This window comes from Pogona vitticeps, chromosome 3, assembly GCF_051106095.1.
Source record: "Pogona vitticeps strain Pit_001003342236 chromosome 3, PviZW2.1, whole genome shotgun sequence".
NCBI lineage: Eukaryota > Metazoa > Chordata > Lepidosauria > Squamata > Agamidae > Pogona > Pogona vitticeps.
The window spans coordinates 136,155,515-136,227,603 of record NC_135785.1 but is presented as its reverse complement, the minus strand read 5'-3'; the positions used below and the strand labels follow the sequence as shown (position 1 = coordinate 136,227,603).

General features: G+C 42.4%; 1 long non-coding RNA gene across 1 annotated transcript; it reads right to left on the bottom strand.

Annotated features, from left to right (window-relative positions):
- Nucleotides 1-55,008: 55,008 nt before the first annotated feature.
- On the bottom strand, nt 55,009-67,131 carry LOC144588276 (uncharacterized). Its single transcript, XR_013543770.1, has 2 exons — nt 67,092-67,131; nt 55,009-64,842 (listed from the first exon to the last, which is right to left on the bottom strand). It is a non-coding gene; the product is annotated as an uncharacterized LOC144588276 (long non-coding RNA).
- Between the last annotated feature and the right edge of the window lie 4,958 nt (nt 67,132-72,089).

Below are 72,089 nucleotides of genomic sequence, written 5' to 3'. Positions count from 1 at the left end.
TTTCATTCCCTCATGGAAAATCTGATGATGTTAAGGAGACGAGGTGGACATCCAATCTTGGGAAGTATTTTGAAAAGCCCATCCCTGCTAACCAGATCAAATGCTTTTGTAAGGTCTATGAAGGCCACTAAGAGAGGCTGTTGTTGTTCCCTGCATTTCTCCTGCAGCTGTCGGAGGGAGAATACCATGTCAGTGGTGGATCTATTAGCTCGAAATCCGCACTGTGATTCTGGATAGACTCTGTCTGCAAGCACCTGAAGCCTCTTCAGCACAACACGGGCAAGCAGCTTCCCTACCACGCTAAGAAGAGAGATGCCACGGTAGTTATTGCAGTCACCCCTGTCTCCTTTGTTCTTGTACAGTGTGACAATGTTTGCATCCTTCATGTCCTGTGGTACTCCACCTTCCCTCCAGCAGAGACAAAAGACTTCATACAGTTCGGTGGTGATGATCTCCTTACAGCATTTCAGCACTTCAGCAGGGATGTTATCCTTTCCAGGTGCCTTGCCAGAGGCGAGGGAGTCCAAGGCCACTTTTATTTCTGCTAAGGTTGGTTCGCTGTCCAGCTCTTCCAAGACAGGCAGGCACTCAATGTTATTTAATGCTTCTTCAGTTACTACATTCTCTCTGGAATATAGCTCAGAGTAGTGCTGTACCCAGCATTCCATCTGCTGTGCTCGGTCCTGGATGAGCACACCTGTAGCAGACTTCAAGGGAGCAGATTTCTTCTGTATTGGACTTAAGGCCTGCTTGATACCGTCATACATTTCTTTGATGTTACCTGTGTCCGCTGCTAACTGTATCTGAGAGCAGAGCTGGAGCCAATAGTCATTGGAGCATCTCCTGGCAGCCTGTTGGACTTGGCTGTGAGCAGCTCGAAGAGCTTGCAAGTTGTACTCGCTAGGACAGGCTTTGTATGCTGCTAGAGCTCTTCTCTTATCCTCGATGGCTGGCATTAACTCCTCTGAATGGGCTTCGAACCAGTCAGCCATCTTTTTGGTCTTCTTGCCAAAGGTGGACAAGGCGGTGTTATAGACAGTGTTCTTGAAGTGTTCCCATCGTTCAGGTGCATTTGCATTAGCCGGACCTGGAAGGGCTTCCTCAATTTTCTGGATCCATTTCAATCGGGTTTCAGGCCGGGTTTCGGTACAGAGACAGCCTTGGTCGCCCTGTATGATGACCTTTGCCGGGAGAGAGACAGGGGGAGTGTGACCCTGTTGATACTCCTGGACCTCTCAGCGGCTTTCGACACCATCGACCATGGTGTCCTTCTGGATAGGCTGGCTGGGTTAGGAGTTGGGGGCACTGTTTTACGGTGGTTCCGCTCCTTCCTAGCTGACCGTATCCAGAGGGTGGTGCTGGGGGACAGTTGCTCTGCCCCATGGCATTTATGTCATGGGGTTCCTCAGGGCTCGATACTGTCCCCCATGCTGTTTAACATCTACATGAAACCGCTGGGAGAGGTCATCAGGAGGTTTGGGCTGAGGAGTCAGCAATATGCTGATGACACTCAGCTCTACCTCTCGTTTTCCACCAATCCAGGTGAGGCGGTTTCTGTGCTGAACTCGTGTCTGGACCTGATAATGGACTGGATGAGGGTTAATAAATTGAAACTCAATCCAGACAAGACGGAAGTGCTGTTAGTGGGTGCTTCGCCGGACAGGTTGGAGGGCCACTTCCCTGTCCTGAATGGGGTTACACTCCCCCTAAGGGACAGGGTCCGCAGCTTGGGGGTGCTCCTGGACCCCAGTCTAACACTGGAAGCCCAGGTGGACTCGGTGGCCAGGGGCGCCTTCCTCCAGCTGCGGAAATTATACCAGCTACGGCCCTACCTGGACGAGCGGAGTCTCATGACAGTTACACATGCACTGGTAACATCTCGTATTGATTATTGCAATGCGCTCTACGTGGGGCTGCCTTTGAAGACGGTCCGGCGACTGCAACTGGTCCAGAATCGAGCTGCGCGGCTGGTGAGTGGTGGGGCCGCCAGAGAGCACATCAAGCCGATTCTGTATAATTTACACTGGTTACCAGTTGCTGTCCGGGCCCAATTCAAAGTGCTTGTTTTGACATATAAAGCCCTAAACGGCTTGGGCCCTGGATACTTGAAGGACCGCCTCCTTCCATATGAGCCTACCCAGCAGTTAAGATCTAGCCAGGGGGCCCTTTTGAAAGAGCCATCCCTCAAGGAGGTAAGAGGGATGGCTTGTAGACAAAGGGCCTTCTCGGCAGCTGCCCCCAGACTATGGAACGCCCTCCCAACTGAAATTCGCCTGGCGCCGACACTGATGATATTTCGGCGCCAGGTCAAAACCTTCCTGTTCCAGAAGGCTTTTAATTGAAATAACATTAACTGTGGGTCTTAATGATGGCAATTTTAATTGTATTTTTTAATTGTATTTTAATTGTATTTTAACTGTATTTTAATCATTTTGTTTTACTGCATTGAATTTTGGTTGTTGTGAGCCGCCCAGAGACCTTTGGGTAGAGTGGGCGGCATATAAATTAAATAAATAAATAAATAAATAAATAAAGTGCTTGGGCAAATTCCTTCACTTTTCTTTGATTGCAAGTCTTCCTGATGTCAATACGTGGTCTTCCTTCCTTTTTCGTGTGATATACTCTCTTTGTTCGCAGTTTCACTCTACTACACACTAGGGAGTGATCAGTATCACAATCAGCACTCTGGTAACTGCGTGTGATCGTAATACTAGGAAGGCTGGAACGTCTAGTGAGGATTAGATCGAGCTGATGCCAATGCTTGGATCTTGGATGTCTCCAGGAAACTCTGTGTTGCAGCTTCGTGTTAAAGAATGTGTTGCTGACACAAAGACCATAATAGCAGCAAAACTCCAGCAAGCGTTGGCCATTTTCATTCATCTTTCCAATGCCAAAATGGCCTAAACAAGTGGGCCAAGAATTATGATCAGCACCAACTCTAGCGTTAAAGTCTCCAAGAATGAACAGTGCCTCTCTTTCAGGGACGTTTTTGATAGTAGCTGCCAGATCGTCATAGAATTTGTCTTTCGCTTCGCAAGACAAGTATCTTGGGATAAACCTGGGCCACATTTTATTGAATAATTATTACTGCCCACCTTAAAAAGGGGAGTCCTGCCATAGTGCAGAATCAGGTTTAAGTGCAGGGGTCTCAACAGACCCCTTGCCCAAGAAATGGGCGAGTCCCTAGCCACAAGTTCCCACACTCGTGAAGATAGCCGGCCAAAATTTGATCACCCCTGGATCTCGAGCCACCTTCTCCTTGCTGATTGTAGGTCTGGGTGTGGCCCCAGTGCCAAGCACTGTAATTGCATGATCTGCAGCACTGGGATGTCAGATGAGCTACACATTACCTGTGATTGCAAGGGGACTCATTGAAACCTGTTCTATCTGCACTACCCGTCTGTGTGACCGAATATTTTCCACTTCCCAAAATGCCATTGCACCTTAACACAAATTAAAGTGAGCCGTTCCACTAGTTGCTTTTTGTTACCTCCAGAGTCTTTGCCGATGCTTATCTATGCCTCAACTCTAAAACACAATGAGCTAGGGTGCTAGCCACCACACATCAATCACTCACAACTTAACCATCCTACTTTATGTGACCATTTGCCTTTCACATTATAGTCCCAGTGGAGCAGGCGGGGTGAATATATATAACCCAAACTTACGCTGGGACGAGCTTTTGCCAGTCCTTGAGTATATATAACCCAAACTTACACTGGTAAAACTGGTATTCATACACCAGTTTTAAAAATACAGTGATAAATTATATACATATAATTTATCACTGTATTATTATTATTAATTATCTCTTCTATCAAAATAATGGATTTACTATCCTTAATTTAAGCTATAAAATTAATCTGCACTGGGCTAAAACTCCTACACCCACAAGTGGAGCCAACCTAATTAACCCCCATTCATGATGCCAGGTAATCTTTATATATACGTTTTTTGTTTTTTGTTTTTTTAATCAATATATAACACTAATTAAGAATTATATACTGTAATGCGCTCTACGTGGGGCTGCCTTTGAGGCTGTTGCGGAAACTTCAGGTGGTGCAGAATGCGGCGGCCAGACTCCTCAGTGGGGTGAAAAAATTCCAACACATCACACCCACTCTGGCCGCATTGCATTGGCTGCCCATCAGGTTCCGCATCGACTTCAAAGTGTTGACGCTTACGTACAAAGCCCTAAACGGTTTAGGGCCTCGATACTTGGCGGAACGCCTTCTACCACCAAGATCTACCCGTGTCACTCACGCGAGCAGGAGGTGAGGCTGAGGAGCCTAACGCCGAGGGAGGCCCGGAAGGAAAAGACAAGAAATTGGGCCTTCTCGGCGGTGGCTCCTCGCCTCTGGAACAACCTTCCCCCTGATATTCGCACATTGATGTTTCGGCAGGCCTTCCCTCCTAGTTAATTCCTGATTCCCTTCTCTTTTCTTTCCTAATGTTTTAACCCAATTGTTGAAAGTTTTCTTTTACGTAATTCTGTTGTTTTTATTGTGGTATTCCATGTTGTAAGCCGCCTAGAGTGGTCTATCGACTAGATAGGCGGGATATAAATAAATAAATAAATAAATAAATAAATAAATAAATAAATAAATAAATAAATAAATAAATAAATAAATAAATAAATAAATAAATAATATATCTGGTGTAGGCATCCTTCAGTCTCAAGAGACTATGGTAATGTGCTCTGTATGGAGGTCTTGGAACAGTGTCTTGTGTGGCTGAGAAGGCCAATTCAAGAGTGACAATCTCTTCCACATTGAAGATAAATACAATCTGTCCCCTGTCCAGCTCCCTGGTTTTTCTTGTTTCGGGACTGCCTCTTTGCCTCGGCCTGCTGTACAAGTGTCTCTTCATATTGGGAGAGGCCATGATGCACCGCCTGCCTCCAGGCTGAACGCTATTAATGATATCAATTCAATGATTTAAGCAATACTGAGTACAATGTTAGCCCAAGGCATGGCACTGACCCAAAAACGTCTACTGAACAGGCGGGCTGAGTGCAATTGTTGTTGTTGTTGTTGTTGTTGTCATCGTCGTCGTCATCCATCCTCCTCATCATCCTCATCCTCATGGAATATAGGTATATTAACTAATGAACTTCAGATCAATTTAGTGGAATAGCTCTGCCTTCTACCAGCTTAGAGTACTGGCCAGATTAATTAACTTTTCTTGCCTATAAAATTAAATTTTAATTAAAACAGTGTCAGAATTTAAATGAATTGATTGCCAGCTGAATTAAAACAGTTCCCAGCGGCTTCCAATAAACTTAACGGGTGCCCAGGCCCTCACCCAGCCAGGCCCAAGCTGCTGCACCCTTTGCCCTAATGCTCTCCCAACCCTTTTCTTCTAAGGAAGCAAGAAAATTAAAATAATTTTAATTGCTTCTATTGAGGCAGCTATAAAATTCAGGAGCTGAAAGTGAACTCAAACCATGTGAGGGGATGCCGATGCAACCCCCCCCCTTCCAAGCAGCAAACTCGGCTCAAGTGGACTGATGCAGCTCGAAATTATCTCCAGGAGCAGAACTCTGTCCTCCTCTGTTGCCACCAAGGAAGAGGCTGAAGGTAGGGGGGAATGCTTCTTAATTCACTCCTTCCCCCCTCTATTCCGGGCTGCTTCTGCAAGACCTCCAAAGTCTCACAATATCCGGGGAGGAAGCAAAGATGCTCTGTGCTGATGAAGCGGGCTCATCAGCGGAGCAAACAGTAGTGTATATTAACTACCCCATGCTCAGTGACTTGCCCACATCTCATCTGCACAGTATGCTGATTCAGCATTATGGTTACTTTATATATTTTATTTATTTATTTTATTTTATTCATTCAATTTATACCCCGCCCCAATAGACAGTGTTTACTCAAGACGGCTTATAAAATCATAAAATATCATAAAATGACAATAAAACATCACAATCAAAATAAACGACATTCATAATCATAAAAACATTTAAACAATAATATAGAATGATCAAGATGGGGAATGAAAGAACAGAAAGATAGAATTCAGGAATTGACAGGAGGGAAGGCCTGCCTGAAGAGCCAGTTTTTTAAATGACTCTTAAAAACATCCAGCGAGGGAGCCAGGTAGATCTCTGATGGAAGACTCTTCCATAGTTGAGGGGCCACTGCTGAGAAGGCCCAGTTTCTTGTTCTTTCTTTCCGGGGCTCTCTCGGCGTTAGGCCCCTCAACCGACCCTCCTGGCTATGCCGAGTAATTCAGGTAGATCTGGGTGGGAGAAGGCAATCTGCCAAATACTGAGGTCCCAAACCTTTTAGGGCCTTGTACGTCATCATTAACACTTTGAAGTCAATGCGGAAGCAAATGGGCACCCAGTGTAAGGCAGCCAGAGTGAGAGAGATTGCTGGTGTTTTCTCACCCCACTAAGAAGTATGGCCACCGCGTTCTGCACCATTTGAAGCTTCCGCATCAATCTCAAAGGTAGCCCCATGTAGAGCGCATTACAGTGGTCTAATCACGAGAGATTACGAGCGCATGGGCGAGAGTAGTGAGGGACCTCCCCATCAATGTAGGGTCACAGCTGGGTGATCCACCACAGATGAAAATAGGCAGAGTGGTCCACGGATGCCCACCTGGGTTTCTTTTGTAAGCACCAGGTCCAGATGTATCCCCAAGCTGCGTACCTCACTCAGTGCAGTGAGAGACACCCCCAAAAGAGGGGGAGTCTCCCAAACTGCCAATGGGGGGCCACCTACCCTCAATCCGCTGCCAAATTTTGTTTCTTCCTAATGGGCCTAATGAGTGTCTCCTTGAAGGCAAGAGGAATCTTGCCCTCCTGGAGAGACCCATTAATTATCGCTGTGGCCCATTCCATTGTTATAGGCTTGGCTGCTTTGATTAGCCAGGACGGGCAAGGGTCAAGAGAGGAAGTGGTGACATTGATCAAGCACTTTGTCCACTATATCTGGTGTCACAGGCTGAAAGCGCTCGAGTGTCACCGGGCAAGGCAGAGCACTAGACATCTCTGCTCAATCCACAATATTTAAAGAAGGAGGGAGATCCTGGCAGATGGCCTCCACTTTTGATTTTAAAAATGCTGCAAATTGATCAAGTGAGATATTAGAGGGAGGCCCATCACCCAGACCAATTCCGGATAGATCACGAACTATACGGAATAATTCTGCCTGCTGATTTGAAGCTTCGCTTATCCAGTCAACGAAGTGTGATCATTTAGCAGCCTTCACCTTAGCCAGGTAATGGTTAGTTGTGATCCTGACAGCTTTCACTCTAGCCGCCTAGAGTGGTCCATTGGCCCAGATAGGCGGGGTGAAAATCAAATCAAATCAAATCAAATCAAATCAAATCAAATCAATCAATCAATCAATCAATCAATCAATCAAACAAACAATCAAACAATCAAACAATCAAACAATCAAACAATCAAACAAACAAACAATCAAACAAACAAACAAACAAACAAACAAACAAACAAACATTAATTTATTATTATAATCCGTTGGTTCCTCTCTCCAAATGCACTCTAGCCGTCTCCTGTTTCGCTTCATTGCTCTTAGGTCCTGATTATACCAGGACCCTGGCCGAGCTCTGCGCCTGAGGGGGTGTATGGGAGCAATCATGTCTACAGCCCTAGTGGCGGTGGCAAGCCAGCCGTTGACCAGAGCTTCGACAGGGGTGCCAGGCAGATCAGCTGGAATCCCTCTCATGTTATCCTGTAATCACAAGGGATCCAGTAGCCTTCGAGGGCAGAGCATTGAAATAGGTCCATGCTCCCTGCAGGGAGGGAGTGCCACTGAGAGGTTACATTTTATTAGGTGGTGATCTGACCATGGCAAAGGGACTGACACCAGGTCAGTCACCAACAGACCACGATCGCTCCGCTCTAGAAAATACCAGGTCAAGCATATGGCCGCCGTGTGTGGGACCGTTGACATGTTGGGACATGTCCAAGGAAGCCATGGTTTCCAAGAACTCAAGAGCTGGACCGGAAACCTCTGCCTTTGCATGGATATTGAAGTCACCTAGGACTAAAAGCCTCGGGGACTTCAACAGTGCCGCAGAGACAAAGTCCGCCAGCTCCAGTAAGGAGGTGGCTGGGTCGCTGGGAGCGCGGTAACCCAGCAAGATCCCAATACCGTCCCTGGCCCCAACCGACACATGGAGGGCCTCCAGACCTGGCTTAACCACAGTAGAGTGCCTAGTAACCTCAAGAGTATTTCTATAAACAATACCAGTCTACCCTGGTGCTGGACTGTATAACTGGGAGTTCAGGCCAGGGTCAAGGGTACTCCCCCTTTCCCGCTCATCCAAGTCTCGGTCATGCACACCAAGTCTGCATCCTCCTCCAGAATAAGATCTTGAATGATCTGGGATTTATTGGACACAGACCTGGCATTTAACAGCACCAGTTTTAGAGTGGAGGGCCGGCTGATCTGACTACCTCAGGACTGGCAGTTAGTCATAGACCCAGAACAGTGAATAGCCATCTGAAAACAAATGAAATAAAACAAAATAAAACAAAAAACAACAAAAATTAACATAGTAGATAAGCAAAGAAAATCAACCCAAGCTTCTCCCCCCCAAACAATTAGTCCTGTCCCGCAGCACACTGGCAGCAGATCTTATTTTCCTCAGAGTGGTTGTTGGGTATGAGTTAAAGTTCATGGGGGCAGAAACCCCCACCCAGACAGTCAGAGGCAAACCTTGATATAGCATTAAAAGGAGGGAGAACAAGAGGAGAGCCACTGAAGACATGATACCTGTGCTGGCTCTCTCTGCGATAGAAGGTCGAAAGGGGAATTCCCCATTCAACCTTTCAGGGTCCACTGCTGAAAACAGGGCTTCTCTGGCCATAGATGATAGCGTGGACTCACAGTTCCAGTCTGGCCCTCCAAGAAGCCCTGAGAGAGAACACACCGGACAGTATCAGATTTCCCAGACTTCGGTCAGTCTCTCAGCCCTCCTTAGTTTCCTAAAACTCAGGCTCACCTGACTCCTTCAAACGGCGTCCACAGCCTCCAGGGGCTCTAGCTCTTGAACCAGCAAGCTCTTCTGGACCCTTCCATGCTGGGCCACATCTCCCGAGGCCCCCAGCGCCAGGCCCACCAAGCACAATGGTTTTCTAAGGGCTTAAGATCTTCCAGCCCTCACAGAAAGAAAGGCAAGCTCTCCCAACCCCTGCAGATGTGTAGATATTACACATCTAATACAGAAATGCTTTGAATGCTCTAAAAACAAAATGCCATCAAATTCTTATCCCTTGCTAACTGGTATAGATTGCCACATAACAATAGCAGTGCCAGAATACCTGTGTTCTAAGAAAAAAAATAGGTTTCTCTTGTCATGAAGGGATTTGAGAATAAATTGTTCTGCACAGGTGCAGAAAAGTTCCCACCTTTGACACGAACTTACTTGGTCTTTAAGAAGTCAGTTAACACTGCAATCTTTCCATTCTTAACACTCAGAATACTACATAGAATTACATACTATTGAATTCAGTGGAGTCTTTTCCAGACTGTTTCTAGATTGAATGAGTCAATAGATGCCTATTGGATTGATTACAACTCACAATAAAAGTGACCCTGAAAGGGGATCTTCCCCCATTCTTTTTCTCCCTCTTTCCCCTTCCATAGCACACAAAGTGCAGTTAAAAAATATAAAAAGCTGCTGCCCGTCTAAGGAATTGAACACAAGAAACAATATTCCCTTAACATATATTTGAGTTCTTTTAGCAGTAATTGCTGAAGGTTTACACTTTAATAGAAAGGTCACTTAGCATGTCTGCACACTCTGTGTTTTTGTGCAAGTATGTTTGTTTTCATAATGTAGAGGTTCATGGGCACTACAGTTTTAAATTTCAAAAGACCCAAAATGTGACGCCACACTTGTGATTTCATCCCTCGACTAAAGACACAGAAAGGCTATCCTCCTATATCTGTGGGAACTTTTTGAAAGCAATAAAGTGTATTTAAACATGGTATGTATTTCTTTCTTGTTGTCTACTGACTATCTGGTCACAATATTAAAGTCTAACATGTCTCTAAAATGGATGGCACTCCATGCCTCTGCAGGCCATAACAGTTTGCATCCCTCTCCAATCAACAATTATTGGCAAAGAACCGGAGATGGACAAATAATGTCACAGACGCCAAACAGAGCAGAACAGAATGTCTTTTAAAAGTCACAGGGCAGGTTGATGCCCAGCATACCCAGCAAACCTTCTGCTACATGTTTGAAAGGTGTAAAAGGTGGAAATCCAGAATATCTAACTGAATAAACTGTCACCATGTCTTAAGGCTTGTATCCAAGTAAAACTCACCAAACTAATAAATGGGGCAACTTTACCACAGAGTCTGGACTCTATGAATGCGGAAATGAAAAGAACAGAGGGCTGATGGGGCTCACAAGATTATTCTCTGATCATATTATCAACACCACAGGATATACAGATATTTAAACACATATAGGCACACACACATGCATGCATAGAATATTAGTCAGAGGAAAGCTTCTGTATGCTTAAAGCTATGACACTGTGCCAGAAATGTTGCTGGGACCATTGCCCTGAGGCCTGTAGCTTTTTTTCTACCATGGATGCCATGAAATATTTGCTTCAGCAATCACAAATCAGACAGAGGGTTGTGGCAGCTGGGTTAACTTTTTCTGACACATGGATTACTGCTTTCCATAATAGCCACCTGAAAGAGAAACAAGAATGGCAAAGAACAATGATATGTCAACAAATGCCTTAAGACAACAGGAATTCCAAATAATTTTTAGTCTTAGACAAAAGCCCACACATTTGCAGAGAAAATGAAGAAGATGTGTTTCCAATCATCCACTGAGTGTACAGAACACAAACATAGTTAATAGCTATCATGTTACATTTTCACATTCTGTAACTTATTGTGTCAATTTGGTGTATCTTCCCATACAACTTAGGCCAGAAAGACACCAAATTTCCCCCAAAATGTTACAGTTTTAATTTTCAGAAAGAAACTGCAATTTTTGCTGAGACAGAATTTAACAAAAAGAAGAAGAAAAAAACCCTCGTAGCTTGTACAAATATTTGCATGGATATGTGAATGTACATGTCTGACAAAGCATCAAAAGGAGAAAAGGGTTTTTAGCAGTACTGAGGTTTTTTTTAAATATGCAAGCTGTCTCTGCTCAGCTGAAATATTTATTCACTTATTCCATGCATTTGATGAAGTAAATAACTGCATACAAAAGCTGAAGGCACAGTAAATCAAGATAAAAGCATCTAATAAATGATTCAGAATACAAAAATACTCAGGTAGCAGCCACCACAGTTGAATCTCCAATAGGATAGACGGGATTCCTAAGAGAGGCATGTGTGAAACCCTGTAGACGGGGTGAGTGGTTATGGTAGCTGACAGAATATTCCCTTGTTTACTGCGTTTTTCTTTCTACAATGGGATTTCCTGAGATCTACGAGCTATAGCAATTAGAATTTCAAATCAATCCTGTATTTACATTTCAAGCCCCAGTGAAATGTTTTCAGTAATCCTGTCATATTTTCAATCATTCCAACCATTTTGTCAATATACAGTAGTCTGGTAATTAAGAAAAATGCACCAAAGATGCTACATGCCATTAAGTCTCTTCTGATATGGGGTGACTATATGAGTTAATGGCCTCCAAAATATCCTATCATTAAGAACTCTGTTTAGAACTTGCAAATCAACAACTTCTCCTCTTTTCCTACTGCCCTTCTTCTTAACAATATTATTGTCCAGTAGAACACATACACCAGAGAAACATGCACACTCCTTAACTTGTCAGGTACACTAATATTGCAATGCCTGTTGCACTGAATGCAGGGTAGAAAACTATCTTTCCATTTCCTAGAATTTCCATGGGGTAGGCAGCCTGTGGAAGAAAAGGTATATTGGTCTAAAAGCTCTACGAACATGTTGCCTACAAGTTTTGCAAGAGATATGCCAGCCACAGGATCTATAAATGCGCCTTTTAAATTAAAATGTTTTACAAATCATAGAATCATAGAATCAGAAAAGTGAAGTTGGAAGGGGCCTACAAGGCCATCAAGTCCAACCTCCTGCTCAACACAGGAATACAATCAAAGCATATTTTCCAGGTGATTATCCAAGTTTTTCTTGAATGCCTCCAGTGTTGGAGCACTCACCAACTCCCAAGGTAACTGGTTCCACTGTCATACTGCTCTAACATTTAATAATTTTTTTCTGATATTCAACCACAATCTGGTTGCCTTTAACTTGAGCCCATTGTTGCGTGTCCTGCACTTTGGGATGATCGAGAACAGATCTTGCCCCTCCTCTGTATGACAGCCTTTGAAATATTTCAAAAGTGCTATCATATCATCCCTCAGTCTTCTTTTTTCAAGGCTAATCATGTCTAATTCCTTCAGCCTTTCCTCAAAAGGCTTGGTTTTCAGTCTCCTGATTATCCTTGTTGCTCTCCTCTCAACTTGTTCCAATTTGTTAGCATCCTTCTTGAAGTGTGGTATCCAGAGCTGGACACAATACTCAAAGTGAGGCCTAACCAGTGCTGAAGAGCGGGGAACTAGCACCTCACAGGATTTGGAAACTATATGTCTATTAATGCAGCCTAAAATAGCATTTGCCTTTTTTTTGTAGCCACATCACACTTTTGGCATATATTTAGTTTGTAATCTACAACAATTCCAAGATCATTCTCGCTCGTCATTTTGCTGAGCCAGGTATCTCCCATCTTGTAACTGTGCAATTGGTTTCTTTTTCTGAGGTGCAGTACTTTGCACTTATCCCTGTTGAATTTCATTCTGTTGCTTTTGGCCCAGTGGTCCATCCTATCAAGATCATTTTGAATTTTGTTTCTGTCTTCTAGGGCAGTGGTCCCCAACCTTGGGCCTCCAAATGTTCTTGGACTTCAACTCCCAGAAATCCTGGCCAGCAGAGGTTTTGATGAAGGCTTCTGAGAGCTGTAGTCCAAGAACATCTGGAGGCACAAAGTTGGGGACCACTGTTCTAGGGTATTAGTTATTCCGCCCAATTTGGTATCATCTGCAGATTTGACAAGCATTCCCTGCACTCCTTCATCCAGGTAATGCAAAAAAAAATTGAAGAGCACCGGGCCCAGGACTGAGCCTTGGGGTACCCCAATTGTGGGGTACCCCAATTGTGGGATACCCCAATTGTGACCTCCTCCCAGTTAGAGTAGGACCCATTAATCATCACCCTCTGAGTATGATTCTGTAGCAAATTGGGTATCCACCTGACACTTGATCTATCCAGCCCACATCTAGTTAGCTCACTAATAAGGCTATCACAGGGCACTTTGTAGAAAGCTTTGCTGAAGTCAAGATATATTACATCTACATCATCCCTTCTGATCAAAAAATGAGATCAAATTAGTTTGGGAGGATTTCTTCTTACTGCATTGTTTTCTAGGTGCTTGCACAATGATCGCTTTATGATCGGTTCCAGAATTTTGCTTGGGACTGATGTCAGGCTGACTGGCCTGTAGTTCCCAGGTTCCTCTTTTTGGCTCTTTTTGAAGATAGGAACAACATTAGCTCTCCTCCAATCCTCTGGCACCTCCCCTGTTTCCCATGATTTCAAGAAAATAATGGATAGCGGTTCTGAGAGTTCTTCAGCCAGTTCCTTCAGTACTCCAAAGATTCTATACTTTATCTGTCAAAGGGCAGCCTGAATGTTGACAACACTAATGTTAGCAGTAGAGGGTATCTAGGGGATACCCTCTTGGGCTTACCACCATCCACAAAGAGATGCCACACAAGGGAAAATCCCAAAACCTGACTTTTCTCTTCATTAGTTAACTACCTTTCACCTAAACAGAAAGCAATTGTCTGAGCTGTTTTTCAGCAGGTTCACTAGATATCTATTGTTTGGAAAACATGATAATCAAGTGCTGTGATTAAACTTCTGCTTGGAGGAGCAATTGACGCAGGCATATACATCTAGATGAATAGTCACACTCATGAGTGGACTGGCGTTGAACTGATTGCAACTGTGTGTGGAGTCAGGTGTCTTTGAATTCCCGTTTTAGATCTTGGATTTTGTAGATTTCCAGTAAGGATGTCTTGCTGATTTCTTCTTATCTGCTTCATAAACCTTCCATTTCTTTGCTAAAACTTGGTTCCAGCTGAACTTGATCTTTGCCGCTGTTCTTGTTTTTGAATCTAGATGCTGCCAATGTTTCAAATAAAAGGTGGTAATTCATACATTCCTGTATATCTATGAAGATTCTCAGTCATCCAGGTGAGGTTTTTTGAAAGTTGAGGCATGAAAACTGGACTTGTTTTTTATTAGGCTGAAATGTTTCACTACTCATCTAAGTAGCTCCTTCACTCCCTTCTCTCTGGTCTTAATAGGATTGTTAGATGGCCAAAGGACAGGAGGTGAATGAAAAACACACTTCTGCAGTCCTTCTCCACCCATTGTCTTGGGTCATTAACTGTAGTTAATAGTGGTCTTTCCGGTGGGTGTGGTCCTGATCTTTCTGGGAACTGATGATAAATAAGATAGCATGATAAATAGGGGCTTCTACCTCTGCTGACTGAGGGGTATGCACATATATCACCTCCTTGACTTCTCTCTCAAATCACCTATCTTCTGAATCCAAAATTAGTACATCTTGGTCATTAAAATGAGTGCTCTTTGTCCTTCAAATGAAGGAACACAGCTGATTGTAGTCCTGAGCCATTGCCTCTACTGTGCTGGGCCATTCTCCTGTTTAGTGGCTGTTGGCTTCTCCAATGTAGAGCTCTGAACACTCCTCTTTACATTGGACTGCATATATTACATAGCTCTTGTGTTTTGGTGTCCAGTCTTTTGGGTGGATGGGTCTCTGCCTCAGTGTGTTTCTGGGTTTGAAGTGCATGGGTATATGGTGTTTACCAAAAATCATTTTGAGCTTTTCTGACACACACACACACACACCCATGTAAAGGATGACCAGATTTTTCTGTTGGCTCTGGATCTCAGACTATTCCATTGTCCTGCTGGGTCAGGACATTGCCTTCTTAAAGGCCCATTTTGGATATCCACAGGCCTTAAGGGTTATTCCTCAGAAGATGGCTTCTGTGGAGTTGGGGATGTTTCTTGCTCTGTGGTTTAGCATCCTGATGATACCTAGTTTGAGTTGCAATGAGTGAGGAGAGTCAAACCACAAGTATTGATTAGTGTGTATAGGTTTTCTGTAGATTTCTATTCTTAAGCTGCTTTTGGGTGACTATGATGACTTCACAGTCCAGGAAAGCCAGCCAGTTGTCTTTGGTGCCTTCCCTAGTGAATTTAATATTTGAGTCCACTGCGTTTATGTGGTCTGTGAATGCCACTACTTCCTGAATCTTGATCTTCACCCAGGTGTTATCCACACACCTGAACCAATGGATCAGAGTCATCCCCTGGAAGGTGTTTAGTGCCTTCTTTTCCATTTCTTCCAGGTATAAGTTGGCAACAGTGGGTGACACCAGGGAACCCATGGCATAGCCATATTTCTGTCTGTAAAAGTCAGTTATATTCAGACACAGGTCCAGGAGCAGGCATACATTCTGGTATGAAGGATAAAACTGAGAGAATAATTGACGGTATTTGTTGCTCCACTCATCTTGACATAGAGAAAATCAGTAAACACAGAAAGATGGTGGCGGTGGTGGGGAGATGTTGAACTTGATTTAACATAACTTTTTCAATCCAGAAAATGAAGCCAATTAGATGCTATATTTTAAGCCATTTCATTTCCCTTCAAAAGGTTCCAGTAAACCCCAGTAAGCACCATTTTGCATAGAAAGATCCACATGGCACACTACTAGGAGTAACATAAAATGAGATTTTGCAACAAGTATCCATACTTTTCCTGGAGATGCAGTGCCCTACTATTGAGCATGAAAGAACATCAGACCTGCAGGAGCAAATCTGGGACCTCTTTCTCAATACAGATGGTTGAGAGTGCCCAAGATGTGCAGAATGACCAAGATGTACTAATCTATCTACCATGTTGCATGGGATGGAAGCAGTCAAAACTCATGTAAATTCCTTGGGGATTAACAGTCCAGTACATTTTAGCTGCACAAACATATACTTGAGTGCACAAAATTTATCTGAAAGACACGTTTTGATTATTTTGTAACCCCAAGGAATAGATACTTAGGGAACTTGTTGAAAAATAGCCCTGAGTGTTGATTTATATTTGGGTGAGAAGTGGCCAACTGATGTAAAGAGGGGTCGGGTTTTGGGATTTTCCTCGGCTTCATGTCTCTCTGTGAATGGTGATGAACTTCGACTTGAGTGCTGACCTGATATGAGAACGGTTGTGGTTTTGGTTGCTTCCAAATAACTCTTTGGGTCCTTTGAATGAAATATTGACTCCTTCTTATGAGTAGCAATCTATTTAGCTGTTATCACTACAGAGTCTGAATGTAGTTTAGTCAAAAAGCTGATTCTGCAGACAGTGTTAAAACTGTGAGACAGAAGCTGGCATTGACAGCAGTTATATCCCAGAAAAGCAAGACCTATACTGACAATTCCCTTCAAATTAAATTACTGTTGGATCATATTAGTGCCTGCCACTGTTAACATAACATGAGAGCTGCTAATATGATAACCCTTTTTGTATTGTATTAAGTGAAATGAATATTCATTAGCTATGATGGAATGTACTTAATATAATAGAAAACTGAGCATTGGATGCACACTGTGTGAAATGGTGTTTTGAGGAATAATTCACTCTGCATGCCTAGTTCCTGTTCTGTGTGTATGTTTTGGGGAGAAGGATAAATGTCACTCATCACAGCATTACATTAGATGTGCCTTTAGGACAGGGTTCAGGAACTGAAATACTCAGAATCTAATCCAGCTCACTGAGGAATGCCAGCTCCAGAAAATGTAAAAAGGACCTTGCTGGCCGGTCACAGTGTGACATGTTGAGAAGCTATTGTTTAGAATAAGAAAGGTTGGTTTCTTTCAACTCCCACTAAAATGCATTAAATCAGGATGTTCAGAATGAATTAGATGAGCATCTTGCTTTATAGTTAAAAGGTAATAAAAGATTTCCCATCCAAATATGCAGATCTGCTGAATTAGCACTGTTAACTTGTTAAATGAAGCATAAACTTATCTCCTGATGACAAATGAGTAAATACAGCAAGCTGACTTGTAACTAGTAGAGCTTAGAAGACAAACAAATCTTACCTCTTAATGGATTTCCCTATCTAATAATGAGCTCACTATGACACCTGTTTTGACCTTAAAAGCCAAAAGTGATGGTGCCATTTTGGCTTTCCATGGAGGCCCAAGATCAGAGGTATTCTTAGTTGTGTGGGTAGGTGGGGCAGAACCACTGAAAAGGAATTTTGTGAGAACTACTTAGAATCAGTAGGCTGTGTTCATGAGTAGTTGTAGTTTCCTCCATACTGATTTTTTTTCCTTTACCTCACATTCATTTTTCTTCACATTAAATCCATGATGGAATCTGCCAAGTTTGGTAAGTTCTTCTCAAACATTTATTTCATTTCATTTGTACTCTGTCTAAAAGACATCAAGGTGACTTACAAACCTTTTAAAAGAAGATAAACAGTCCAAGCCTCTTTTATCTTAAAAAGAAAATCAGGTAAGCCCATGAAACCAGGAGAGAAATGAAATTCCTGTCAATTTCTGTTGACTGAAGTAACCTGGCAGAATTATTCCCAGTAAGTAGTGTATCATATTGTGTCTTCTTTACATAGAGCTGAAGATGTGAAGCCTCTCAGAAAAAAGAGTTAGCAATCCTAATTTTTCACCACCAGAATGGCTGCCTCTCACATTTCTTAAAATCTTTTTTTTCTTATTTATAAATGAAAATATCATGCAACATGTGAATTTTAGCAAGTTCTTATCAAAAAGCAAACGAAGCTATATTCCAGTTTATCTGAAGTGTTGGTGTAAGATGTATGGGAAGAAGCAAAGGGGTGCTGTTAATAGATGCAGTCTTGTCAGTGTTTAATTTTTTCTCATTGTTGCAGACCAAATAATTTTCTATCTGGACAGGCATATTCTTTTTGTTGTGTCTCTTTGCTTCCAAGACCAGAGAAGGAAACATACATTTGATTCCTGGTTCCATTCATTATGATATGCCATGGAGGTAATTCTGTTTACATTATTTGTAGGTACAAAATAAATCCACGAAGAATCTCTCTGGGTTGTTCTAATTTATTTTTCACCGGCTATCAATTTCTGTGTCTTTACTTCTGGATTAAAATGTTTGATAGAGGGAGAGCATAAAAGCAGAGAGATAATGAAACTGATTGACTATATATGGGGTCACCTTCTGTTACTACCAGTAGTATATTTTTAAAAAATATTTCTAGGAGATGATGGATATGCAAAAAGATCTAAATGTTTGTTTGTCTGCCTGTCTGTTATATGAATTGTACCAGTTGAGAATGTAAGTGGAAGATACTACTGCATGGAAGCATTTCAATCTTATGATGAGCTTACACATTATAGCAGTTATTTAACATGTATCTATGTTTTGGGTGTTTTTGATTACTTAATTACAGGCACATGCATCGAAGGAGGATTCTTACTCTGGGTACTGCCTACAGCAAGGGAACATATTTCTTCACTTTTTGACAGCATTTTGACAGAAGATTACCCTGTTCTTGTGGCAAGGATATTTAGGATAAACTTAAGTGGGAACTTGTTTAAATGTTCTTTGGATCTTGGCATTAAAGTTCATCAGCTAGAAGACCTTTTTGCTAAAGATAAAAAAGCACTCCACAGTATTGTGCCCTATAACAGATGAAACTATTCTTAGAAGAACTCCAAAGCCTCAGTCAAAGATTTTTCTCACTGTTTGCTGTCTATTCTTTTTATCTGGAGATGCCATCACTTGAATCAGTGACCTTCTACATATAAATCATGTGCTGTTCCTAAAAGTCACAGCTTCATCCCAGGTATACGAAAAACTCAGTAAACTTCATCTTACCTAGCAATGTTCATCTTCCTGAGCAAGTCTTACATTCACTTGTTGATATGCTGAATCCTGTCTTCCACTCAATAGTTAAATTGGTAGTATTTTAATACAGGAGGGACCGTGTGGGACAGTTGATAGAGTGTTGAATTAGATGTCAGGTTCAAATCCCTGCTTGAACATGGTTTTGAACCTGAACACTGTGGACAAGGAATGATAGTGGGAAACTATTCCTTGAACATCTTACTTACCTCAGGAACACTACTAGGATGAGAATAAGTTGGAAGTGATGGGATGACAAATAACAAGAATAATATTTTAATACAATCTAACTGGAGCTCTGTGGATTAAATGGGAGTATATTCCTTTCTGCTGGATCATGGCCAGAAACTACCTTCCTTCTTTTGCTTTAGAAAACTTTAAGTATGATAAAACTGTGAATCGTCTCCAGAAGTGATTTTTCTACTGCTCCATGTTATGATTATGATTGTCTTTTAGTCAAAAAAAAGTTGTGTGTTATGTGTCATCAAGTTGCTTCCAACCTATGAGAACTTCAATAGAATATTCAAGGTATGTGGGATGTTCAGGAAATTGTTTACCATTGCCAGTTTGCCAGTGAGTTTCCATGGAGGGTTTTGAATCCAAATCTCCCAAATCCTAGTTTGACAATCTGACCACTAACAAAACATTGGTTCCCAAGAATTAGAAAGTGCTTTCTGTTAAATGTTCTTAAATTTTTGCAAATTCCTCAAGGGTAAAAAGTGCTAAATCTATAGTCATTACTACAAGGCTTCAGAAACATTCTGACATCAACTGCCAGGAGATTATATTAATTCACTGATTCTAAGTCTTTCAATATAGTGAGACTCATGGAGCAGTGATTAAACTGGAGTACTGAAGCGAAGGGTCTGCTTACAACTTGAGTTTGATCCCAATGGGCTCAGGTATCCAGCTCTAGGTTGATTCATCCTTCCATCCTTCCAAGGTCAGTAAATTTAGTACCCATTCATGGTGGGGGGGGGAGCAATTTGTAGTCTGCATAATTAAATTGTAAACTGCCCAGAGAGTGCTTTAAGCATTATGGAGCATTATTTAAGTGTCAGACTTTGCTTTCCACAACACTGTGCAACTCAACAAATTATGGCATAGCAAAGGTGGTAGAAAAATACTTGGTTAAAACTACTGTCACATTTATCTGTTGTGTTTGCAGATATATTTTGCCAACTACTAGAGTTAGCATAATGCTATTACAGTGGTGCCTCAACTTACAAATGTCCTGACTTATGACCATTTCAATTTGCAACCAGCTCCGGCCACAAAATTTTGCTTCGACTTGCGGCCAGAGTTTCAAGCTGCGACAGGAAAAAGACAGGGGGAAAAGGTGGGGAATTCAAATTTGCTAACCAGTGATAGGTGAAGAGGCTGCTTCTTCGTAGTTCTTTCACCCTAACGGTTAGAGTGAGTGCGATCAAAGGAGGCTTTAGACTGCTTGGTGCTGCTTTCTGCTCCTGAGTAAGTACATTTACTTTGTTTTGCAGGGTGGGTTTGGGTTTTGGGGGTTATGTTTCTGTGCTGTGATATTTTTTTGTGTTTTGGTGTTGTTGTTTTTTCCCTGCCCCGTCACGTTTGGGCTGGCTGTGTGTGGGGGTTGTCTCTTTTTCCTCAGCCCCATGGTGTTCTGCTGGGGCTGGCTGTGTGTGTGGGGTTTGTCTTTTTTCCCCCAGCCCCATGTCGTTCTGCTGGGGCTGGCTGTGTGGGGGGTTTGTGTTTTTTCCTCCCAGCCTTATGGTGTTCCTCTGGGGCTGGCTGTGTGTACTTGCTACCAGTGTTACTGAAAGATATACTGTCCACTCCACCATGGCGCAGAGTCACCATGGTGGGGACGCTTTGCCTCCCACTCGGAAAGTGGTGTCTCACTTGGTGACACTTGTTTGAGGGGAGGGGGGATGTGCCTTTAAGAAGGCTCAAAACCCCCGGCTCAGCCTCTTTGCCACCTGAGCAAGCAAAGAGTAAGCCATGCAGCTGGGAGAGAATGACTGCTTTTCCTCTCCAGATCAGGACAGCGCAACCCAGTTGTTAACTTGAGTTTTTTCAAGTTTATTTTTACTGTTTAATATTAGATTGTGTTCTTTTTTTCTTTTTTTTATCATTAAAATCCATCCATGCTGATTTAACATCGTGCCACCTGGGTACAGCTTATAATCATTTGTTAAAACAACTATAATATACCGGTAATACGCTCCTAATCTATACAATGTCCTTCTAACCATTGACAGAATAAGTCCCATATTTGATAATATTTTGTATCTTCCTTTCCCTTGATTTTCAGTGTTAATCTATCCATTTCAGCACAGTCTAATATCTTTTTTATTATTTCTTGATCTGTAGATGTTTCTTCATTTTTCAGTACTGTGCAAATATAATCCTCGAGGCTGTTAAAATATGCACTATTAAATTTGCTAACCATTGGTAGGCGAAGAGCCTGCTTCCAGCTCAATGTCGTGATGATACAGTCCAGGGAGACAGAGCTCTGCTCCCCGAGACTGCTTTTCAGCCTGCTAGGGAGCCCCAAGTCACCCGGGAGAGGTGACAAATGAGGGGGAGATACCTGTAGATCATGAAGATAATGGCAATTGTCTTCGTTTCATCCAAGAAACTCCTCAAACCAGCAGGAGGAAAACAAGCTGCCTGCTTGCTTGTGGCTTGTCCAAGTCATCGGCTGCCGGAGAAACAAGCACTATGTTCTGGATGTTGTACATTGCGTTATCAACCTGCAGAGGGTGGCTCCTCAGCTACACTACACCTATTGGAGGTCAGGAGGAAGGTGCAGAGGAGCCCAGAGCAGTGATACCTGACCAGTCGAGTGAACAAAGGGTGAGCGAGGTGACTGGCACAGATTACGTGTTCCGGCCAGCATGCAGAAGAGCTGGGATGACGTTGCTTTGGGCACCAGAGAGCAAGCAGTTGACTTGCCTCCAGCCAACTTGACAATTCCGGCGGTTGTCGTCTCAGGCGAGTCTGCACCTATATAACATACACGTAAGATGGAGGGGATGCGGTCTTGGGGTTAGGTCAATCCATCAGGTTTTTTGCCACCAGCCCCTAGTGTGCTGCCTATCAGTGTTGGGATTACTTCTCCCACTATGGTCAAGCCCTTTTTGGCTTTGAAGCTGTGGATGGCACTGTACCCACAGTGGTTATCCCCCAGTCAGAATTCCAATTTTGTCATGGGTTTGCAGCTGCTTAACTACCCTGTAATTCCAATATACGGAGCATATGGTGATTTCCGGGACCCCACGTGGTTACTTTATGATCAGGGGTTTCCATATGAGGGTAGCAAAACAAACAAACAAACCCAGATGCACTGCAATGTGCATCACCAGGCTCTAGGGCTGCAGCGCATGACCCACTCACTCCATGAGGCAAGTGATTCTACAGACTCTTGATTCAAAGAGCAACTAATCCTTCTGCTCTGGTGTTTCAGCAGGCCTGGGATTTTAATCCCACCCGTTTTGCTGGGGATTCAATGCTAAAGGTTCCTGCAATGGAAAAATGTGTGGGTTCCGACACCAGTGTTCCATATGTGGGGGCACTCATAGTTCATATCCACTTTAAGGATGTCCACGAATAGACAAGGTCAACAATGGCAGCGGATCAAGAAGGCCTGCAGAAGGTTCAGTTAACCCAGCAAATGAGTCCCAGTCTGACTTAATGGAGTGGTACTGGCCAATGGGTTGCTGCCTTGCCCGAATCAGGAGTCAGTGGGTTAATTGTTAGCTGTTTTAATTGGGTTCTAGGATTCCTGTCCAAGGCATAGATGTGCAACTTTGACAAACAATTTAAATCCGTCAGAGGCATGGAAAATGTAGTGAGAAGGAAGACTCAAAAGGAAGTAGCAGGAGAGAGGATGACTGGACCTTTTCAGGAGCCTCCTGTTCCAAAGTTGTGCAATTCCCCCTGGGGGTGGTCCCAAGAAAGACCCCAGGAGATTTTCATTAATTTTCCATCTAGCCTACACTGAGGTGAAGTCCCTCAATGTTATGATTCCACAAGAACTGTGTACGGTTTGTGCACATAATTTGATGCTGCTATACAGTTGGTCCGATCCCATGGCAATGGGGTCGAACTGGGGAAGGCAGGCATTAAGTCAACTTTAGTTTGCAGCCAGTTCACATGTATGATTTTTAGTTACTAGATTTTCCATTCAAGGGCCATTTTTATATGAACTGAGCCATGTCCATGGATTGCTCAATTTCTTGCGTGGTGTTTGAGCACTTTAGCTTAATTTCGAAAAGGGTACTTAAGATTAGGATGGGGCCATCCCATGTTGTCCATTGTTTGGATAATTTGTATTCTGTGGGAAACCTGTATCAGGGCAATGTGAGTTTCTCGTGCAAACCTTTCAGATTGTCAGAAGCCAGCTGGGCATTTCCTTGGTGGAGGAACAAACTGAGTGCCCATCCACTATGCTTCCCCCCTTTGGGGATTGAATTCGACAGTATGCTGAAATTCAGCACCTTAATTTTGCTTGTATGGCATTGCTCCCGGTAGCACTTTTCCGAGAAGGCTTTGCAGAGCCTTGAATGGTTTGAGAGGAGGAGGAGATTGTCAGTGGACATGAGAGATGACTTCCGCACCTGGTTGCAATTCCTAGATGGATTCAATGGAATTCCATTTGGAAAGGTGGGCTGCACTGGCGAGTGGAGTTCCGGGTTCATTCCGATGCTGTGGGTTCATCAGGATATGGTATTGCCATTGGTGGGCCGGGCTTTGGCCCAGAGAATTGAGTGATTCTGAAGTCATGTGTGACCTCACATTACTGGAATTCTTTCTGATTCTTGGAGCCGTATGGCCTTGGGCCAATGTTTGGGCCAATTCTGCAGTAACCTTTGATGTGACAATATGGCAGTAGTCCATGTAGTGAATACCCTTATGTTTAAATCACTGAGGGTTATGAGACCCATGAGAGCCTTCACAATTGTCATGTACCTGGTGTAGAGAATGAGTCAGCTGACTCCCTGTGCTGTCAACAGTTCATCGGGTTCAAGGAGTTGCCCCTGGAAGCTCACATTCGTCCAGAGATATTGCTTAGCAAGGTATGGAGCATTGGAGGATTGAAGCCAACATGGCTATAAGTTTAGAGATTTCTCCTAGTACCAGGCACAGCTATGTAGTGGCATGCGAAGAATATTTTGTGTATTGTGAAAGTGAAGGCATGGGCAGTCCACGGCCTATAACTGTGGACCATTTGTAGCAATTTGCAGTTCACCTCCATTTTAAAGGTTGCTCCCCACACCATTTAGGGGAGAATGTCTGCCCTGGCATTTTATGCTAAGGCACATGGTTGCCCCGATCTGGCCGGTGACTTCAGGGTCAGAGCAAGGAAATGGGTAAGCCGGAGAATATGTACACGCCTATGTCCTCCAGATTTCTGGTTCAATTAGGTCAAGTTTGAGAAGCTGTATGTGTTGATCAGTATGAGGTTGAGTTAATTAAGGCAACTACCCTATGTGCAGTTCTGGGGCTTTTTGAATTAGTGAACTTGTGAAAGCATCCAAATTGGATATTTCGCAAACGGTGTTGCAGACCTGTTGTCTCCGAATACTGGGTTTTTTGTTCCATCTCCACCAGTCCAAGGCAGATCAGTTTGGAAAGGGGCAAGTTTTAACTTTGGGGCCATGTTCTGTAAAGGAGCTCTGCCCGGAAAAAGCCCTGGCCGGCTTTGTACAATCAAGAGGAGATTCTGGTGGAGATTTATTTTGTCTCAGGGATGGCTCACCCCTTACAAGGTACCAATTTTGTACTGTCACTTATTTTATTTATTTATTGTATTTATATCCCGCTCATCTGATCAATTGACCATTCTGGGCGGCTAACAGCACTTAAAATAAAACAATTAAATATAACATCAATAATCAATTGTTCAAGACAGAAAGAAAAAAGAAAAAATATAAATCAAATAGTAGCTGGAGGGAAGTCCTGCTTAAACAGCCAAGTTTTCAATTGGTTTTTGAAAATGCCCAGCGAAGGGGCCATACAAATCTCAAGAGGGAGTTTATTCCAAAGGCAAGGAGCCACTGCCGAGAAGGCCCTGTTTCTTGTTTTTTTTTTTTTTTTCCCTTCTGGGCCACCCTTGGCGTTAGGCTCCTCAACCTCACCTCCTGGCTAGATCAAGTGATACAGTTAGATTTTGGTGGGAGTAGGCGTTCTGCCAATATCAAGGCCCCAAACCGTTTAGGGCTTTGTATGTAAGCATTAATACTTTGAAATCAACACGTAACTGAACGGGCAGCCAATGCAAAGCGGTCAGAGTGGGAGTGATATGATGGTATTTTCTCACCGCACTAAGGAGTCTGGCCGCCGCATTCTGCACCATTTGGAGCTTCCGCATCAACCTCAAAGGTAGCCCCATGTAGAGTGCATTACAGTGGTGTAATCCCAAGATTACATGTACCAAAGTGGTGAGCGCCCCAACATCAAGATAGGGATGCAGCTGGGCAATCCGCCACAGATGGAAATAGGCGGAACGGACCACTGATGCCACCTGCGTTCCCATGGTGAGCACCGGGTCTGGATGGCTCCCCAAGCTGCGAACCTCACTCTTCGTAGTGAGAGTAACCCCCCCCCAATGAGAGAGTGTTTCCCAAACCACTAATGGTGGGGCCGCCCACCCTCAGGATCTCTGTCTTGCCTGGGTTCATTTCCCGCAGGCTTCAAAAAACTGGCATACTGGGATGAAAATTTGGTACTCATTCTTTTCATATAGGTGCAGCATCTGCGGCTGCCACTCTGGGTTATGGTGAGGATCAAATAAAGAAAATGGGAAAGTGATTATCGCATAGGTCTATGACTTATGTTTGTTCCCTCCCACAATAGTTGTGACTCTGTTTTTTCTTTTGCAGGATCCAGGGCAGCTTCCTCTCGGCTGTGAGTGGCTGTGTATGGCCACAGCTATATTCACGGGGCAGTGAAACACACCTTCCAGACAGATGGGGGCTGTAATTAAGGTCTGGGGGCTTTGTCCACTCTGGAGTGGAAAGGACAGAAGGATATGCTGTGACCTGAGTGTCAGAGCAAGCCCTCCTGACTATTAAGGATGTGCCCCCTGTTATATTTGTTGTTCAATTGGGGGTAAATGACCTGACCATAAGAAAAGGCAAGTCATTGATTCTGCAAGTGATCCAGGACTTCCATGCATTGCAGGACAAGTTTCCTTCAATGCAGTTGTTGTGGCCCAATATTACTCCATGACTAGTTTGAAGAGCTGACTGTGATCTTAGTTGGATTGATTGGTCAAGGCGCGGTGTAAATGGTCAAGCAATGAGGTTGGTGCTTGGTTCAGTGATTCAGCATCCTGACATAAGGAGTTACCAGCCTGAGCTATACAGAAGTGATACTGTTCACTTGTCTGAGTTGGGTAAGAGCCTCTTTTTGAAGGACCTACAAGGGTGGCGGGCTTGGGGCATATAAATAGCCTCAGGGCATGGCAGGTAGTGGAAGGAAAAAAAGTTGGGGTGAGTTCATAGTTGATACGTGGTGCAAAAAATTAGGCCATTTCTCTTTCAGGCTGAGCTGATCGGCTATCAGATAAGAGGTTATTTTACAGGGGAGGACGTCCCAGCCACCTGCCCACGTAGGGTCACGAGGCTCGGTAGGAGGAGTTGGTTGGGGGGTACCATTTCAAAGAGCACTTGAAGGCGTGCTGTACAGCAGACAGCATGATTCAGAAATAGGAGCTTGCCCTGCTTTAGGTAGCATGCAGAGATCTAGGATTATCCAGACATTGAAGAATATCGCACTACGGTATTTGGAGGGATAGTTAATAAAGTTGTGGCCCAGGTTTTAACCCAACAAAACTTGTGTTTTACCTTGTTATTTCTGGGCTTGGGGGGGGCAATGACTCTCAACTTAAGAGATTCATCTATGAGATTCATCTTGTATGGCTTAAAGCTGATGGGGGACCTAGCACTATTATTTTCATTCTTTCTTTAAAAACATTAGCAAGAAAAACTCTAAAAGAAAATAATATCTTAATGTATTAAATTCCTTCCTTGCTTGCTTCCTCCTAACAACAGTATCAGTTCTAGAACTTCTAGTGCATTTACTCTTCCACTAAACTTCTGAAGGATGGCTAGCTCATGGTGACTCACTGTCATTTATGTTCCACAAATGCAATAGAAAAGGCCTCCTTCGACTCCGCTATAGACATTTTATTGATGGGACTAACAGTTTTCAGTGATGCACCTCAAACCTTGTGGGGATTGTGCAATCTCTTCTTGAATAAATGTTTTGGCAGAGTGAGTCACATACTTGATCTGAACAATCAAGGTGGTATATCTGTTATTTCAGAGAATAACAAAATGACCATACAGTGTTGCAATATATTTTTCCATTTCTCCACTTGACCCTATTCGCTTTTGCTGCCAGGGCAGTAAATTTAATTTTCCTAGCACTCTATTTGGTTAAGATTCTGTTCCTTTAAATGAAATCAACATTGCGTTTTCATTCTTGCTTGACTTGCTCCAATTACTGCATTATTTTAGGCTTTGCAGAGGAGAGACTAAACCAACCTACCTGAAATTTGCTCAGTGTCACATGAAACATCATTAATTTTCAGTGTCCCATTCTTCTAATTAAGGAGCTGGGATTACACTTCCATGTACCTCAGGAGGCTAATGCTTTTGCATGTGACAATTTAGGCTTCAGGAAATAAAACAAGGTAGGTGGTCAAATTAGTGCAATTCTTACCTTGATTCTGAAATTGCTTTGAGAAAGCATTATGCCCTTAGTTGTCTTTGATGGATTATCCATTTGGCATTCAGGGCTTTGTTCATCTATTATTGACCAAGGAAAGGATAAGCTGCAGATGGCCCAGGTTTTTACAGCACTGAGGGGAAAAGTAACGGTTTGCTTTTGTTTATGCAAGCACTTATGTTTCACAAGTCAAAGTACAAAAAATAACTTTGGGGGGCATCAGCATCATGTGCCCTATTTATACAAAGACCAAGACTTCAACAACTTCTCTTTAATGTATTGGAGAATATAGTTAAGTAGAACCTGATAGACAGGAAATCCAGAATATGGGAACAAGCTCTGAGCCACAGATGTTCATGAAAATCAGGAAAGAGGATATTAGCAGCAGGAGGTGTATCCTCCAACAGTGGGATGCTACTAAGATAATAGGGAAGCCTACTAGGAATATATCATATGCCAGAGGTTGGTGGACTGCAGTTCCTGTTATCTCTCACAATGGCTAGGAACGATGAAAGCTGCAGTCCAACGTATGGAGGACCACAAGCTTCCCACTGTGATTCAAACATTATGCTCTGTCTTGCCCCACAAACTCAAAGCTCTTTTTATAGGCAAGTTTTTCCCCCTGACAAATATTTGCAGTCTTACTATAAGCAGGGAGGTGGGAGGTGTTTTTTCTTGAGAGCCCTTAGATATTTTGCCTGAGGAGGAACTTCCTTTTTCCTTCAATGCCTCCTGTAGTAGAATTCTGTTCACAACTCTGCTGGGGCCCTGTGAGAAACCACTGAGAAAGTTCATTCAATTGAGAAAATGCCCCTCCTTCACATCCTCCACTTTTCCATCTATGCTGAATTTTACTTTCAACTAATTAGGCACCAGCTTGCAAATATGTGAAACTCCAAGTTGAGATATGTCATCAGCCTTGCCAAAGCTGTTAATTTTTTTTTGCTTTTAAAATAATGATCAACTGGTCCTGACCTCTCTGGATTTTGGTAGTTGTCCTCACTGTGGCAACAGATATTGTATTGTATGGCTCAGTGTAAGACTTTAAGGAAAAGAGTAGGGAAAATAAATGGTGTGTGAGGTGGTATAGAATTTGTATAGTGGTCTTCTATAATGAGAAAATAATCAAGGAGGAATTAACTTAAATTAACTTGTGGCATTCCGAATGGTTTGGCGTCTTTAAATACTCCAGATATTGTTATGAACTTCCACCATCCAGTCATTAACTAGTCTGCTTTAAGGCTGATGGAATTGTAGTCCAATGATGTCTTGAGATTGCATGTTGATCACCCCTGTCCTATCCATATGGAAAAAGTGACTATGAATGCAGGAAACTGACAGTGCTTTGGAAGAATTTAAGATGAACAGAAGAAAATCTAGAGAAGAGACAGTTCAGTCTATACCTTCCAGCATATTGCATTCCCAGTCTTCGTTGTTGTCTATCCTGCCCTCCCTTCTCTTTCAATCACAGCTATTGTTCACTCTTGCTAAATATCTTCACCATGGTTCTTTCGTTAATGGGGCTATTTCACATAGCTCCTCACTCACACAGCAGGGCTCTATTAGCTCTTTTCAGCAACCCAGGTTTGTGTGTGGTTTTTGTTTGTTTGTTTTGTTTTGTTTTTGAGGTCTCTGCTGTTATCAGACACCATATACTTAAGTGGAATTTTTCTCTAGTCAGTGTTTGGAGGATTGGACTGCCTCTGAGAACAAAGATTCTGATGGTGAGAAAGGTACTGTGATCTGTATGCTACTGTGAGCAGCTACAATGAAGTAAGCTGGATCCTGTGTTCACCTCAGTGACTGAATCTATGTCTGTTTTCTAAAGCAAAATTTCCCCCTACCTAGATCCACAACATGTATACCAGCTGACCTGAGTGACAAAAGTAAAACAGATTCTTCAAAATAAGAGTCCCTCCCCCTCAATGAGGTATGCAAAATGAAACTATACATACAGTAAATATCTATGGAAGAAAAGGACATCTGGTTGCAAACAGATGTCAGGAAAATATTAACAGGCAGCATTTTCACATATTATATCAATAGAGCTACAAATGTAACATAAGCTTTTAAAATATGTCCACTGAGTAGGTTCAGAAGGAAAGGACACAGAAGGGAGGTGCTTAAACTCAGGTGCTGGTGTACAAATAATTGAAATTTTAAGAAGGAAAAAAAGGAGGTTTAATGGCACAGACACATTGCCATGTATATTAACAGAAACAAGCAACCTACCTTCTTGGATGGCTAAAAAGGAAAGAGTAGACCTGCACCTTTATTATGATGCATTAAAGCTGTGTGTGTGTGTGTGAGAGAGAGAGGGGGGGGACTTTCTTTTCCTGTAAGGGTCTGCATTCCCACAGGAATGTTCTGTTAGTAGCCACATGCCAGCAGTAGGAGATACGACCCAAAGTCTAGATTCCTCTCTTTCTGCCATCTTTTCCCTCTTTCCATCTGTTTGTCTTTCAGTTCATCTCACCCTCACACTCCATTATCTGAATGCATCTACACTACAGTCATTGTCTAGAGGGGTGGGGTAAGAATCAAATAAATAAATAAATAAATAAATAAATAAATAAATAAATAAATAAATAAATGACAATTATAGGTTTGTCCTATGAAATTCCTTAGAATTTTATGTTTGTAGTTCGAAGGAATGTACTAAAATAGTATAGCAGAAAATTGTGATACCTCACCAAACTATCAGCCCATTGGTTGTTGTAGGTTTTTCGGGCTGTTTAGCCATGTTCTGGAGATCCCCTAGAAACTAGAGATGTGCACTAGCACCAAAATTCAACTTCACAATCTGTATTGGACAGGTGGCTCAACTTTGGCCCTCTGATGATTCTTACTAGAGATGGGGGCATTTGTATTCATATACAAATACCTCCGCACAGGTGGACGTAACGAGGATCCAGCCCCCTGGGGCCAGTCCGTCCACTCACCTTCTGCTGTTGCTCCAAGCTCTGTGCTCCGTGCTCCCTTCCTATCGCTCTAGAGCTCGCGTTCTGCAAGGCATTCTTTGACCTTGCAGCAAGGCTCATCCTCTCACTTCCTGCCAGAAATGGCTTGCAGACCGCGAGCTCCGGAGTGATAGGAAGGGAGCGGGGAGCTCACAGCAACAGCGGAAGGTGAGTGGATGATCCAGCCCCAGGGGGCTGGACCCTCGTTATGTCCACCTGTAGGGGGGTATTTGTATTCATATACAAATATGAATACTCCCATCTCTAATTCTTACCCTTCACAATGAGGGAGGCACTTGCCCCCACACTTCATGTACTAGCAGCAATGCCCTGTGCTGAGTCTTCAGGTGGCTAAGCATAAACTATCTCAATATGGCATGATTCAATTGGTGAGCTAGTCCAAGTCCTGCCCATGCTTGAGCACCTTCTTCCAGTGCATGCAGTCAGTCATGCACGGATCTGTTGCACGCTGTTGAAAATCCTTCCAGATTACTAAATTTATGGGAGTTCCAATTTCAGATGGCATGTTCCTAACAGGGATTGCTAATTTGTCATCACTATCAGTTCTGACAACTGGTGGGGTAAGTGCAGCTGGAGGGATAGGCGGGATTTTAGTGTCATATGCTTCTGAAATAGTGCCTTCCTGAGTCTGTGCAGTCTCCTCCTCTCCCACATCAGATGTGTATGTACTTGAAGGGGTGTTCCCACCAACCTCAATGCTGCTCTGCATAGGAGAGATCTGCTAGGAATGAGGGCTGGGTGTCAGCCCTTCCTTGAATATGGTGGAGCTGCATAGTATGGATATGGAAGGCCATGGCTGGTGTTCTTCATCAGTCTATTTCCCAAACACAAAAACATGACCACTGTTGCTGCCCAAGCTGACAGTGTCAGTCTGTGTGCTTATGCCATCCTTGACCTTGTCTGGCACATTGGTTCTTTGGGGGGAAATTCCCTTCTTTACCATGTTGCTTGGCCCCTTGCCCTGGCTGGAACATATCTGAGGTTCACTCATATGTGATCCACCTTGAACCAGAGGCTTCTTTATCAGCTCCTTTGTACACACACACACACACACACACACACACACACACACACACACACACACACACACACACACACACACACACACACACACACACACACACACACACACACACACACACACACACAGAGAGAGAGAGAGAGAGAGAGAGAGAGAGAGAACTGATGTCTGCTGCCCTTTCATTGTGTCAGTGCTGAACAAGGAAGTGTGTGACAGATTTTGCTTGGTAGGGAGGTTCATAACAGTAGTTGTAAGTTGTCTTTTTCCTCTCCCTCTCCCACTCCTTTCAGTAGAAGCTGCTGCAGTGGGTGCATTCCTGCAGCCCTCCCCAAGTGCCTACTTCTATCACACCCACATTTCGTACTGTCTGAAAACTCTACCCAGAGAAGAATAGTATCTGATTCTGCTACATCAGAACACAAACCCTTCCCATGAAAGTAACATATGAACACACAGAGATACAAAAGTCAATTAATTCAACAGCTCTGTCTATATAAAACAAAATCTGCTGCTGCTGCCTGATATTCCCTCAGAGGGCCTCAATCTAATATTTGCCTCTTGATTTATAACATATTTAGCTATTAATCTATTAGTCCTAAATCTTATTCCTAAGAATATCAAGTAAACAATATACAATGAGATATAGAGAACGTAAATGTATATTGAGGGTTCAGAAAAGGACATGCAGAAAGCTGCTGCTGCAATGTGGGCTTACATTGCAAATAATAAGCCCAATAAGCAAATGATCAGGGGATTTACAAGCAGCTCTGCCCACTTTTCAACTAGGAAGAACCAATCTGAAAAAATACCTCTGGTATCTGCGCTGGCTTCCAAATGTAATTGGTATAGGCAGATACCGTTTACAGGTTTCACACTCACTACTGCCCACTTCCCTTGGGAAACCCATGGAACCCTCAATGAGGAGACAGTGGGCTTTCTGTCCACAATACCCTTAGTGCCAGAATTTCATTTCTCTAGAAATCACTCCAGGATGCCTGAGGAACAGGTTTCATTTTCACTTCTTTCTCTAGCAAGCAGAAACCTAGTCTTTTGCTTTCTAATCTCTAAGAGTAAATGGGACTCTGAATGCTTGGAATTGTTATTACAAATATTCAGAACTATCAAATTCAGATTTGGATATACAGTATTCAGAACTATCCAAATACGCCATGATTCAATGAATTCTGAATATTTCTGGATCTGAATACGTGTCCCTACTGGAAACCTAATTTAAGAGGAAATGCATAGTACACATGTAATACAATAGGTAAAGAATATCAGTAGCTGGGTTTTGAGTTGCATAATAGTAAAAGAAGAGGCAGTCTGTGTGGTTATTAACCCATAGGATGAACACCAGATGCTGCCGTTCCCTGCATCAGGGCATTGCCCCCTTACCCCGGAATAATTCGCAAGACTAAGCATATGAGTTAAACATGGGCCACACTTTATTAAACTCTATTCAGTTCTCATCAATATTGCCAATCCTTTGGCAAAGAGGGGTCCTGCTGTAGTGTGGATTCAGGTTTCCATCTTGGGTTCTCAAATGACCATCCAAACTGGCCTCTGTTAGCCCCTTCTTAACGACTGTGGGATAACAACCTGCCTCATTTTTGCCCTGGACCCCATGCCCCTCTCTCTGTGCCGACTGAGGGTCCGGGTGCGTCCCCAGCGCATCTTTCCCTCCAAGCACTGTAATCACCTGATCTGCAGCGCTGGGAGTTCAGATGAGCTACAATTTCCTGTCGTTACCATTAAAATCTCAGTTCCAATACCCGTCCATCTCAGCCCTCCTTCCTTGAATCATGTTAGCTGGAGATGCCAGGAGTTGAATCTAGGTTTTTCTGCATGCAGAATGTGCTTTGACCCCCTGGGGGACAAGGAAAAAAAAAGAAAGCCTTCACTTTTATGCTGCATTTGGGGACTCCCTGAGCTTCTGAACTGCTCTGAAAACAAAATGCTGGATGAGATGCACCTGATCCAGGAAAGCCATTCTTAGGGACTTACACTTCTCACCACCTCTGTTTAGACATTAACCTTCCCCATGTTGGCTCTGCTTTTATTTGGATGGCAGATGTCTGGTGGAGCTTACAAATGCAATTCTGACCTCGGCAGTTAATCTGATTCTCAAGCAGTGCACAATCAGACTGATGTGAGCAGACAGCACTTAAGCCCAGGTGTCATCGCTGAGCATACCTCTTGACACAAAATGTGACTTGACAGGTCTTATTGTTCAGTTTCCCTTTCCCATGTGTTGCTTCCTTACTAAACTGAAAATGTTTTGAGGAGACATCCTTGCTCTGAATGTATGAAAGTTCACACGAGAGCAGCAAATGCCCCTTATTGACTCTATTTGGTGTATGTAAGGCATGTTTGACCCCTACAGATGTACTCATCTGAGATATTTTTGGCCTGATTCACTAGTGTTTTCCCTCTTTCCCCTCACATATCAGGAAAATGCTACATTTTTCTTTGGGGACTTCTGCAAATTTTATAGCAACAAGAGGAAGGAAAGTTCAATGGTGTCTAAAGTCTTCTGCTTTTTTTCCTTTCCTGTGGGGAAGTCACAATTATGGAATGCTTTCCCTAGTCCACTCTCTGTCCCTTTCATTGATTTAGAAGGTTAGGATACTCATGATTTCTGCCTAGCATTTTGAGAAAAGTATTATGGAACTTCAGCCTTGATGTTTATCTGCTTTCTTTTATAAAATAAATAAACACGTCAGCAAACAAATTAGTGTACCCCACATGTTTACATCTTGATAGATGTTCAATATCTTGAAAAGGTGTCTTGGTCTGTCACTACCATTACCTATAAAAGTAGCTCCACATAATTGGAAAAAAAAAACATTAAAAGGGTGTAAGTGATATAGATTATTTTAAAAGCATTTCTATTTTATTTGATGTATTTTACATCTTATCTACATTGGAAATATTTTAAAGTCTGAGATAAATGAAAAACAATCCTTCCCACCAAAACAAGCAACAACAAAAAACCTAAGGTAAATAAAAATCAACAGATCCATCTGTCTGCTATTCACAATACAGTGGACCCTCGATTTATGGAATTATTCCATATTGGAACGGTGGCCACAGGTTGAAAATTCCGTAGGCTGAGGGTCCATTTCCCATAGGAGTGCATTGAAAACCATTTAATCTGTTTGAGCCAAAGGAAAAAAAATCCCAGGTTTCCAAATCTGCACCCGCTGCCCTCTGCCTCCCATCCCTGTGGGGACAGAATGCAGAGGGCACCAGGGACAGGAGACAGAGGGCAGTGGGTGCAGCTTTGGAAGCCTGGGAAGTCAAAAGCCGCTCTGCACCCGCTGCCAGCTTTCGCTATCTGGGCTTAGAAAGCTGCACCCGCTGCCCTCTTGAAGGCAGCGGGTGCAGCTTTCTAAGCCCCGAAAGCCGGCAGTGGGCACAGAGAGGCTTTTGGCTTGCAAAGCCGGCAGCTGGCACAGAAAGGGGGAAAGGACGCGAAATTCAAAGCAGCCCCTGCTGCCCTCTTGTCTCCTGTCCTCGGTGCCCTCTGTCTTCCCGCCCTTTCCACCTGCCTTTCATAGGTCGAAGTTATATACATTTATATACATAAATAAAGTTGAACAAACAAACTAGAACCCTCTTGGCAGATAACTAGAGTTTACTACAGTTTTCACCATAATGGAGATCAGATCTTACTAGTTAGCCTGTAATGCAATGGACTGACATTAGGACTGGTTGCTGCTTTTGAGCAGTAGGTGGAGCTGCTCATGGGCTGATTGATGTGAATACCACCAAACTACTAACCTACTTGGTATCAATCTATAGACTATTCTGTTATTCATTTGCTTGCCAAGAGTCCTAGCAAATTCCAAGAATAAAAAATGCCATATTTTAAAAGATGTGTCTTTTTTGATGCATGAATACCTTCCATCAGAACAAACTGTTCCCCTGAACTGGAGAAAGTTATAGGTTATAGCCAATATTGCCTTCAAAAGCTTATTTATCTATGGATCAGATGATGGAGCTCTCTTCTACATTGTTTCTAAGTTGCAGACAATGAAAACCCAGAACCAGCTACCTAGAGTTCATACTTGCTGCAATGGTTATTATAATTTTATCATCAGCAATCATATAGAAAGGTAATGTGTCAGGTTAGATGGCTTGCTTCTTCATTCATAGGCATAAATTCTGCATAGTATTAGTAGAGGTGCAATAGCTGTTTTTTGTTTATTTGTTTTGTTTTGGTTTGGTTTTTGGTAAGGAACATAACATATGTTCATGTAGTCTCATGTCACACTAGTTGCATGTTCAACCAGTTGTGGAACTAAAACCTGACTATTTTCTATTAGTGTCAATATAAAATAAATAATGATGTGCATTTTGAACAACCATCCACTGCACACAATATATTGACTGAAATCTAGTTTATACAAGTTGTGCCATGTAAGCATCAACCAGAATGATGATTAGTTTTTAAAAAAAAAACACATTTCTAAGGCTTCCATGTGTAAATCCATTAATCATTGTGAACTCTGGGGTTATGACATATAAAAAAAAGGAGGGGCTGGAAATTATTTCATTTCCCCTTCTTTATCTCTAGATTATATAACTTGGTTGAAAAGAAAGAATAGTCCCAGATATTGGTTTTTAAGCCCCTTATGCATAATGGACAGATGATTACTGCCTAATGATGCTTGGGGAAAGGAAACAGCTTAATTCTTGTGAAGTGTTGGTTGTATTCTTGACCAACCTAGGAACACAACCAGTTAATGAACAGCACCATCAAGACTTAGGCTATTTCCCTTACCCAACTGCAACTTGGCACTATGATTCTGTTTTAAGTTCCACATAATGAAAACTTATACATTCATGTGTATTATTAAAGAATGGCAAAAGTGGTCTGCATTGATACAATTGAACTTTCACAAAAATATGACAGGCAGGCAGGTAGAAAATCTGGTCTGTCAGTAAACATAAATATAAAAATCTGGAGTTCCTAGATGTTACATGACAGGTTATGAGTAGCTTAACAAAATTGTGAAGGCAGTTTAAGATAAATGAATGCTGTATTATTCGATTTATTTAATGTTCTGAAGTTCCTGTGATGTGCAATATATGAAATAACAGACACAGTATTTCTAGGCTAAGAAACTAAAGATAGCACTTTACTCATATTTTCAAATATGTTACCTCTATGCTGTAGAAGGAGGGGCTTAAGCTGAGAGAAATTGGCTCGCTGGAAGTAACCTCCCAAAGACAAGATTACATCTTGTGACTTTCCAGTCATACTGCTCTTCTTAGTCACTCTGTAACAGCATCAATTCATCTGCATTTTGAAAGGCAAAGTAAGAATTGAGGTATGAAAGTGAAAGGCCCAACAAAATATCTGTGCTGTTAACCCTTAGACCTAAGATATCTTTTTGTAAAACCACAGTGCAAGTTACCAAAAGAGAGGAAGGGATGGAAAAGGATGAATTGCACCAGCTGTAACTGTTAAGATAAGCACTTTCCACACAAAAGCTAAATCTGACCCAAGTTATTGTGATAGAATAATAGTATTTTAGATTGTTCTTCATAGCCTTTGCAGTTTTAAAGTTATCTTGTACTTTCACTGTGTTATAAACAAGACAGAAGGCCCATAATTTACTTAAAATTACTTCTTTTCTTATATTTTCCCTCATTGTTGTCTGTCTCTCATGCTTATTGTTGCTATTTTTTGTGGTTTGCAGCTGAGATGAATCTCTTTGTTACAGGCTCAGAAACTACTATCTGAAGAACATTTCAGCCCAGACAGAAACTACAGTTCTTCTTACCATGCGATATCAACACACATACTCCTGTTTAGATCAAAATATTTGACACTCTTTCTGGCAAGAGAATATCAACTCATTAGCATGAAGATGCAAGCATGAAGCTTCATATTTCACACTCACTCACTCACTCACTCACTCACTCACTCACAAACACACAAACACACAAACACACACACACACACACACACACACACACCAAAAGATACTGACAAGGCATATTGAGGTAAAGTATAAATAAGAGTTAATTGATCACTTTTGTCCAACATTTCATTCAAGAATATAAGCCAAACTGCAGTGCCTCAAAAGTATAGAATCATAGAATAATTGAGTTGGAAGGGGCCTATAAGGCCATGGAGTCCAGCCCCCTGCTCAATGCAGGAATCCAAATAAGCAGATCTGGCTGATACTTCTCTATTTGTGATTCAAAATGGCAGGAAATGGCCCAAATTTACCACAAAATATCATGGTCATGTTGCCAGCAGGAAAAAGGATGCCAAGCTTTACATATCAAAGGGCAGCCTGAATGTTGACAACACATAGAATCATAGAATAATTTAGTTGGAATGGGCCTATAAGGTCATCTAGTCCAATCCCCTGTTCAGTGCAGGAATCCAGATCAAAGTAGATCTGACAGATGGTTGTCTAATTTTCTCTTGAATGCCTCTAGCATTCGAGCACTCAACATCTCCCAAGGCAATTGGTTCCATTGTCATACTACACTAACAGTTAAGACACTTTTCCTGATATTCAGCTGAAATCTGGCTTCCTGTAGCTTGAGCCCATTATTACATGTCATCCACTGTGGGATGATTGAGAACAGATTCTGCACCTTCTCTGTATGACTACCGCTCTGGTATTTGAAATATGCTATCATATCTCCCATCATTCTCTCCTCAATGCTAAAAATGCTGAGTTCTTTCAGTCTTTTCTCCTGGGTATTGGTTACCAGTCCCCTGATCATCCTTGTTCCCCTCCTCTGAACTTCCTTCACTTTGTTGGCATCTTTTAAAAGTGTGCTATCTTGAACTAAACACAGTACTCTAGATCACTGGTTCTTAACCTTGGGTTACTCAGGAGTTTTGGACTGCAACTCCCAGAAGCCTTCACCACCAACTGTGCTGACTGGGGTTTCTGGGAGTTGCAGTTCAAAAGCATCTGAGTAACAAAGGTTAAGAACCACTGCCCTAGATGAGGCCTCGTTGTTCTTGTTGTTTAGTCGTTTAGTCATATCTGACTCTTCGTGACCCCATGGACCAGAGCACACCAGGCCCTCCTGTCTTCCACTGCTTCCCGTAGTTGTGTCAAATTCATCTTGGTTGCTTCGATGACACTGTCCAGCCATCTCATCCTCTGTCGACCCCTTATCCTCTTGCCTTCACACTTTCCTAACATCAAGGTCTTTTCCAAGGAGTCTTCTCTTCTCATGAGATGGCCAAAGTACTGGAGCCTCAGCTTCAGGATCTGTCCTTCCAGTGAGCACTCAGGGTTGATTTCCTTTAGAATTGATAGGTTAGTTCTCCTTGCAGTCCAGGGGACTCTCAAGAGCCTCCTCCAGCACCACAATTCAAAGGCATCAATTCGTCGGTGGCCTGCTTTCTTTATGGTCCAGCTCTCACTTCCATACATCACAACAGGAAAAACCATAGCTTTGACTATTCGGACTTTTGTTGGCAAGGTGATGCCTCTGCTTTTTAAGATGCTGTCGAGGTTTGTCATCGCTTTCCTCCCAAGAAGCAGGCGTCTTTTAATTTCATGGCTGCTGTCTCCATCTGCAGTGATCATGGAGCCCAAGAAAGTAAAATCTGTCACTGCCTCCATATCTTCCCCTTCAATTTCCCAGGAGGTGATGGGACCAGTGGCCATGATCTTAGTTTTTTTGATGTTCAGTTTCAGGCCATTTTTTGCACTCTCCTCTTTCACCCTCATTACAAGGTTCTTTAATTCCTCCTCACTTTCTGCCATCAGAGTGGTATCATCTGCATATCGGAGGTTGTTGATATTTCTTCCGGCAATCTTAATTCTGGCTTGGGATTCCTGCAGTCCAGCGTTCCGCATGATGTATTCTGCATGTAAGTTAAATAAGCCGGGGGACAATATACAGCCTTGTCGTACTCCTTTCCCAATTTTGAACCAATCAGTTGTTCCATATCCAGTTCTAACTGTTGCTTCCTGTCCCACACATAGGTTTCTCAGGAGAGAGACAAGGTGGTCAGGCACTCCCATTTCTTTAAGGACTTGCCATAGTTTGCTGTGGTCCACACAGTCAAAGTCTTTTGCATAGTCAATGAAGCAGAAGTAGATGTTTTTCTGGAACTCTCTGGCTTTCTCTATAATCCAGCACATGTTTGCAATTTGGTCTCTAGTTCCTCTGCCCCTTCGGAATCCAGCTTGTACTTCTGGGAGTTCTCGGTCCACATACTGCTGAAGCCTACCTTGTAGGATTTTGAGCATAACCTTGCTAGCGTGTGAAATGAGTGCAATTGTACGGTAGTTGGAGCATTCTTTGGCACTGCCCTTCTTTGGGATTGGGATCTAGACTGATCTTTTCCAGTCCTCTGGCCACTGTTGAGTTTTCCAAACTTGCTGGCATATTGAATGTAGCACCTTAACAGCATCATCTTTTAAGAATTTAAATAGTTCAACTGGAATGTCATCACCTCCACTGGCCTTGTTGTTAGCCAGGCTTTCTAAGGCCCACTTGACTTTACTTTCCAGGATGTCTGGCTCAAGGTCAGCAACTACACTGTCTGGGTTGTCCGGGATATCCAAATCTTTCTGATATAATTCCTCTATGTATTCTTGCCACCTCTTCTTGATGTCTTCTGCTTCTGTTAGGTCCCTCCCATTTTTGTCCTTTATCACGTTCATCTTTGCACAAAATGTTCCTCTAATATCTCCAATTTTCCTGAACAGATCCCTGTTTTTTCCTTTTCTGTTATTTTCCTCTATTTCTTTGCATTGTTCATTTAAGAAGGCCCTCTTGTCTCTCCTTGCTATTCTTTGGAAATCTGCATTCAATTTTCTGTAGCTTTCCCTATCTCCCTTGCATTTTGTTTCCCTTCTCCTCTCTGCTATTTCTAAGGCTTCGTTGGACAGCCACTTTGCTTTCTTTCATTTCCTTTTCTTTGGAATGGTTTTTGTTACTGCCTCCTGTACAATGTTATGAGCCTCTATCCAAAGTTCTTCAGGCACTCTGTCCACCAAATCGAGTTCCTTAAATCTGTTCTTTACTTCCACTGTGTATTCATAAGGGATTTGGTTTAGATTATACCTGACTAGCCCAGTGGTTTTTCCTACTCTCTTCAGTTTAAGCTTGATAGATGAGGCCTAATCAGTGCCAAATAAAGGGGGACTAGATTCCAACATCCTTCTCATTTGTAGCATTTATTTAGCCAAGTATTCCACATTTGTAAATGTGTGTTTCATTCTTTTCCTCCCAGATACAGAATTTTGTACATTCTGTTGTTTTCAGGCCTGTGCTCATGCCTATATTCAGAAAAAGCTCACCATTGCTTTTTTTGCACAAGCTAACTCTTGACCATTAGCTTGACTGCCACTGCTGGTGTGTGTGAAAGGTCCTGTGCCAATGTAACAATTCTTTAGTTGCCCTTCTCTATTTTCCTCTACCATCAGCATTTCAACTAACACCTCTAATTACTATGTGGATTTCCTGATGATAATTGTTTATAATTGATAAATATATGTACATATAGTTTATATTAGCTAGTGACATGTTCTTTAACATAAAAGAAAGTAGATGGGCTTGAATGCTTTTAACTGCTGCAAGAAAACTAAACAGGAAACTTGTTGTTAGAAATCAAGTGATATTGCAATGCTAGGTTTGCAGCAGTGAAGAAACTGATTAGAGTATAATACTGCCAGGAGCAAATGTGAAATTTGCCTCCTGATGTATGAGAACGCAAGGGAGATAACTCTATGGGAGTTACAGACTGATTGTTTGATAGCGGCTGCGCCAGAGCAATGAGTTACATAATCACAGCAAGATTTGAGGAAAGAGTTGAACAGAAGCTGCTACAGATGGATTCCTTTAGGGAAGTGTGAGCACTTCACATATGGTCTCAGTTTGGATTGTAGAGATGTTAATTTATAAAATGTAAAAAAGCCCATTAAAGTAAACCAGAATGGTAGGGTTTAAGTACACTGTATTCTATCATTGAAATTTGGACATACAGGGCACAAATTGGTAGTATGATATCAATTGTTTCTTACCTTTAGGCCAGGAACATATCATCTCCTCTATATTTTCCTCCATCTGTATCCTAATCATGTTTTTAGAGCATAATACCAAAAAAGAAAAGGAAAAAAGAAAAAGAAAAAAAGGATTATGCTAAAAAGAGAATTCATGATCTTCATAAATCCTGTGTGCCGAAATGGCTGAATGGGTTTGTGTAGAATTGTAGGTTAAAAGCCACAGGAAAAGGGGACAGGAAATGTGGAGTTTGAGCCCATTATAAAGTATGCAGATCTCCCTGAGACCCATCTTTGTTGCTATGGGGACACTTTCCCATATCCATGAACTATGCTTTGTAGTTCATACCAAGCCAATTTCAGTGTCATACAAGCAGAAAGAGATTCCAAAAAACAATGACAGGCAGTCCAAAAGTCACACACAGCAAATACTAAGCATGATCAGGCACTAGAGGCGACATTTATCTGAAAGATTCTCAGTCATCCAGATGAGGTTATCTGAAAGTTGAGCCATGGCAACTGAACTTCTTTTTTATTAGGTTGACACATTTTACTACTCATCCAAGTAGCTTCTAAAAAGCAGGGGGAAGTGAAACCAACGTGGAGAATATATCAGGGGTCTCCTACCAATTTTCCTCAGACTGAAGAAGCTGCTTGGATGAACAGCAAAACGTTTCAGTCTAATAAGAAAGAAGTCAAGTTGCCATAACCTAACTTCCAGATAGGGACAACATTGTTTCTCATGCCAGAACAGCTCCAATCTGAGCTTTATATAGCTGGACTTTCTGAGCCACACCCCGAGTTTTGCTGCAGTTGGTAGGCCAATTGATAGCTGTGCTTAGCTGCTGGGTTTGGTCTACTGGTCTTGCCAGGAGGAATAGCTTTTCTTCAAAGACACCCTCTAGTCCTGAGGAAGCCCCTTCTCTTGGGGAGACTTAAATAAAACACTTATATAGGCTCACGTCTTCAATGTGCAGCAACTGAATGAGCTGAATGGGAGTCCAGCCTCTTCATATAGGGGTTCATAGTACTGGCCAGTGAAGGTCTGCTGCCATTTGCTTGTTTTTTAATAACACAAATGATTAATTTATTGAACAAGCAAGAACTTTCAATGAAAGTGGCACAGTACAAAAGAATGGCTGTGTGAATTAGACAATATTGTTCATTTATAACACAGATAACCTCTGTGAAGTCAATATACTGTACATACAGTCATGCCTTGACTTACGAATTCCCTGACCTACGAACGTTTTAAGTTATGAACAGCTCTGGACGTGAAATATTGCTTTGAGTTACGAACGGAGCTTTGATTTACAAATGGAAAAAAGCAGGGGGAAAAGGCAGGAAATTCAAACCATTGGTGGCAAAGAGGCTGCTTCTTTGTAGCTCTTTCACCCCAATGGTTAGAGCAGGCGGTTAGGGAACTTTTTTTCTCCTGGAGCGAAGGAGAAGAAAGGAGAGGCAGGGTGGCACAGGTCTACTCATGAGTAAAGTCCACCAAATGTTCGGGTCTTCTTGTGAGTAAGCACAGTCAAAGGTGTGGGTCTACTCATGAGTAAGCGCCTGCCCACTGGATTGCCCACTCCCTTCCTGGCGCAGTTGCTGCCTCTGGCAGCCTTTAAAATTGGAAATGCAGGGGTCCAAAATGCAAGTCTCTCCCCTCCCCATCATCTTCTCTCTTGATCGCTATGCTGTCTTTTTGTGATTAGGAGTTCTGTGCTGGAAGAATGCTTGATGGTTGTTGGTGCAAGCAGGCTTTAAAATGCAGCTTAGACTCAGGTCTCTACCTCCCCAATGCTCTGTTTTTGTGACGAGGGGGTCCGTTCTGGAAAAATAGTTGCTGGATTCTGTGCCTTTTAGGGTTTGTGTACTGTGCTGTGCTGAACCATAGTCATGGCTCCGAAGAAAGAACAGAGCAAAGGCAAAAAAATATTATCTCCATTGAAACGAAAAAGGAAATAATCAAAATGCATGAACAGGGCATGCATGTGCTGGAACTGGCTGTGGAATACAAGATGCCAAAGTCAACCACTGGCATCATATTAAAGAAGAAAGATGTCTTGAAAGACATTGATGTGGCAAAAGGAGTCACAATCCTAACAAAGAACAAGCCACTTCTGATGAAAAATGTGGACAAACTTTAACTGGTGTGGATGAATGAGAAACAGCTAAAAGGGGAAAGCATCAGTGAATCCATAATTTGTGAAAAAGCGAAGAAGCTGCACCATGATTTAAAGGAAAGAAACCCCTCTGGAAGAGCAGCGCAAGAAGAATTCAAAGCCAGTAGGGGGTGGTTTCAAATTTTTAAAAAGAAAAGTGGCATCCACAGCGTTGTAAGACATGGGGAGGCTGCAAGTTCTGATCATGATGGTGCAGAAGCCTTCAAGTTGGACTTTGCCAAATTCATCAAGAAAAAAGGCTACCTCCCCCAGCAAGTCTTCAACTGTGATGAGGCAGGGCTGGTCTGGAAGAATATGCCCAGGAGAACCTACATCACTCAGGAGGAAGAGAAAATGCCAGGCCACAAACCCATGAAGGACAGATTGACCTTTTTGTTCTGTGCCAACGCCACCGGTGATTTGAAGATCAAGCCTCTGCTGGTGTACCACTCCCAGACTCCTCACCCATTCAAGTAAGAGAATGTTAACAAGGCCACACTGCCTGTCATGTGGAGGGCCAACTCAAGAGCTTGGATGATAAGGCAGCTGTTTATGGAATGGCTCTATGAAGTCTTTGTACCCACTGTGAAGAAATATCTTTTGGACAATCAGCTTCCTGAGAGGTGCCTTCTGCTGATGGACAATGCCCCGGCACACTCCCCATCATTGGTGGATAATATCAAAGAGGATTTCATCAAGATCAAGTTCCTCCCCCCCAACACAACACCTCTTCTGCAACCCATGGACCAGCAAGTGATCAGCAACCTCAAGAAGCTGTACACAAAGGCACTCTTCACCTGGTGCTTCAATATCATCGAGGAGACATCCTTGACCCTGATAGAGCTCTGGAGGACACATTTCAATGTCCTCCACAGTGTCAGACTCATCAACAAGGCAAGATGTCACAACTAGGACCTTGAACTCAGACTGGAAGAAACTGTGGCCAGAATGTGTCACAAACAGTGGCACTGTGGGGACTGATTCACAGGTGGTGAGGAACACTGTCTCCATGGGTGAAGGCATGGGTCTGGATGTTGATGAGGACGACATAGAGGAGCTGGTTGAAGACCACGAAGAGGAGTTGACCACATAAGAACTTGCAGAACTGCGAACTGAGACAACAGACAACATTGGACAGATTTTTCACCTGGATGGAGCCTGCAGCGAAGAGACAGCGACAGGGAACTCCTGGAGAAAATGACCCAGAGGAGGGGACCTCTATCTCACAGTGATGTCCTCCAGAAGACAACAAAAGCTAAGTCACCTCTCTTTTGTTTTTAAAAGGTATTGGTGGGTGGGATTAAAAGATGCTTGTTTCATATTCAAATGTGTTTTGTTCAAACTTTGCTTGGTTTAAAAATGTTGTTGTTAAAATGTGTTGGTTAAAAATGTGTTTTAGCCTCCAAACTCTCCCCCCACTGTCCTCTCTCTCTCTCTTCTCTCTTTTTGTGCTTAAAAGCACAAACCTTTGTCTGAGGGGTCTGTGTGCCCCAGTGATGACCTTCTTTCTTTCTTTCCTCTTTTCCCCATTGTTCCCTCCCTCCCTTCTTCCTTTCCTGCCCTTTTTTTAACTAAAAGGTGCTTGGCTTGGCTTAGTTGAAAAGGTGCCTTTCAAGGTGTTCTGTTTAAAAGGTGTTCCCTCCTTTCCTCCCTCCCTCTTTTCCTGACTTTTTTTTACCTAGAAGGTGCTTGGCTTGGCTTTCTTTAAAAGGTGCTTGTTTTTAAAGGTGTTGTGTTTAGAAGGTGTTCCCTCCTCCCTCCTCTCCTGCCATTTTCTTTAACCTAAGTTCATCTTAGGTCAAAAGAAGAAAAAATAAAAAAATTCTCCCCCTAGTGGTAGAGTACGGATTAACTGGCTTTGCAGTCATTCCTATGGGAACTGCTGTAATGCTTTCACATATGAACCGTGCCTTGACATAAGGACAAAAAACAGCCAGAATGGATTACAGTGGTGCCTCGCATAACGATGTTAATTGGTTCCAGAAAAAAAACGTTATGTGAAAACATCGTTATGTGAAGCACCATTTCCCATAGGAATGCATTGAAAACCGGTTAATCCGTTCCAATTGGAACGGATTATCCGGTTTTCTCTCTCCTCCCGCGGCTTGGATCTGACCCACGGCGGCTACCTCAGCCATGGCTGGACTCCCTAGAGTCTGGCCATGGCTGGGGTAGCCGCCGCGGCTCGGATCCAAGCCCCGCTGCTCAGCTGGGGGAAAATGTCGGCAGTGGGCTGCGGCCTCGGAAGGGCCCCGAAGCCACCGTCCCCTGCCGACAATTCCCTTCCGAGCTCCAGGGACAGGCTGGGGGGTGAATCGGGAAGCTTGAAGCCTCTCCGCGCTGCTTACCCAGGCCGTTCCCGGACTTCCAGAAGTCCGGGAACGGCCTGGGTAAGCAGCGCGGAGAGGCTTCAAGCTTCCCAATTCACCCCCCAGCCTGTCCCCGATGCTTGAAGCCTCCCCGCGCCGCCTACCCAGCCTGTTCTCGGACACCTAGGTGTCCGAGAACAGCCTGGGTAGGCGGCACGGGGAGGCTACCGGCATCGGAGACAGGCTGGGGGGTGGACCGGGGAGCTTGAAGCCTCTCCGCGCCGCCTACCCTGGCCGTTCCCGGACTTCTGGAAGTCCGGGAACAGCCGGGGTAGGCGGCGCGGAGAGGCTTCAAGCTCCCCGGTCCACCCCCCAGCCTGTCCCCAATGCTTGAAGCCTCTCCGCGCCGCCTACCCAGGCTGTTCTCGGACTTCCAGAAGTCCGGGAACGGCCAGGGTAGGCGGCGCGGAGAGGCTTCAAGCTCCCCGGTCCACCCCCCAGCCTGTCTCCGATGCTTGAAGCCTCCCCGCACCGCCTACCCAGGCTGTTCTCGGACACCTATGCGATTTTTTCGTTAAACGGGGCACTCGTTAAGCGAGGCACCACTGTAATCAGTTTTCAATGCATTCCTATGGGAAATGCTGCTTTGACTTAAGAACATTTTGACTTACAGCCACCTTTCCAATACGGATTAAGTTCTTAAGTCAACAGATAGGGCGCTACGGCATGCACGTGTATCAGGCACCCTTGTGATCACACTCACTTTGGAACACACTCATTCCGCATAGGAGCAGCTTCTATGGCTGAAGCTCTCGGCTGTGGCCTAGAGGCAATTAACAGACTGGATTGATAGGCCGCAGGCTGTTTTAATTGTTATGTCCACACTCTCCCACAGGTTTGGGTTTGTTGCTTGCCTTGTTTCTTTCGTTACAGGTTCAGTGGTCCCAAGGACAAGACTGTGTGTTCTGTTTATTTGCCACAGCTATGTATCACTATCCCATCTTCCCTTGCAAGTCTCCATCTTCTTTTCAGGCCTGAGGTGGTGGTGTTTTTGGAGTCCACACATTCTGTCACTCATAACACCTGTGCCATGGTGAGTAGTATGGAATGAAGTTGGATTGGTGAGTCCCAGTGAGAGCACAAGTAAGGTTATAGTTCATCCTGTGACAAACCCAGACCTACTGGGATATGCCACAGTCTCACTAAGCTGCCACCAACCATTCCCTATAAGAAGTCACACAGACCAGGGATGGATTTTTAACAAATAAAAGAACAAGGTTTATTTACATAACACACAGGGAAAATAAAATGATTAAGTGAATAAGATACAGTAACGTGGCTTAGTCTCAATCATACATACACCAGTTTGGTTCACACAGAACACCTTTAAATAAAGCACAGACCCTGAACCTATCAGTTCTGGCTAACCATACAGACACCTGAACCTATCAGGTTGGTACTGACTGACACACAGTAGTACCCTGTCTGACACACAGACTCCCACACCAGCTTCTTCTCTCAGCTCTTCTTCAGCTCTCCTCCCCAGCCAGCTTCTTCTAAACTTCTCCACACACGCTCCACATATATATACAGTACAGCCCTTCCTCCTGATGTCCCGCCTTCCACTCCCCATAGGATGGAACTTTCCCTCCAAACCCATGACAGACAGGTAACATCAGTGCTGTATGTAACACATCCAACCTCCCAGTGCTGCAGATCATGAGATTATAGCATGTGTGGGAGGGAGGATGCTCTGGGGCCACACCCAGACTGAGGGCTACCAATAGAATTGGGGGCTTGAGGAGCAAGGCCAGCCAGGGTTGTGCTGTCTGCACAACTGCACAACTTTGGGGCATGGGACGCACCTGTTTTCATGAGAAAGGGGTCTGGTGAGATGCAGTTATACTCGTTCCACACTACAGCAGTCCCCTCTCTGTTGCTGGGATGTTGAAAGTATTACAATGATTAATAAACCATGACCCTGGTTTACCCAATTACTTTGTGTCTCGCATCATTTGGGGGGGGGGGGGAGACTATCATTAGAAACTAAGGTCAAAATCATTTATACTATGCAAAAGAAAGTAAGTGAAGGAAGACAGGGGAAGGGTGGGATCAACTCTATTGAAATGTGATATTGAAGGAGAGCCTTACAGTTTCACTGACAAGCAGAAAGGCAGAAAAATGACTACTCAATCGTCAAGCCTGCACTCTTACTAGAGCAAAAATCAGTCAACTGAGCCTATCCTACCATGCACGTATAATGAAAGTGTAGAACTGACCAGAAAAACAAAATCACTGGGAAAATTGGGAGGCACAGTAGAAAGAGAAAAAGACCTAAATGAGCTCTCATTGGGAATAGTTATGGGAGCCATTTTCCCACTCTACTATTTTAAACTGTCCATGTTCCTATTGAAACATGGTTTGTGAGGAAAGGATGCAAAGAGTGTCTGCTAAATTCTTCCTTCTTGTTGACGTAGGCTGCCTCAACTTGAAGATGCACCTCAGTGAGGAATTTTTGAGATCCCAAAATACCTAACCTGCAGGCAAGAGCAAGAGTTCTTTTTTTTTTCCTTCTCAAGTTTCTGTACCTTGCCAAAATTCTCTCCATGCAAAATTAATGTTCTTTCTGTTCAAGAAACAACACAGAGCAGCATACACAAATAAAGTTCCAAATGACTGGTGGATTGTTTTGAAAAGACTCAAAAATCTAGTTCAATGTTTGTAAACCATTAAAGTCTAAACAGCCAATGGGCAACTATAATCATTTTTGCATTTTACTGTATGTACATTTTTTACTTAACCTGCATACACACACACATGAAAAGTGCTCTGCTTTTGTTCAGATAATCCTTGTATACCAGGAAACAAGGGACAATTTATGTTCCTACAGTTAAGTGAAAAGGTGCTCAGAAAAAAGAAGAGGCCTGAAGAGATTCTGTTTTTGGACTTCATCTTTTCACATTTTCTGCCAGTACTTAAGGCCATTGTGCTATAGCCACTTGCTTAGAGGTAATGCCTATTAATATAGTAGAAATTGCTTCATAGCAGACATATAAAGGCTTGTGCTTTAAATGGCCTTGGTAGATATATATGCATGTGTGTATACATGCATGAAATGCATTATAAAGTCTATAATATTACCTGAACATTATGGCCAAGGATTACAACTCTGCTTCAGTCTGTGAAATCTACATCAAAAAGCATTTTCTTCTGGAAATTATTTTACTGACAAGCATTTTAAAAATGATTTTGGAAGGTACTTTTCTGTAGTTCTTGTGTCATGTAGCTAATCCTAATGTAGCAATGTGATTATATTTTTAAAAAATTTACTTTGAGATTGTTTGGTGGCAGGGGAGCTTTTCTTCCACGTGAAGCAAATAATACTTTAATAAAAGCTCTTCCATGGAGTTGATTATCTCTACTGACTCTGAGAGAAGAACTGTTCTGGAATGAGTCTGTCTTCAATTTACAACCAGACCTGCTGCTGCTTCTGTTATGGTATAAAGTTTAGAAACAAACAGTAACTTGAGAAATAAGCTGTATACCAAATACACAAAATGTTGTTTTGCAAAAAAAAAAGTTCATGCATATGTAATGTACTGTACAGCATTTTTTTCTGAATATAATTCAAATAGCACCCTGTTGAAAATATCTTCCATATCCAAACATTTTCACTCAATTGATTGAATAGAATCTCTTTTTTTTTAAATAAGTTAAATGAGGAAAATATTTTAGGAAACATATCATGGGAGGCTTCCCACATTTAGTTAGTAATGAGGTAGCCGGACAACAGCCATTAAATGTTCAGGGCACTGTACATTCCCAGGGCTACCTCTCATCTGAATGTGCCCTTTTACCATCACTACCAAGGAAATTTTCTGGGTAACAGTATATTTGTGACAGATGTAATCATGAGCAAGGACCAAGAGGGATGTTTCTTCTCCTTCTACGGCCCTCCCCTGGGTTTTTGCTTCCTTGCACCACAGGTATAGTGATAGATGTTTGAAGCCACTGAATATAAATCTCAAGAAGATAAAATGAAGTGATAAAAGACTGTTCTTTGCATCCTATTTTTATACACTATGTAGTTGCTTGAGAACATGGGGGATTGTCACCTAATTAAATGATGTCAGCTTGTGTAAAGTGGTTCAATTAGGTTTAATCACTGTGCCACAAGACCAGATAAATCTAAAACAAAATCCAACTTTCTCCTCTTCCCCCTGTGGAATGGGATACAGAAGAGTATGCAGAAACATGGGGGTGTGAATCGTTTGAGTGGCAAACCAATTTGGTAGCCTGCCACTTACATTTTTTTTTAAAAAAAAAAATTGCAGCTCCAACAGAGGGGGAACTTTTGGGAGGGTTCTTTTTTCTCTTTAGTTTAAAGAGAGGAATGAGCTACTTAAGGTCAAACTGCAGATTCCTGATCAATGCACATGGATGCAAGGGTCTCCCCAAATGGCATACCACACCCATAATGTTGACCTTCAGCTCCAAAGATTTTTGTTGTATATTTTAAATCATTTTTTGTTTTTGTTTTTTGTTCATAAGCTTGTTTTTATCCCATCCTTAGTAATAAGATTGAGAAAAAACATAGGAAATTATTTCAAGCAAGCCAAGCAACTTCTGCATGCCTGACACATCCCGAACAGCTTATCTCTACGGAACATGCAAGATAATGCCCTTAATAGTGGTGCATAAAGCTTGTATTATTTTTCTTTATGACAAGTGAGAAACTGCAGTGCATTCTCAAGCAGCTGTTTTGTATTTGCCAAGCTGCATTTGGTGACAACAACAAGAACTGGGGCCTAGATAAAAGCCAGAATTGAACAGAATCGGGTGGAATGGGGGCCTTCTTAAAAATATTGATGCCAGATATAATGGGATGCATTGTACAAATATCAGAACAGTATTTTAGACCTCAAACATATATCTATCTATATATATGTATTTATTTACATTTTATTGCTCCCAACCCACCAGAATGGAATGCCACAAAATGGCCTGGAACAGCAAATTCTGAGCAGTGTATTCAAACCAAATTCATGATACATCTGTTACTACATAAGACAGATGCAACAAGCTGCAAATCATCTTCAGAAACAATATTCCAGTATCAATACCATGCAGAAAATCAATATCGTAAAAACAACCCAGAACAGTTACTTCTGAATAAGGCAGTGGAATTACATTCAGGGGCAGGTTTCAATTTAAAAAATGGTTTTATGACAGTTTTCTTTAGACAGGAAAGATGGACCCCTCCTTTAAAGAAGCTTATTTCCACTGATTTAAGATTTTATTTTGCAAGTTCTGGGTGCCTGTGACTTTATCACATTGTATGAGAGTTCTGTGCACCCCAAAATCACAAAAGGAAACCTTTAGTCAATAGCAATATCAGTTATGTCATTTCCAATGTGCAGGGAGATCTGTGCAACAGGATTTCAAGCATTGTTTTCTTGGTTTGTGTGTGTGTGTGTGTGTGTGTGTGTGTGTGTGTGTGTGTGTGTGTGTGTGTACACGCTTGTGTGCATGCACGTGCATGTGCGTGTATGTGTGTGTATGGGTCTGTGTCTGTTTCTGTTTGGTGGCAATGTTTTGTTTTCAATTTTCTCCACGTTTATATTTTTAAACCACAACACATCTTCTTGCTGCTTCTGTCTGGGTAAAGTAATCTATCAGCTGATGTTTCCATGTCAAGAGTGTGTTGCACTGAAGAGAAATTTGCTTACAGCCAGTGCTGCATATATGATATGAAATTATTCAATAGACTATTTTAATTGTAAATATATTTTTCCCCCAGAGAAAGAGTGGCAATGGGACCACAGCAATCACACACCACCTTTAGAAATGTATAACTCATGATGGCACTGGAGCAGTGAGGAGGACAAGCTCAAATCCCTCACCTACCATCTCATGGCTCCTATTACTTCATCTCCCATGCACCTCAAAAAATAACATCTGAATGGCTGAGGCTCCTCCTCCTGGTAAAACCATGTTAAAATTAAAATGGCACAAAACCTCAACCTAGGCTGCAGAAGCAAGTTATGGCTTTGGGTTGTGGCAACCAACCTTGTCAACAGGGAGTGTTTTGGGGGGGGGCGTGAATGCCACTGCTGTGTAGCAGTTGAGAGAAAAAGCAGGTAGAGGCCCACAGCAGGAATGCAAAGAGCAATCCTATAATTGCATGAGACAACTCCTCTATACAACAAAAAGAATAAAACAAAACAAAATCCAACAATAGCACATACTAACGTAACTGGATAGCTGTTAAGGTTGCAACTAACCTTTACCTGAATAAGGTAAAGGCTGCATGTCAATCATTCTTCGCTAACTGGATAAGCGAAGCGTCTAACCAGCAGGCGGAGTTATTCCATATAGTGCGCGACCTATCGGGAACTGGTTCAGGTGATAGGCCTCCCCCAAGTTTCTCACCTGACCAGTTTGCAGCCTTTTAAAAATCTAAAGTGGAGGCCATCCGCCGGGAGCTCTCTCCTTTTTTAATACAATGAGTTGAACAGAGATGTCCAGCACTCCATCTTGCCCGGTGATTTTCAACTCCTTTCACCCTGTGACGCCTGATTCTGTGGACAAGGTGCTTGACTGCTGTCAAGCCACCACCTCCTCCCTAGACCCTTGCCCAGCCTGGCTAATCAAAGCAGCCAGGCTGAAAACAACAGAATGGGCCACTGCAATAATAAATGGGTCTTTCCTTGAGGGCAGGTTTCCATCTGCCCTCAAGGAGACACTCATTAGGCCCATTAGAAAGAAACTTAATATGGTAGCGGACAAGATTGGCAATTATAGGCCCGTCGCCAGTGTTCCTTTCATGAGCAAAGTGGTCGAGAGGGTGGTTGCTGATCAGCTTCAGGTAGGGTTGCCAGATGTCAGGCAAAAGGAGGACATGTCCTCCTTTTTAGCCTAATGTCCTCCATCACTAAGAGACATTTATTGGCAGCTATTGTAATAAAATTGTATTGATTGTGGGTTTAATCTGGAATGATTCAAATGAAACATTCAATATGTCCTCCTTTGTCCTCCTTTTTGCCTTTCTATGTCCTCCTTTTAGTACCCGTGTATCTGGCAACCCTAGCTTCAGGCCCACTTGGATGAGACAGATGCCCTGGATCCATTCCAGTCGGGCTTCAGGCTGCGCCATGGTACAGAGACGGCATTGGTTGCCCTGTATGATGACCTGTTGAGGGAGGCTGATGGGGCAAAGTGTCTCTGTTGGTTCTCCTCGACATCTCGGCAGCCTTTGATACCGTTGACCACGGTATCCTCCTGGGGAGGCTCTCCGAGTTGGGAATTGGTGGCTTGGCATTAGCCTGGCTCTGTTCCTTCCTGGAGGACCGACCCCAGAGAATACAGCTTGGGGAGAATGTCTAAGCCCCGTGGAATCTCAATTGTGGGGTCCCACAGGGGTCGAATATCTCCCCAATGCTGCTTAACATCTATATGAGACCGCTGGGTGGGGTCATCAGGGGGTGTGGAGCCTCGTGTCATCAGTATGCTGATGACACCCAGCTCTACATCTCCTTTTTACCAACTGCAGGTGATGCCATCCTGTCCCTTCAGTGCTGCCTGGGGGCCGTACTGCAGTGGATGCAGGAAAATGGGCTGAGGCTGAACCAGGACAAGACGGAAGTTCTGAGGGTGGACACCCTTGGGATTGGTGACCTGGTGGCTCTCTCACATTTGGGGGGGTGACCCTGGCTGCTATGAGTGGGGTTCGCAGCCTGGGGGTACACCTGGACCCAACGGTCACCATGGAAACCCAGGTGGCGTCAGTAGTTTGCACCGCCTTTTCCACCTTTGGTGGATTGCCCGGCTGTGACCCTACCTTGACATGGGGGTGCTCACTACCTTGGTACATGCGCTCGTAATCTCAAGATTAGACCACTGTAACGTGCTCTACGTGGGGCTGCCCTTGAGGCTGATGCAGAAACTTCAAGTGGTACAGAATGCAGCAGCCAGACTTCTTACTGGAGTGAGAAAACACCAACATATTTCTCCTGTTCTGGCTAAGCTGCACTGGCTGCCCATCCGTTTCCACATTGAATTCAAAATTCTAATGCTTATCTATAAGGCCCTAAACGGTTTAGGACCTCGATACCTGATGGAGCACCTGCTCCCACCAAGATCTACTCAGATCACCCACACGAGCCAGGAGGTGAGGCTGAGGAGCCTGATGCTGAGGGAAGCCCGGAGGTAAAAGACTCGAAGCCGGGCCTTCTTGGCGGTGGCTCCTCGCCTTTGGAACAACCTTCCTCTGGAGATTTGTGAGGCCCCTACGCTGGGTACTTTCAAATGCCAGCTGAAAACATGGATGTACATCCAGGCCTTCCCTCCTGTCAGCTACTGCTATTTATTATTTATTTATTCCTGCACTATTTGTTATTGTTGTATGCTAATGTTTTTATGTTTTTTAAATTGTTTTGATATTCTGTAAGCCGCCCAGAGTGGTAGAATATACCAGATGGGCAGGATATAAATCGAACAAACAAACAAACAAACAAACAAACAAACAAACACCATGGAAGTATGACTAGAGATTCTATCCTTCCCCTCTCTCCACTTTTCTGCTTGTCTGGCAAGCAGCACTATCTTAACATTAATGCATTTTGCAGTGTGTGTTTCTTTGTAAGGGAAAGACATTAGAGAATACAGAGAGATTGCTGTTTGCATTGCTTTAATTTTCAGGGGTAGTGTGGGTGTATATTGCAGATTTATGTTCTTCTCTGAATGCAGGGAGCTTCATTTCTCAATCCAACCAATGGATGCCTATGTGTATGAAATTTGTGTCGTATGTGATTTGAGTGGGGTAGCCATAGTAACTTAGGGGCCTAAGATATCTAAATTCCATAGCTTCTCCTTGGGAAGAGAAGGTAAGATAGAAACTAGTGGGAATTTTGCTTGTACATTAGAAACCGAACAGTAGTTGATGGCACTGAGTCTCTCTCCCATCTTTCCCCATTTTTGTCATGTTTTTTTCACTATTTAGACAAATACAGCTACATTTTCTGGATCAGAAAAGCCCTTCCAATCAAAAGAGATACTGAAAACACTGTAATAGCTGCCTTGTCTTTGTTTAGAATAGGGATAGGTAATGTGTTTGTGGGCCACACATTTTCACTCCTTCTCGACATTACTATCACTTCTGATTTTAGCAACAGATAAATAAACCACATTTCCAGGGTGAAATGAGGAGTGTTAGGTGCACATGCCCTATTATAAAGGAGAAGTGTAGTCATTCAAGCCCATAGCCCTGAAATAATCAGTCCCCTTCAGAGCAAGGCAGATACTGCACATATGATCTGGCTATCTCATGGCTGAAGGCATAAAATAGTATATAGATCAACTATGACCATCCCATAACATATCTGAGCTAAAATGCATGAGCAGAAATGATCATATGCGGGTGTCTTAATTTCTCTAGAAATTAGCATGTTGGGTTCGGCATGACAGAATGAATAAGTCATCATGATGGTGCATCACAAAAATGAAAATTTCATCCAGTGATTGGAACATGAACTCACATATCTAGACTAATCTAGATTTACTCAGTGACAGACATTCTTTTCTACTACTCATGCTGCTGTATGCTGTAAGAAGAAAATTGAGAAATACATAACTTCATTTAAACTTAATCTGGATTCTGTAGTGTTTCTCTTATAAACTGATTATTTAAAATGGGTTACTCATGCACCATTTACTTCTCAGTGATGAATTACTGTGTCCCCAATGAACAATCAGTGAATAGAGAAAGGTTGCCGAAAGTAGCATTAATGCCTGGCTAGGACTATGCTGATTTATTTAAAAAATGTGTGTGAACCACGGGGAAGCCAGCTACTAAGCTGCATAACTTGATTAGGCAAAAAGAGCATTACATGTGAAAATCCTAAACTCTTTAGCTCTGCTATTCTGCATATAAATGAGAGATTAGGTAGGAGCTATGTGAGCAGTCCCTTTGTAATATATAGGCCTAATTACAATAAATTTAGAAAAGTCTGAGTGTGTAATTTGCACAAAGTAGATTAAGAGCGCATGGAAATTATGAAGTGTCTAGGCTTTTTCTTTTTTAATGCTTCAGATGCAACTGATAAGACCATGTTGGCAGGTTTACTTGTTTGTTTATTTTAAGCACAGACTGCATGGAATTGAAGGAGTCTATCTTGTATATCTTAGTAGTAAGAGATTTGATGAGTCAGAAAAGGAAAATGATTGAGAAAGAAGGATGAAAAAAGTGGGGAAAAAACCCTCCCATGAATGTTTTAGTAGTGAGGATAGCTTTGTAAAACTTTTAGAATAAAATTAAAATTGGAAGTAAATATGTCCAGCAGAAAAAACCAGCAGAGAATATTCCATTCCGAAGCAAATTGAGAATACATCAGAATTCTTTCTTTGTTGCCTTCCTTTACCAAGACTTGTAGACAAATTGTTCATAACTATAAAAGTACCTTTCTCCATTCTTTTCACCATATACTTCTCCCATGCTGGACATGTTATGTGCCATCAAATTGGAACTGACTTATAGTGACCCATTTGACCTCCAAAATGTCCTATCCTCAGCAGCCCTGCTCAGCTCTTGAAAGCATGTGGCTTCCTTGAAGCAATCAGTCTATCTTGCATTTGGTTTCCCCTCTTTTCCTACTGCTTCCCCCAGTGTTGTCTTCTACAGAGAATCCTGTCTTCTCATGATGTGCCAAGAACAGGACAGCTTCACATTCTTTTTTCTTTCTTTTTGATCTAGAACCTACTTGTTCATCTTGAGTTCTGGCTCTGGTTTGAGGGAGGAACAGCGTTGGTATCAAGCTCTGCTCCCTTTTTAATCTTTAATCTTTATTTTTAATACCTACAAAGTATTCAACTGTTCAAGTTGTTTTATTAAAGAACTTTGCTTACCGGTGGTGCCTGGAGCCAAAGAGAGCAAGAAGCGTTGAGTCTCCTGGGGGAGTTTATCAGCAACACAATGTTTGGAAAGGACTGAGACTCTTTCAAGGAAAATTCAAGGCCGTGCAGGAACTATGCTGCAATACTGTGAGTTGTTTAAAGAGACTTTGAAGTGAAATATTGGGAGTTGCCTGAGCTATCTGATAAGGAGACACCACAGAAGGCAAGGTAATAAAGAAATAAAGAAACCACACTAGGACTTGTGCTAGGTTTCACAGATGGCTCTAACTTTTCTGGCTGCAGCTGAGATTCAACAGCACGTACAATCACTATCAATGGTTGTTGCTAGAGCCCAGAAAGCTCGTGCTGGAAGTAACAATGCTCCCAGAAGCAAAAGTCAAAGAGCTATAGTAGACTTCTGTGTGCCTTTAACCTCCATTAATCAACAGGACTTTTCCAGTTCCGCTGGGCAAAGGTTTTCAAGGGAATATGTCTCAAGTACCCCATCTATCTCAAACAATCAAAATTTGAACATGACCATCAGAGATTCCCAAAGAAATGAGGTGGCTGAAGACCCTTTTGGTTACTTGATTGGTAATTGATCAGTGGACCCAGGATTGCAGGAAAGGTCATCAATTTTATCAACAGACCTGCCTGAGAAAAATCCAAATTTATCAGACACCGAGCCAATGAATGTATCCATAGAAGAACAGATAGACAAATCTTGTGGGCTTGAGAATGAGGACATCAAAATTATCTACAATCAATTGCGGGACCAGTGCTTCTTATCTGCAAAATCAACTCAGAGCATCTTCGATAAACTTCATGCACTGCATCAAGAAATATTTGACCTGAAAGCAACTCTCCAACTCATAGCCATCCTGATAGAAACGGGGATTTTGACAGCAGCACCCCCCCAGACATTCCCTAATCCAGATTCAGACTTCCATCACTCAGGAAGTGGGACTCATATACTAGAAATAAACAAGAATAATCCCTGCCTGACTCAAAAAGAAGAGCATCTTATTCAGAGGTTGGTGGACACATAGTTGGCCACAAACTCTGAAAAGGTTCCAGAGACTCAGGCTGAGAATTGCAATGCAAGCAAAGCTACTGAGGACCTGAACTTAACCCTTTCAAATGCAGACTTCATAGTAATTGATGAATGGCAAGATGCTACCCCAGATGTAAATGGCCCACAGTCCTCATTTATAGCCCCTACAGATAGGGACAACACACAGCCGGACAATACCTACCTACGACTTCTTACGAAAGTAGACTCCGGAACAGAGAAGCCACAGACTACAGTCTCACCAACTAACACTGTGAGTCACATTACTATATACAACTGGCCTCTAAAAAGGTCCAATAATACGTGGAAAACTAACACAGATGTAACACGGGATATCTTGGACATTCTGGGTAAAGATTGAGGTCCCTTAATGTATATGCATTGTTCCTGTATATATCCTAGAAAGCCTAAGATGTGGAGGGGGAGAGTGCATCTGTCATTTAAAGAAAATGGACATGCTTATCATTTTTGGAGCTTAATATATAAGTTTGAAGACATACCGATATCTTTCAAATGGGGAACGCATATAATACACCGTAAGCCAAATTTTAAGTCAACTGCAAAAAGAAAACTTGCAAAGACCATTCAAAACAAACAGACAGCTGTATGATGAGAATCACAGGGGTACTTTTGATGGGAGGGTAATGATGAATCTGGACTCAATGTAAATTTTAAAAGGATTCCAACACCTCATGGAAAATCAGAAAGAACTGTTAAGCCCTCTTTTAATTATGAGTACCCCAGGCACAGGAGAAATGCCCCCACCCATGCTGGTGTTACACCCCCTGAGCCTAACTTAAACTACAGAGGGAAAGAAGTATGTCCACCTTTTGTTTCTGCCCCCAATAATATCTTGATCAATCAACCCCGTGGTTTCACAAACATACGTAACAGCCAGAGAATACAAAAAAGAGAGGCTCCAAGGATTGGTGTCAATAAGTCTCCCAGTAGTCACAGAATGTATCAAACCTCCAAGGGTAAGAGCCACCTACCCAGTCACTTCAGAACTTCCAGTAGGTCTAACTCTGAATGGCACCTGAACAACAGATATGCCCCTCTAGCTGCCCTCTCCCAAGATTGACTAACATCAGATAAGATACAATGCCAGCCTCTGAATCTGCTATCTTGGAATATTCCAGGATGGAAGAATAAATTGGCTGACTCAGATTTCATACAGTACCTCCAGACATTTGACATAATTTGCCTGCAAGAGACTTGGCTTCTGGAGAAAGACTCTTTAAATTTACAGGGATATAGGACATGGGAATTCCCAGCTCAAAAAAATTCATCTTCAGGCCGAGGAAGTGGGGGCTTGACTATTTCAATTTCCTCCACTACTGGCTTGAAAGCAACAGAGATAGCTGAACTGAACTCTAGCCACTGGCAAGTTCTAACAATACATGGCTGCAAACCATGTCCTTTGATCTGTGTCAACGTCTGTCTCCCACCGAGAATAATTGGTACTGCCTCAGAGGTTTGGGCTAAATTGGAGGACATTCTTGATACATTACTTTCTGAATATCCCAACTATCTTCTTATAATTTGTGGTGACTTTAATGCTAGAATGGGAAACAGTGTTTATATGATGGAAAAAGCCCTTGGCTTGGAGTTTGATATGGATAAAAGCACCTCCCGAACCTCCCAAGACAAGGTAATCAACAACTATGGCAAATTCCTCTTTCAATTGATCTACAAATTCCATCTTGTATGCCTAAATGGCTCTTACCTGGACACCTTAAATGGCTACTACACTTTTCTAACAGATAAGGGTGCTAGTGTGGTAGACTATGTTATAGGATCTTCTGCTGTCCTCCCTTATGCATACTCTCTAGCAATCGATGACAGGCCAGAAAGTGACCATCTCCCTCTCAGAGTGTCCTTAAGATTCCAACAAAATCAGTCAGGGGTATTAACAGACCATAAAATGCCAGGCCACGTTCTAGGTGAGAAAAGAGTTAAATGGTCTATTAAAACTGATGACAGTATAAGGCAGATGCTGAGCACCAATAAACTCCAAGAGCTACGACAACATGCTCTTCTGGGGACCCAGAATATTTGCAAGGTCTACCAGGACATAATTCTTGCACTTAAACCACACCTAACCATTACACACCCAGAAAGAATGTCTGAAGCTCAATGGTCCTGGTTCGACAGGGAATGTAAGACCAAGAAAAAAGAGCTGAGCAGAGCAACAAGACAGGCGAGACATATTGGCACTGACAAAGCTACAGCTTCCCTGCTACATCTACGGAAAGAATATAAATCTCTGCTTAGAGGAAAAAAGAAGGCTTTCTATTTAGAGAATTGGAAATCTTTGGGCCAGGCCCTCATCGAGGGTAATGACCCCAAATTCTGGAAGCAGATAGAAAGAGGCTTCTCACAGAAAGCCTTTGAGATTGCCAACTCCATCACGCCAGAGGTATGGGTCTCCCACTTCAGTTGCATTTTTGGGGGTAGTATTCATAGAAATATTACTCATGAGACCCTCTCTAATTCCCCTGAATAGCCACCTGTTTCCCCCAAAGAAGTTGGGGACCTGATTCAAACTCTCCGGAATGGCAAGGCACCTGGTGAAGATATGATCCCCGCTGAGGTCTTTGCTATTGACATTCAGTGGTGGTCTCCCATTCTAGCCAGTCTATTCACCTACATCTATAGTACAGGCAACCTTCCTGCAGGTTGGCAAACTAGCATTGTTGTGCCAATTTTTAAGAAAGGAGATCCTTTAGACCCTGGTAACTTTAGACCCATCAGTCTCCTCAATGTGGCCTCTAAGCTTTATGCCAGATACCTCTTGAATAGGCTTCTAGATTGGGACAACAAACATTCTATCATCTTCGAAGAACAGGCAGGCTTCAGAAAAGGCAGAAGCACAATAGATCAAGCCTTTGTTTTACACCATGTAATTAGTAAATACACCCAACCTCCAAACAAATATCTTTACTCTGCCTTTGTGGATTTTTTATCAGCCTTTGACCTGATAGATAGAGAACGCCTTTGGTATAAACTGGAAAAAACAAACATTGATAAGAGACTCCTGTGGCTCATACAGCTACTTGTTCATCTTCCTGGCAGTCCAGGATATTCACAAAGCTCTTCTCTAGCACCACATTTTAAATAACTCATTTTTTCCCTTGTCAGCTTTCTTTACTGTTCAGCTTTCACACTCAAAGTGTGGATGATCTTGGTCTCCAGTGACACATCCTTACACTTGATTATTTTTTCTAATTCCTTAATTGCTGCTCTTTTGAGTTCTGTCTTCTGATTTACTGTCTGCAGTCTCCATTTGGGTTGAAGATTGAACCAAGGTATATAAAATCTCTAACTATTACATTTTCTTCATTGTCAGCACTAAAGTTGTTTAGTTCTTTTGTAATCATGATTTTTATCCTCTTAATGTTCAGCTACAGTCCTGTTTTAGCACTTTCTTCTTTCACTTTCACAAAAGGTTGTTTCAAGTCATTGCTGCTTTTTGCCAATAAGATGGTGCCATCTACATATCTTATTGATATTTCTTCCTCCATTTTTCACTTCTTTCAATTTCCGTGCAGTATAGGAAGAGGAGGGAAGAGATCAAAGTGATCTCCCAGCCCTGCTGCCTTTATAAAACCCTCCGCCCAAATTTTCTGAGCAATATTGTCTTTCATGGTCAGTTCTGTATTTTCAGTATCTGTGCATAGTAAAATAGATCCAATTTTCTATTTTTTGTTCTAATGAGAGTTCAGGATTGACTTGATTGAGCATCCACTTTTCTGCCTCTTTAACTTTCTCACTATCAATGGTAGTACTAAGGCTACTAAGTTGATCATATATATATGATGACTATGTATTTTTTTCTCTCTTGATTTCTCTTTATATGTGTGTGTGTGTATTTTGGGGTTTTATATATATAAATTATATAAATATACAAATTTATATATATATAATCCAAAAAAATAAATAAGTAGTCTACAAGAAATTCCATGACATTCCATATTTGACCTCATTTTAATTGCTGCGGGGGGTTTTTTTTTTGCCAAGGTCAAAGTCAATATCATCCATACCACCAGAAAGTCAAGTCCAAACTCTCACTAGGCCAAAAATGAGTAAATTTATGGCATCCTGCCTTGCACATACAGTATAATAAGAATACAGAACTGACTGAAAAAGATAGCATAGAGCTGTTTGCCACCATATAGAAAATGTTCATAATCACACAACCATTGTAAGGTACTGTAACTCTAACTCTATGCAGATGTTTGCACAATAGTACTTTATGAGATGGAATGCCCAGTGTGGTGCAGTGGGTAGAGCTGAGGAGACCTTGATTCAAATCCCAGCTTGGCTATGGAAGTTCACAGGGAGGGGGAATGAAACTAGTAAAATCACTCTTTCAATATCTCATTTACTTGAAAGCCCTTCTTGGGGTCACCACAAGTCAGTTCCAGCAAAACTGCACAAAACACACACAGAGTAGTGAGAGGAAGCCACATAAGCTAAAGCTGCAGCATTCCTGCACATGCAACTGCTATTTAAATTGTGATGCGTACAGAAGAGTCTTGTTGACCACATTTGGAGAACAGATTTGGATTTGCTTATAGAACGCCTATGATGAGAAATTCTATCTTATTAGAGCTTCTTAGAATCGGAGCTCCATCAGTTTGTTCTTACAGATCTAAGCAGCAACTAGACATGTGTGACTGTTGATGGTTGGAACTTAAATGTGTATCCATATCCCTGTGCGATTCAGACCTAGTGTGCAGAGTGTTTTTTTTTGTTCTGTGAGGACAGCCTTATAAATAATTCATGACTGAGATGATTCCTCCTGTTTTTAGGCATCATCGGTGTGTATCTTTTCGGCATATCAGTTTAAGAAACACGTTTCCAAACTGCACGTCCCACCTCATTTTGCTAATCAGATCATCAGTGAAAGAGACATGTTTTGATAATTTTCAGAGGAAATCAGTTGAAATTGTTCTGTGCATGAATAAGTACATAAATCAGAGTATTTTTAATGTCATGGAATTCTTGGAGATTAGACTTTAAGCTAGGCATTGTGAAGCAAGGTATTGGATAAATAAGATTTTAGCAAAATGATTTTTAGGATCAGGCTCAATGTGATGTAGGAAATCTGTGATGGGACCTCCCAATGTGTTTCCCAAAGCTTTTAGAGGGACCAAACTGGAGCAGAGCTGTGGTGTTTGGGGAAGGAAGCTTAATCCTTTCCACTACCCCACTGTTTTCACGAGTCATCAAAGATGCTAGCATTTCACCTAAAGCAAAGCGTGCTGCTTATATACCACCCCATAGCGCTTCAAGCACTCTCTGGGCGGTTTACAAGTTAATTATGCAGGCTACACATTGCCCCCCCCCAGCGAGCTGGGTGCTCATTTTACCGACCTCTGAAGGATAGAAGGCTGAGTCAACCTTGAGCAGGCTACCTGGGATTGAACCCCAGGTCGTGAGCACAGTTTTGGCTGCAGTACAGCAGTTTAACCACCGCGCCATGACATTTCCTAAGGAAAAGTAACCATATTATATTAGTTGACACACCGTTTATTACTGTAAACATTATTTTAAGCCATTCATAAACATATTCTCCTCCCAAAGTTACACCAGTATTTGGAACATTTGTCAAGCTCTAGAAGCCCTAGGTGGACTGATGCCTTGTTTCCTTCCAGTATCTGTTGCTACTTCAGTGCCCTGGTAGCAATGTTGCTGTAGCTATGTTTCATGCTAGTTGCATGCACTAACCTCACTGCTGCTATTCCATACTAGGAAAGAGGCAAGTGGACACTGAATTCCCTGGCCCTTTGCATTGCCATGGGAAGGCTGATGACGGCCCATTATGCCTTTCTGGGAATTTATTACCATACTGTAATGAATCAAGGAGCTAAGTAATTGCTTGGCTCCCATCATTACAATGTTCCTAGTGGGTCTATTGCATTGAAGGTATGAGAAAAAGATTTATAGACAGAGTAGACTTGCCCAGAGGTAGGTATTCTGTAATGGACCTTCACTGGATAATTCTACTTAAGCAGAGAGAGGAAGACAGGGGTAGTTGAAGAAACAGGGAGGAATATGCTTGCCTGCCCAGTCCTTCTCAGAATCAGAGCCAGGCCTGATATTGTATCTCTCATGTGAAATGAAATAGCTGTAAAAGAAGAAAATGGACACAAAAAGAATGAAGAAGGAAAATCAATAGGGAAGTGCCAGAGCTAGGAATCTTTTTGTCCTAGTGTTGACACATGTCATGGCTAAAAACCGGGCTCAGTTTACATTCGAAAGTCAAGGTGGATTTCTTCTTCATTACAAGGACAAAAGTTATCTGACAATGCATTATGCCACATGACTTCAAGGGAGCAATGCAGTTATCACTTACTATAATTAGGCTTTATGGAACCAAAAAGAAATTAAATGAGTGGAGCAACTAGGCTGCTGTTTAAAATGAGAAATGTAAACAATTTAGACCCAACATGGGAAGTAATTGGTGTTTTGAAGCTTGAGGGGATATTGCTGAACGGTAGTTACATAGCACAGAACAAATAGGTTTTCTATTAGATCTTTAAAAAAAAAACAAAAAGCAGAATCTACACATTTTAAGCACAATTACTTCTAAGCACAGATTAGATTACTTGTAATGAACAAATAGAACCCTCAGTCATGTCAGATGAAAAGCAAGGAATATATTGCTTTGTTCTGGGGTTATCAGGGTTTTTCATGCTATCCTTCTGTAAAAGAACAACAACAGATTACATAGTGATTTTCAGCATACAAAATGTTCAAATTAAAATTTAAAATTATGAATATGAAGAGCTGAAATTAACTGTCAAATTCAAATAGGAGAGAATCACATTCTCATTCTGTTAATGTTAAGATGGATAGTTCAAATACAGAAAAAAGATTATGTTTGCCTGGATTCCAACATAATATTTGCCTTTTATGTGTTAACTTATGTTTTTGTGCATGTATGTGTATGTTTGTTTGCATATATAAGGGAAACCATAGCTTTAGAAACATTATTTTGGAATATTTAAATGAAAATTGGAGGAATTGATAACACATCTTACAATACCAAGCCTGTTACTATTTTTCAAAGAGTTTGTGCAACAGCAGGGATTTCAAAAAAAGATAGTGGCTGTGATCCAGTAGCAAGTCATATTTGTAAGGCAACTTCTATGTAAGTTCCACTGGGCTTAGTTGTGACTTACTACTGGATTTCAGATAGTGTTTTGTTTTGGTGGACAACTGCTATGAAAATCACATCCAGTATTCAAAATCCTACAAAAGTTCAAAAGTGTAGAAGGAGAACCTTCATGTTTTATAGTAATAACAATCAAGATTCTAACATGTGGCAAACTTTGCCAGGGTCACCAGGATAAAAAGTACTCAGAAGTGATTTGCCATTCACTTCTATTGAGGGCATTCTAACGTTGTGCATCTTGCCCAAGGCAACACAATCTGGATCTTTTTCCCAGAGGCAAATTGAACTCCTGTCTCCTGACTCTGTACCCAACTCACTCTGTTATCCAGCCTTCACATTATAGAGGAAGGGATAAAACCCATTTCTGGCTTCAAAACGGCATAAAGGTGCTACAAGGCAAGTAACCTGTAAACCTTTAGAATGATAGATACAGGTAATTGTTCAAGTGACCAATACAAGTGGACTCCAGCATTATATTACTTTAATATCTCTGGTCCACTGCACTGAGATTGGAACATTCTCCACTGTGACTAGATGCTAGACATCTCAGACACAAAATTACACCTTTCCTCTCCTTCCCCCACAGCGTGACATTTTGCTTAAATCCAGAGTATGGGAAAAAGTCCTGAGTTCTTGAAAACACAGTCCAGAGCTCTGTGTCACTCAAAATATGGATGACTAACGGAGCATTATCTCTAACTGCATGGATAATTGGAACATGGAATATGAGAAGTATGAATCAAGAAAAGTTTAAAACTATAGAACAAGAAACAGAATATTTAAACATCGTAACACAAGGGGTGAGCAAATAAAAATGGACTAGAATAGAACATGTTAAATTAAATCATTATAATACTTTGATCTGGAAAAAACAAACTCAGAAATAAACAATGTGGCTCAAATAATGAGAAGGGACATAGCCTAAGCAATTAGGGGTTACAATGAGACGTCTGATCAAATAATATCACTCGGGGTCATAGAATATGTAAAATAAGATTCATGTAATGCTTGTCACAATTTACTTTTTCTGATAACAAGACATGGGAAAGTCACAATTCAAAAGTACTAAATAAGTGGAAAATGCATTACTTTTTGGTACAATATATAACATTTTCTATTTACTTTTTAATTACTTAAGAGAATTTTTTTGCATTTTAAAAAAGGCAGTCTTAGTGACATGTTTTATGTCAGTCTCTTCAGTCCTAAAGTTTACTTATTTAAGTAGTGAGAGACATAAGGAGTCATCTTGAGTTTTTCTTGCAGCATTAATAACAAAAGGGAACCAGCTTTATAATAAATTGCATACTGAACAACTTTTTTAAAAAATTTGCTCTGATACATATATGAAATATATATGAAATAATAGAAACACAATTAAGTTCTTCCTTAGATTAATTTACTTTATTTATTTTACAAGTATATCTACGGTATAATCTGTTAGCAGTTTTGTAATCTGATGTGCATTCTTTGGATTATCTATAAACCTTTGAATTATCATCTTTATTAAATGTAAAATTTCTCAGAAAGAAAGCGCAATATTCCTAATGCATATCTTTTTCAGAAGCTCTCCTCTCAACAGTCATACAGATTAATTTCTGGTCTCACAGCAGTAATAAGACGTATTGGGGAAAGGAGCCTTAGATGTAAATCTGTAGATTCTAGAGTCAACATTCCCTTTTCTCTAAAGGAAAAGGCAATCTATTACTTTATCTTAAGAACAGGACGTGAATTTTACACAGTAGATTTATAATCTCTCAGACCAAGGTAGCAACCTACCTGGTTCCAATAAAATTGATGGGGGGGAGGGAGCCAATACTAGAATGAAGAGGAAGGGAAATCAGCAGAATGGATTTCAGAAAGGGAATTTGTTATATGCACACAAATCAGCAGGAAGAAATTTAAACTCAAGCCCTGAACAGTAATCAACCTTTGACAAATGTAGTAACAGGTCACATAAAGCTTATTATAAATGCAGATTAAGGTTTCTTGCCATCCCTGCATATTTTGGAAATGTATGGGCTAAGGTGAAAAGGCTGCTCTTCATTATCATACCCTATCTCCTCTTTAGAATTGTATATTATCTTTCATCTACAAGTATATTACTTACCTTATTGGAAAGCCTAGAGGTCCTCTGGGTTGCTGCTCTGCTGTACTTCCCTCTTTTAAAAAGCTTTGAAACTGTATCTTGCCTTCCCCTTTCCCCAAATTTCCATATACAAACACAAGAAAGTATCATAGAGTGTGTTTTCACGGGGGGAAATGTTTTTGAATTGGGTTTAGCACGTTTTAAATCAATTTAAAGAAAAGTGACTGCATGATGCACATGGAAGCATGGGTTGTTTTGACAGGGAATCATGTTATTTTGATCACAACTGAGGTACTTCACTCTTTTGCCAGAGGGTTGTTTCTTTTAACTCAGATCAATTTATTTTCAATTGTTTTGACATGTGTGAATGCTTCTGTTGGTGTAAATTGTAACGCTGGGGTTTGCCGCTCACTGGTGTGATGTCAATGCTCCCTGTCTTTCTCCATTCTCTGTGGATGCATGTTTGCATCTCCCTCCTTCAGTAAGTCCCAGTGTGCCAACCTAGTAAAAATGTCTTGTCAGTTTCCCAGATCTCGAGCCACTCTCAGCCTTGTAGACTGTTGGTCTGGGTGTATCCCCAGTGCATCTCCCCCCCTCCCAAGCACTGTAATCACACGATCCACAGTGCTGTGAGTTCAGATGAGCTATAATTACCTGCTGTGACAACCCCAGACCTACTGGAGTATGCCACACTATAATTAAGCTGCCACCAACCATTCCCTGTAAGGAGTCACACAGACCAGGAATGGATTTTTAACAAACAAAAGAACAAGGTTTATTTAAATAACAAACAGGGTAAATAAAAAGAACAGGTAAATAAGATACTGTAACGTGGCTTAGTCTCAATCATACATACAACAGTTTGGTTCACACAGAACACTTTAAAGTAAAGCACAGACCCTGAACCCATCAGTTCTGGCTACCTATAAAGAAACCTGAACCTATCAGGTAGGTACCAACTGACACACAGTTGTACTCAGTCTGACACACAGACTCCAACTCTCCTTCTCCTCACAAGCTCCACATATACAGCTCCTCCCCCTGATGTCCCGCCTTCCACTCCCCATAGGATGGAACTTTCCCTCCAAACCCATGACAGACAGGTACCATCAGTGCTGTATGTGACACCTCCCCTCTTTATAAGTTGTTTTGCAGGGGAAAAGCTAAAGTGCTTTTCTCCAAAAAAACAACCAGGATCAAAACACACAAAAACAGATATACAATAACACAATCCCATACTTACACTCTAGTTTAAACATATCAATTAGGCATTTAAACATTCATATTTACAATACATTAAGTTACCTTTATTAATACAAACCAAGCATGTTTAATAAACAAGTACATTTAACTTTTAGTCACCAAAATATATACATAGTCCATAGTTTCTTCGCCGTCTTCACTCGTCGGGTCTTCTTGACAAGGCGTCAGCAACACAGTTCATTGACCCTCTGACCACCTTCACTTCAAAGTCATAATGTTGCAGGTTTAAAGCCCACCTCATAAGTTTACTATTGTGCATTTTCATTGTCTTTAACCACTGCAGTGGTGAGTGGTCAGTGCACAGAATAAAATGTCTTCCCCAGATGTAAGGCTTGGCCTTCTGGATCGCGTATACTATGGCCAGGCACTCCTTTTCCACGGTTGCCAAATGTCTCTCACCTTTCTGGAGTTTCCTACTCAGGTAGGACACTGGATGCTGGTCACCATTCTCATCCTCCTGGCAAAGAACTGCTCCTACCCCGCTGTTAGACGCATCGGTGTAGATGATGAACTCCCGGTCGAAGTCTGGAGCACGCAGCACTGGATAATTGATGAGCGCCTCTTTCAACCTCCGGAACGCCTCCTCACAGTCGCTGGTCCACGGTATGCGGTCATCAGTCTTCTTCCGCATCAGATCGGTCAGCGGAGTCGCCATCTCGCTAAACCTCGGGATGAACTTTCTGTAGTAGCCCACCAACCCAAGAAATGATTTGACTTTTTTCTTGGTGTTGGGTCTGGGCCAATCACGAACGGCTTCTATTTTGGCCTCCAGGGGTTTGATCACTCCTCCCCCTACTATGTGACCCAAGTATTTTATTTCTGGGCTACCCAGCTGCAGTTTGTTCTCTTTGCAGGGCCTAGGCCAAAGCACATCCTCCCCTGGGTTAAAGTGCCTCTCCCCGGCTTTCTGTTCATACCAGGTTTTCTGTCTGACCTTCTGAGCTTGCAGGTTTTCTGCTGCTAGCTCTAGGTTTCTCTTTAGGTCATTCATTACAGTGTCTATATACGTCACAACATCTTGTGGGTCATCCTGGGTGATCTGCTCCCAATTTTGTTTGATTAAATCAAGTGGCCCTTTCACCCTTCTCCCAAACAAAAGTTCAAACGGACTGAACCCGGTACTGGCTTGTGGCACTGATCGATAAGCAAACAAAAGGGATTGCAGCTTCTGGTCCCAATTGTTTGGATTCTCTGCCAAGTAAGCCCTAATCATGCGCATCAGAGTCCCATTGAACTTCTCCGTTAACCCATTACTTTCGGGGTGATAGGCAGTGGTTTCCTTGTGTTTAATTCCACAGATTTGCCATAACCGTTTCATGAGCTTTGATGTAAACGATGTGCCCAAATCTGTGATTATTTCTGAGGCAAATCCCATCCTGGACATATACCCCACCAAGGCATCCGCCACTGTGTTAGTTTCAATGTTAGTCAAGGGAATGGCTTCGGGGTACCTCGTGGCATGGTCCACAATGGTGAGAATGAACCGGTTCCCCCTCTTTGTGGCCTTGGGCAAAGGTCCCACAATATCCACTCCTATACATTTAAACGGGGTGTCAATCACAGGCAAAGGGCACAACTTCGCTTTGGTCCTGTCACGGTTATTCCCCTGCCTCTGACACACATCACATTGTTTACAGAACTCCTTGATCTGCTTCCCTATTTCAGGCCAGTAAAAATTCTGTGTGATTCTCTGCTGTGTTTTGTTCACCCCTAAGTGCGCAGCAAACATGTCAGAGTGCCCCCTTTGTAAGATCATGGGGCGATACTTTTCAGGTACCACTAGCTGACTTCTGATCCCATCTCCCCCTTTTGAGATATTCCTCAGGGTCTCTCTATATAAAATTCCCTTTTTCTCGCGAAATCTCGCTGGGGTTTCAGGTGTTAACTGGGTGTCTGTCACCTTTTCAAAACACTTTCGGAGAGTGGCGTCTGCCTTTTGCTCTTGGCCAAATTTGCTGTCTGTAGTTAAGGTTTCTACCACAGCTTCGGAACTACCCTCATCTGCTTCAGCCTCGGGCTCTCCAGTACCCCCCTGAACTGTCCCCGTGGTAGCTTGTGAACGTGTAATCACTAGCACCCGTTTCACATGTTCAGCCAGGTCATTTCCCACGAGCACGGCTGCTGGCAGAGTCGATGAAATCGCTAGCCGCCAAACTCCCCTCCAGCCTTGAAAGCTCACAGGTACCTCAGCTACTGGCAGTGAGATCACCTGTCCCTCAATCCCTGCCACCTTCAAGCTCTCATTTGGGATTATATACTTCATAGGAATAATGTCTGGATGGCACAGGGTCACCTGGGAACAAGTATCCCTTAGTCCCCTATACTGATGGTCAAGTATTCCTACGTCCACCCCTGCGGTCTCAAACAACTGTGAATCTGTCCTCACTAGTAAGCAGCGCTTGACCTCCACAAGAGGACCATTTTCCCCAGCCTGATCAGCAGATGTAACTGTTCCAGATTGAGTAGCCATGGCAACAGGCTCCCTCAATGGCAAGGAGCTTTGCTCTTTCTGGACACAGAACACAGCTTTTGGCTTGGTTCCACTCAAATCATGAGGCAAATTTCCCTTTAGCTGCTTTAATTTCTCACACTCTGAGATTAGATGGCCCTTTCCTTGACAGAAATAACATTTTCTGCTGTACTTGGAGTCTTTCTCCTCTGGTTTTGGTTTTCCCTCCAAAATCTGAGGTCTTGGTGGTTTCATGTCTGAGGGCTTCCCTTCAACATGGGCCCCTCCCCCTTGCTGGTTTTTCCCTGGTCCCTGAGAGTACTTGCTGTAGGTTTCTTTGGGTTTACCTACAGATTTCCCCTCAGCACCTAAGGGCTTTCTTATTTGGTAAATAAAATCTGCGATCTCTGCCGCCTCTGTCACAGATTTAGGTTTCCTTTCCCTCACCTGGAACTTCAGTTCCCCATGCAGGACTGAATAAAACTGTTCCAGCGCTATCAGGTCTTTGAGCTGCTGAAAGGTCTCTGTCCCCTCCTGAGACAGCCATTTCTCTAGCAACCTCACCAGTTGGGCCCCCACTTGGGTAAAAGTCTGCTCTGGTTTCTTTGTGAGTGACCTGAATCTTTGCCTCAGCTGTTCCGCATTTATCCCATGTCTGGCAAACACCAGTTTTTTAAACTCAGCGAAATCTTTCAGTAGTTCCACTGGCATCTCTGCATAGACTTCTGCCAGGCTGCCACTGATTAAAGATCGCATAATGGTCATCTTCTCAGTTTCCCTTACTGAGAAGTCCACAAACGCTCTTTCCACGAGGGAAAAGAACACCTCAGGGCAATCTCCCTTGTGGTACACAGGGAATTTCTTCAAGTCAGTTTTAGACAATTGGCCCACCTCAGAATCTCTATTGTTATTATTATTCTGGTTCATCATTTCCAATTTTCTTAACTCAAACGCCATCCTTTCTTTTTCCAGAGCA